General features: G+C 37.5%; 3 protein-coding genes and 1 long non-coding RNA gene across 5 annotated transcripts; all 4 read left to right on the forward strand.

The window, feature by feature from the left end:
- Window positions 1-19610: 19610 nt before the first annotated feature.
- On the forward strand, window positions 19611-20027 carry LOC138887186 (uncharacterized). The gene has a single exon (XM_070168906.1). It carries the CDS (start codon window positions 19611-19613, stop codon window positions 20025-20027), a length of 417 nt encoding a protein of 138 aa, XP_070025007.1.
- A 2707-nt stretch (window positions 20028-22734) lies between these two features.
- On the forward strand, window positions 22735-25945 carry LOC138887187 (uncharacterized). The gene is made up of 2 exons (XM_070168907.1): window positions 22735-23464; window positions 25860-25945. Exons 1-2 carry the CDS (start codon window positions 22735-22737, stop codon window positions 25943-25945), a joined length of 816 nt encoding a protein of 271 aa, XP_070025008.1.
- A 789-nt stretch (window positions 25946-26734) lies between these two features.
- Window positions 26735-31205, forward strand: LOC104220740 (uncharacterized). 2 transcript variants are annotated; one of them, XR_709576.2, is made up of 4 exons: window positions 26735-26900; window positions 28752-29313; window positions 29952-30041; window positions 30962-31205. It is a non-coding gene; the product is annotated as an uncharacterized lncRNA (long non-coding RNA). The 2 variants fall into 2 exon arrangements; XR_709577.2 differs by having other exon boundaries at window positions 28940-29313.
- Window positions 31206-34599: 3394 nt separating this feature from the next.
- On the forward strand, window positions 34600-35571 carry LOC138887188 (uncharacterized). The gene has a single exon (XM_070168908.1). It carries the CDS (start codon window positions 34600-34602, stop codon window positions 35569-35571), a length of 972 nt encoding a protein of 323 aa, XP_070025009.1.
- Window positions 35572-72089: the final 36518 nt, after the last annotated feature.

A 72089-nucleotide genomic window follows, 5' to 3' on the forward strand; every position in this document is an offset into this window, starting at 1 on the left:
CAGGAGCCCCGCCTGAAGAACGGAATGACGATTTATTTTTCGGAGTTGTTGTTGAGGTCAAGAGCCCCGCCTGAAGAACGGAATGACGATTTATTTTTCAAATTTATTGTCGAGGCCAGGAGCCCGCCCGAAGAGCGGAATGGCGCTTTATTTTTGAAGATGTTGTTGAGGTCAGGAGCTCCCCCTGAAGAACAGAATGACGATTTATTTTTCGAAGTTGTTGTTGAGGTCAGGAGCCCCCCCTGAAGAACGGAATGACACTTTATTTTTCGAAGATGTTGTTGAAGTCTCGCCCGCCTGAAGAAAGGAATGGCGATTTATTTTTCGAAATTGTTGTTGAGGTCAGGAGCCCCCCCTGAAGAACAGAATGGCGATTTATTTTTCGAAGGTGTTGATTGAGGTCAGGAGCCACCCCTGAAGAACGGAATGACGCTTTATTTTCGAAGTTGTTGTTGAGGTCAGGAGCCCCGCCTGAAGAACGGAATGACGCTTTATTTTTCGAAGATGTTATTGAAGTCTCGCCCGCCTGAAGAAAGGAATGGCGATTTATTTTTTGAAGTTGTTGTTGAGGTCAGGAGCCCCCCCTGAAGAACGGAATGACGATTTATTTTTCGAAGTTGTTGAGTCAGGAGCCCCCCTGAAGAACGGAATGGCGATTTATTTTTCGAAGTTGTTGTTGAAGTTAGGAGCCCCGCCTGAAGAACGGAATGTCGATTTATTTTTCAAAGTTGTTGTCGAGGTCAGGAGCCTCGCCTGAAGAACGGAATGGCGATTTATTTTTTGAAGTTGTTGAAGTCTCGCCCGCCTGAAGAAAGGAATGGCGATTTATTTTTCGAAGTTGTTGTTGAGGTCAGGAGCCCATCCTGAAGAACGGAATGACGCTTTATTTTCGAAGTTGTTGTTGAGGTCAGGAGCCCCGCCTGAAGAACGGAATGGCGATTTATGTTTCAAAGTTGTTGTCGAGGCCAGGAGCCCGCCCGAAGAGCGGAATGATGATTTATTTTTCGAAGTTGTTGATAAGGTCAGGAGCCCCCCCTGAAGAACGGAATGGCACTTTATTTTCGAAGTTGTTTTTGAGGTCAGGAGCCCCGCCTGAAGAACGGAATGACGATTTATTTTTCGAAGTTGTTGTTGAGGTCAGGAGCCCCGCCTGGTGAATGGAATGGCGATTTATTTTTCGAAGTAGTTGGTTGAGGTTGGGAGCCCGCCCATATAACAGAGGAATACATTTCAGTCTTTAAATTTCAAGTCCGGAAGTTGGGAGCCCGCCCATATAACATTTTAAGTTGAAGAAGTTGGGAGCCCGCCCATATAACAGAGGAATACATTTCAGTCTTTACATTTTAAGTTGAAGAAGTTGGGAGCCCGCCCATATAACAGAGGAATACATTTCAGTCTTTACATTTCCAATTTTGAAGTTGGGAGCCCGCCCTTATAACAGAGGAATACATTTCAGTCTTCAAATTTCAAGTCCTGAAGTTGGGAGCCCGCCCATATAGCAGAGAGGAATACAACCGAAATCCCCAGCGAGAAACAACAAAATCCCCAACAGAGGAAGGCTGTCAAAGATTCGATGGAAAAATAATGCGAAGCTCACGAGTAGGAAATAAGCAGTTCGAGATCGGCAGTCAAGGGAGAATACAAGACAAATCAGAAGTAAAGAAATACCAGAGGAGTCACCGAGACATCAAAGCAACAAGAGACACAAGAGCAGGACTGAAGATCTGTAAGCACGTGATTTTTGCCCCATGAGAGAATTTCTCCCAAAAAATCCAAAATAAAACAATTTTCCTTTATGTGCAATTTTAGAATTTTTGTGGCATTTTTGATAATTATTTGTATTTCTGTCTGTGCGTGTTTATTGGTTAAATTAATAAAAAAATTACAAAAATATGTCGCATTTGCATTTAGTATTTATTTAATCATAAAAATAATGTACGTTGCATTTTTAGCATTTAACGTCTAAATTGTGTGATTTTTATAGTTAATTGCTATTTAAATGTGCGATAATTGTTATTTGGACAGATTTTTGAAGTTATAACAGATTTTGAATCAGGACAGTAACAGTAGTTTTAGGGGTAATACGAGAATTAACCAATTGCAGATTATTTAATTATGGTGGGGGACAAGACGTAATGATAAAAGCAAAAAGGAAAAGGTGGATAATGATGTCTTCTTTTCAAAAAGAGGGAACAAGGGGACCCACTTTGACTACTTTTTAAAAAAAGGGAACATGGGGGCCCACTTTGACTACTTTTCAAAAAGAGGGAACACGGAGGGCCCACGTTGACTACTTTTACTAAAGTAAAAGTATGGGTAATAATAAAAGTTTAAGGGGAAAGAGGTAAAAGAGGGTCTTGCTTTGTATATAAGGGGGATAAGGGGATTGAATTTGGGGAGGAGATTTGGAAGAAAGAGGGGGAAAAGATTATTAGGAGGAGAATTATTTTCTAGAGAGATTTTTGGGGAGAATATTTTTGAGAGTAATACATTCTGAAAATCTGATGAAGTGTGGTAGAGTTTTGAAAAGAGAAAGACAATTTGAACTTTCACTTAAATAATTTCCGTTTGCCTTTCCTCGAGTGTTATTCAAAATAAGTAAACTACTGCATCTTGTATCCGTCTCTCTTCTGCTTTGACTGCGATTACACTTTGGTATTGCTGATTTTTCAATCCGTTACTGGGTTATTCTACTGGTCATTACTGGTTTTGCGGTGTTGCTGAATCTGTTGTTGCTGTGGTATTATTGCTGCTGACTCCTACTTCTTTTCTTCTTGTACTGCCATTTCTAGGTACATATTTGTACACTCTCGGCTTGAAGCGAAATGAAATATTAATCAGGCTTCGTTCCTGTTGAATCCCTCCTGTTTAGATTTGTGTTTGAATATAGTTTTCCTTTCTTGGTATAAAAATGTAGTCGATTTATTCATGAGTAATGGGGTTGCATATGTATAATTTCTTAATCTAATAATGTTAGTTTAAATTAATCAAATACTAGTTAATTTGTTTTGATATTATGTTGTGTCAATCTCATGTTCTAGTATTATTGAATAATAGAATATAGAATGAAAGCAATTTTTTTTTTCTTTTCCTTGTACAAACTCGATCGCAATTTTCCATTCGCATTAGCCGTAAACTAATAACTAATAAGTTACGTTTTTCAGCATGTAATTAATTGAGAAATTTTCTTTTATTTTTAGAGACAAACTTAATAGAAGAAATGTAGTCACTGTAGGTTTATCCTTAAAAATAAAAATGAGACGAGCCTCACCAAATAAATCACACATCGTTGGGCCCTCAATAAATACATAACCATTGACTAGACTTTGGATTTGGCCGTTTAATGAACCTTCACGGTCTCTTCCTAAAATAACAATACGTTAGTCTCTTTAGGACGCGCCTTGATAAATCTTACCTTCTTAAACTCGGGTGCACATTTATGTGACCCAAATCCAAATCTCAACGGAGTCGAAATGTGTTTCTAATCACGGGTACATTAATTGTGACGTGGTTCGAGATGCGTGTCCATGACGTTGCAAATTTCTTTTAAAAATAAGAATGAGATGAGCCTCGCCGGATAAAAATACAAAATTGCGGGGCCCTCAGTAAATATTTACTTTAAAATTGCTTAGACTTCGGGATGGACCGTTTAGCAAAATTCACGGCCCTACCCAAAGTAAATGATACGCTAGTCGCTTTAGGCGCGCCTTTAATAATTTAATTTTCTTAAACGCGGGTGCACATTTATGTGACCCAAATCCAAATCTCAACAGAGTGGAAATATGCCAACAACCACGGGTGCATTGATGTGACGTGGTTTGAGATGTCTTTCCACGATGTTGCAATTCTTGATACAAATAACAGTAAATGATAAAAGCGGTTAAAAGATAAAATTTGCACATAGGTTCATATTTGTATAAAATCAGATAATCAAGCCGAATATAACAGTTGAGCGACCGTGGTAGAACCACGGAACTCGGGAATGCCTAACACCTTCTCCCGGGTTAACAGAATTCCTTATCCGGATTTCTGGTGCGCAGACTGTAGTATGGAGTCATTCTTTTCCTCGATTCGGGATTAAACTGGTGACTTGGGACACCCTAAAATCTCCCAAGTGGCGACTCTGAAATAAACAAACAAATCCCGTTTCGATTGTCCTTTAATTGAAAAAACTCCTTGTACCCTCGCGGGGGTGGAAAAAGGAGGTGTGACAGCTCTGGCGACTCCGCTGGGGATAATGACCCAGAACAACTGGTTCAGGGTTAGAAAATTCGAGTTTTAGATGAATTGTTATATTTGGTTTTTATCTGATTTCGTTACATGATACATGCCTAATGTGCTAAATTATGCTTTTACCGCTTTGATATTATTTGAACTGTATATAAACTGTGCCGAAACCTTTCTCTTCTTACCTCCGGGGAGAAGCTCGCTGGTCGAGGCTCCCTATTCTGTTAGCGTCAATACCCGAAATAAGAAAGAGGACGGATAAGTTACGAAGTCGGACGACCTTTTAGTTCCCGGTAAGTTGCCCCCTCCTCGACTCGAGTTGTCCGCTCGAGTACACAGTCTAGAACAAATACCCAGGTTATGAACTTAGAATAACTTAGCTTCATGCCGGATCCCTAGTAGGAACGTTTGTTTGCATCACGTGCATTTGACTTTGGAGGCTCAACACAGGGGTTGGGTCTGTCTAGGACAGGTGTACCAAAAAATAAAAATGACCATCCTGATGCATCTTACTTGCTACTACTTGCGCATTTATTTGATTCGGACTTGTGTGTTGACTGACTTGTGAATATCAGGAATAATATTTTGAAATTGAAAAAAAGAAATAGCGGTTAGGGAATTGATTGTTTATTTTTGAAAAAAAAAACAATACCCAAATACTGTCAAAACTCTGCCGAAATTTTGAGAAAATGAGAAAAAGAATGTCTTATTAGTTTGTTTTATTAAAAGCAAAGGAAAATAGAAAAAAAAGAGTCGTTGTTCTGTCTTGTTTTTCAAAAAAAAATAGAAAAGGAAAATAGTTTGTCTTGCCATGAAAATGAAAATGAAAAAGAGTCTTTCATTATTTGTCGCAAATATATATATATATATATATATATATATATATATAAATTAAATCCGAAAAGTTTTTTTTATTTCCAAAAGATATATATATCTTTATTTGTTGCAAAGAGTATTTGTCTTGCCAAGAAAATTCAAAGTAAAATTCCAAAAAGATATGTCTTGCAAAAATAATATAAATATCTTTATTTTCCATTGTTGATAAAACAAAAATAATAAAAATGTTTTTTTAAAAAAAAATCCGAAAATATTTTGATTCTTCTTTCAAAATTCAAAATTCAAAAAATATTTTTTAGAAGCATTTCTTTTATTAAAAGCATATCTTCCTTTTACTTTTGAAATTCTCAAAGTGCAAATCAAAAGAAATCAATCAAAAAATATATATACTTCCTTTCTTCTTTTGAAGCAGTTCTTTCACAAATTCCAATTAAAAAAAATGTTAGTTCATTTACTTATTCATGAGGCCCGAACTACGCGGGTTTGATTCTCACCGGATATGAGATACGTAGGCAACCCTCATCGGGTCCAACCCCACATTTTGCTAAAATTGCCAAAAACAAATAAATAAATAAAAAATATGTCAAAATTTTAATTTTTGTCGTAAATAAATCGGGTGACGCTGTTTTGTTAAAAATAGCCGAACGTTCCCAAAAGGGACGCCGGAAGGCTGACCTTGCATAAACAGCCACTCTTTGGGTCACGTTTAAGATGTGGTCCAGTTGACCCCCACAGCCTAAAAAATCTTCGTCCCCGAGACGTTGAAAGGTCGTGTTTGCAATATTGAGTTTTCTAATTTGAAAAACGATAAAAAGAGTCATAAATAAGTCAGGTGATGCTGTTTTGTCATAAATAGCCAAATGTTCCCGAAAGGGACGCTGGAAGGCTGACTTTGCATAAACAACCACCTTTTGGGTCATGTTTAGGATTTTTGGTCTAGTTGACCCACACAGCCTTATAAATCTTCGTCCCCGAGGCGCTGAAGGGCCGTGTTTGCAACACCAGGTTTTTATTGTAATTTGAAAAGAAAAAAAAACAAAAAAAACACAAAGAGTCAGCGGTCAGGTGAATACCGTTTGAATTTTTTGTCATAATAAGCCGAGCCAGCTTCGGCCGCGTCTTAAACCGTTCTTGCCGAAATAGCCTTAGAGTATCTTTCAGTTGTCGAAAGGTTATTTTCGTAAAAGAACGAACAAGTTTGTAAAGTGTCATAAAATAATCCTCCTCGGCCTCAAAATTCATGTGAAAGTTGGAAGGGGTCACGTTTGCAAAAACAACCATTTGGTTAAAATTAGCAAACGGAGGAAGGAAGTTGGCCATTTGTTTTGGCGTTTGCAAATCTTTTGACTAAAATATGTGGGTTGTTTGATTTTTGAGTTTGTTGGTCATCTTTCAAACCCTTGAAACCCAATTTGTTTTATTATGAAAATTGATAAAGAAAGATGTTTCATTGCTTTTACCTTTCGTTTGGTCCGAACTACGCAAGGTCTGATTCATGTGGGGTCATGATACGTAGGCAATCTCCATAAGATTCGACCACGACAAAAAAAAAGGCAAAATGAAAAAAGCAAAAAAAAAGAGAATGAAAAAAAGAGAATGAAAAATGAAAAAAGAGAAAAAATGAAAAGAAAAAATGGAAAAAAGAAAAAAAAAAGAAAAACATCGAAAAAAAGAAAAAAAAGATGTTGTTAATAATGAGGACCGACTGAGTCCATTCTAACCTGTTTGTTTCGCAAATAAAGTTAAGGTGGTTGGTTTGTGGTAAGCCGGACAATGACACTCAGAATCCTTTACTTGCACCTCATGATACACACTCTGCGGGGATCAGGCCTGATAACAGAAGCACTTGAATCCTATTGGGAACTTGTTGACGGAGGTTGATGATATTGAAGCTGGTAATGAATGGTCTTGGCAGTATTGATGCGAAGCTCAGTGGCTAAGATGCCAGTTTTGATAAAGTGGGAGGACGCTCCGTTCCTTGGTTAGCAAGGGAGAAGCTTGTGGTGGCTTATTTTGTTGTCATTTCTTTTGTTCGGATTATTAGGATTGTAATTCGGATATTGTTTTGTGTCAATATCTTTCCGCTTATCTTTCCGTTTTGTCATAGTGGTTTGTTTAAGTTTTGTCCAGGTTGTTTAGGATTTGATTCCGGTTTGTTTTTGTTTTTTCAAACCATTTCACCGGTAATCTAATGCAAAATCCGGTCTTCTATTATTTCAAGTTTTCTTTTGTTTAGTCCTTTTATCATTTTTATTCAACGCCGATTCTAGTGACATGACATGCACATACTGTTTGGGCCTAATCTTAAAAGTTAATCATAAAACCCCGAAAAGGTGATCAGACCATTTAAAGGAAATAAGGACGGTTGAGATTATTCGGAGCTCGAGTCATTTGGAACTGGGGAAAGTAAAATATGAAGAAAACCGTTAAATGCAAGGTTTGCCAAATTGACATGAGGGTCGTTCATAATAATGCGAGTGAGAGTGTTGCCCAACGGTGCTTTAGAGATGACAAATGTTGAATATAATTGTCAAGTCCAGCACCATCGGAAGAGGCTACAAATCTTTGTTTAAAGGTGTTGTTTGCACGGGGTATGTTTTGAAGACAGGAATGACGAACGCATTTTGTTCTGCTACCTAAACATTTTATCCTTCGTTACCCCGTTTGAGATTTGTTTACTTTTCTTTCATACCCCTCGTTCGGAATCAGTAGCAACGACTAGAAAATACGAGCATGGAAGATAAAAAAAAAGAGAGAAAGAAAATAAAATAGCAAAACGACAAAAAAAAAAAAGAGAAAAGAAGAGAAAAATGATAACAAAAAAAAAGTCAGAAGAAAATAGAGGAATTGGGAACTACGTTCGACCTGATTCCTCAAAGAGGATACGTAGGCGCCTCACGGCTCGGTCATGGTGTAATAAAAATTGAAAAAAAAAAGTAAATAATCCCCAAGCAAGAAACTGGGGTAAGGGTTGCGCTTGTTGTAAACAAATATGGTTCGGAAGGTTGTAATTTTGAACCCCAAACTGATTTGTTTTTTGAGCCTTTAATACCCTTTCTTTCTAATCTATCCAAAAACCCACATTACGGTCCAAAGAAAGACCTTCTGATCAGTCTTCGAAAGATGCCAAGTTAGACAAATGAGAGTCTTACCGATGAACATAACACTCTAATCCACAGCAGAAAGGACTTTATTCCCCAGCAGAGAGAGTCATATCGGCAACACTCCAAATCCCCAGCTGGAAAGTGATACAAATGAGAGAGTCTTATCGGTGAAAACCTTCACAGTCACCATAAGGCGATGAAAGCTGAGAGAAAAACCAAAAATGAGAGAGACTTGATAGTGAAAACCTTCGGGCACTACAAGTCGAATAAGATTGAGAATCAGATGGGGAATTGCCAATTGAAGGTCTTGAAAGATGATTGATGGCGGAGGATATGCCACATATGCATGTCATAACCATTAGAGTCGGTATCTGCGTTTGATAGGTTTTTATTTATAGTTTCTTTTGTTAAAGAGTCATCTGTTTCCTTTGTCTTTTTATTTTGCTCCCTTTTATCTTTTTCCTTTCATAGAAAAATTCCCCAATAGAGTCTGTTTGGTCAGAACAAGTAAGAATTGACTTCAAAATACGCCATCAGCTTTCCAATTATGCAAGATCGGATCCGATTAGAACATCCAAATGGTCTAAGTCAGTAAGGAACAAGCGCGAGGCCAGTGTCAAAAGATATCCCCAGCAAAAGGAAATTGACCAAAGGATTGACGAGTATCAAGGGGGATATCCTTGCTAAAATCAAAGGTTATAAACCTCAAGGCCAAGGCCTGTGGACAAATCAAGGAGCAATGGGCATGATTTGGGAAATTCATACGAGACTAAAAGGTCGGGAAAATGACAGTTTCCGAACTATGCCACAAAAGAAGAGGGATATCCCCAGCAGAAAGGGATCATTCCCAGCAAATAATATCATCCCCAACAAGTTGTGGAACGCAGAACAAGGAAGGAGAAAGGGAAAACCATCCCAGTAGGAGTATCACAACCAACCACCGCGTTTTAAACTAACAAATTTTGTTTGATTTGAAACAGGTAAAGGAAATGGCATTGATAACGGAAATGCATGCCACAAGAAAGACTGTCAAACTGGGGCAGAAAATTTTCCTTTCATTTAGAAAATTTTCTGGAAGTCAGATACCCAGTTGGGGAAGAATAAAGATAGCACCAGTCTCAAAGGAAGTGGTCTTTGAACCAATTTTACCCCCAGCATAACAAGTTTTAATAAATGAAGTTGTTCCCCAGTGGACAGAACAAAAGGATGAAACTTGTGCTCGGAAAAAGCAAAAGGCCAGTATCATTCCCAGCAGCCTTCAGAAGAGTGAAGCACTAGTTTTGAAGGAATCAGAGTTATCCTCAGCAGTGTTATCCTCAACAACGTTATCCCCAGCTGATAACATTTTATCCCCCAATAGGTAAGTAAATAATTCCCCAACAGTATTATCCCCAGCAGTTTCGAGGAGTCCAACACAAGTTTGGTGAAAATCGGTATCCTCAGCGGTTCCTTTCGGGAAAAGGCAAAACGAGTCTTAAGGGAGGTAGTCTTTGAAGGAAGAAGCTAGAAAATAGAAAAAAAAAGAAAAAAAAAAGAAAAAAGGGGAAGTAGTTTGCAGAGGAATGAAACATCCTACTTAAAAGGAAGTAGTTTTGGAAGGAGTAAGATAACATATTTACTCAGCAGAGTTATCCTCAGCAGTGTTATACCCAGCAGGGTTACTCAGCAATTCGCAGTGTTATCCCCAGCGGATCATCGAGATGTAGAAGCATCCTCGACAGAGTTTCGACCAAGTTTCAAGAGGGTCGGACAACCCAGAGTGGGTAAGGAAGAAAAGGAAAATTCATCCCCAGCAAAATAATCCCCAGCAAGTTTTCGAGGTAAGACATTTTCAAGTTTTAAGGATATGTTGGGTTCATCTGCCCTCGAATAGGATATGATGGGTTCATCCGCCCTCGAATAGGATATGTCGGGTTCATCCGCCCTCGAATAGGATATGTCGGGTTCATCTGCCCTCGAATAGGATATGTCGGGTTCATCCGCCCTCGAATAGGATATGTCGGGTTCATCCGCCCTCGAATAGGATATGTCGGGTTCATCCGCCCTCGAATAGGATATGTCGGGTTCATCCGCCCTCGAATAGGATATGTCGGGTTCATCCGCCCTCGAATAGGATATGTCGGGTCCATCCGCCCTCGAATAGGATATGTCGGGTCCATCCGCCCTCGAATAGGATATGTCGGGTCCATCCGCCCTCGAATAGGATATGTCGGGTCCATCCGCCCTCGAATAGGATATGTCGGGTCCATCCGCCCTCGAATAGGATATGTCGGGTCCATCCGCCCTCGAATAGGATATGTCGGGTCCATCCGCCCTCGAATAGGATATGTCGGGTCCATCCGCCCTCGAATAGGATATGTCGGGTCCATCCGCCCTCGAATAGGATATGTCGGGTCCATCCGCCCTCGAATAGGATATGTCGGGTCCATCCGCCCTCGAATAGGATATGTCGGGTCCATCCGCCCTCGAATAGGATATGTCGGGTCCATCCGCCCTCGAATAGGATATGTCGGGTCCATCCGCCCTCGAATAGGATATGTCGGGTCCATCCGCCCTCGAATAGGATATGTCGGGTTCATCCGCCCTCGAATAGGATATGTTGAGTTCATCCGCCCTTAAATAGTATTTTATTTTCAAAGTTGTTGTTGAAGACAGGCACCCACCTGTATGATAAGAGGAATACTTTTCTGTTTTACATTTCATGTTCTAGGTCACCCACCAGTATAATGCGGGAATACATTTCTGTCTTTTTATTTCTGTTCTAGGTCGCCCACCAGTATAATGCGGGAATACATTTTTGTTCTAGGTCCCCCACCAGTATAATGCGGGAATACATTTCTGTTCTAGGTTGCCCACCAGTATAATGCGGGAATACATTTCTGTCTTTTCATTTCTGTTCTAGGTCGCCCACCAGTATAATGCGGGAATACATTTTTGTTCTAGGTCGCCCACCAGTATAATGCGGGAATACATTTCTGTTCTAGGTCGCCCACCAGTATAATGCGGGAATATATTTCTGTCTTTTCATTTCTGTTCTAGGTCGCCCACCAGTATAATGCGGGAATACATTTTTGTTCTAGGTCGCCCACCAGTATAATGCGGGAATACATTTCTGTTCTAGGTCGCCCACCAGTATAATGCGGGAATACATTTCTGTCTTTTCATTTCTATTCTAGGTCGCCCACCAGTATAATGCGGGAATACATTTTTGTTCTAGGTCGCCCACCAGTATAATGCGGGAATACATTTCATGTTCTAGGTCGCCCACCAGTATAATGCGGGAATACATTTCTGTCTTTTCATTTCTGTTCTAGGTCGCCCACCAGTATAATGCGGGAATACATTTCATGTTCTAGGTCGCCCACCAGTATAATGCGGGAATACATTTCGGTCTTTTCATTTCTGTTCTAGGTCGCCCACCAGTATAATGCGGGAATACATTTCTGTCTTTTCATTTCATGTTCTAGGTCGCCCACCAGTATAATGCGGGAATACATTTCTGTTTTTTCATTTCATGTTCTAGGTCTCCCACCAGTATAATGCGGGCATACATTTCATATTTTTGCATTCAGGCGCCCACCAGTATAACGAGAGGAATACTTTTCAGTCTTATATTGCAGATCTTGAAATCAGCAACCCACCCCAGGCAGAAGGTAACAACAGGAATCCCCAGCAGGAAACAATAAAAATCCCCAGCACCGGGAAGCAGAAGGTTGCAACAAGAGGTCCCAGCACAAACTCAAGTGCATGTGTCAAAAGGAAGAAAAGACGCATTTTGAAAGAAGTGGCATATGAACATTAAATCATGCCCAGCATAACAAATCTGATGAAGAGAGTTGTATCCCCAGGGGAACCGCCGAAAAGCTTAATGAAAAAAGCCATGTCCCCAGCGGACCGAACAAAATGATGAAAACTGGTATTCAGAAAAGCAAAAGGCCAGAAGTCTCGGAAGAAAAGCACCGGAAGAAACGCAAGCAGACAAGAAAGCAAGGCAACAAGAACAAGTTGCAGTCTAGCCTAGCTTCTTGTTTCCTTTTAAGCACGGTGTAACAAGGAGATCGGTAAGCAGTGGTAATAGCATGCAACAACAGTAACATTGCAGTCCCATGGTAGTCCCAGCTACCAAAACTTCCCGAACGACATTAACCTGATTCCCCTTTAGCCAGGGATATGTAGGAAACCTTTGAAGTAAAGGTTCGGTTAAATCTTTTTTCAAAAATGCTTCACACGGAGTACTCGGATGGGCAAAAATCGCTCACTTTATCTTTGCATGAAAACCCTTCGTGTCTTCGGGCAAAGAGGGGCAGCTGTAAGCACGTGATTTTTGCCCCATGAGAGAATTTCTCCCAAAAAATCCAAAATAAAACAATTTTCCTTTATGTGCAATTTTAGAATTTTTGTGGCATTTTTGATAATTATTTGTATTTCTGTCTGTGTGTGTTTATTGGTTAAATTAATAAAAAAATTACAAAAATATGTCGCATTTGCATTTAGTATTTATTTAATCATAAAAATAATGTACGTTGCATTTTTAGCATTTAACGTCTAAATTGTGTGATTTTTATAGTTAATTGCTATTTAAATGTGCGATAATTGTTATTTGGACAGATTTTTGAAGTTATAACAGATTTTGAATCAGGGCAGTAACAGTAGTTTTAGGGGTAATACGGGAATTAACCAATTGCAGATTATTTAATTATGGTGGGGGACAAGACGTAATGATAAAAGCAAAAAGGAAAAGGTGGATAATGATGTCTTCTTTTCAAAAAGAGGGAACAAGGGGACCCACTTTGACTACTTTTCAAAAAGAGGGAACATGGGGGCCCACTTTGACTACTTTTCAAAAAGAGGGAACACGGAGGGCCCACGTTGACTACTTTTACTAAAGTAAAAGTATGGGTAATAATAAAAGTTAAAGGGGAAAGAGGTAAAAGAGGGTCTTGCTTTGTATATAAGGGGGGATAAGGGGATTGAATTTGGGGAGGAGATTTGGAAGAAAGAGGGGGAAAAGATTATTAGGAGGAGGATTATTTTCTAGAGAGATTTTTGGGGAGAATATTTTTGAGAGTAATACATTCTGAAAATCTGAAGAAGTGTGGTAGAGTTTTGAAAAGAGAAAGACAATTTGAACTTTCACTTAAATAATTTCCGTTTGTCTTTCCTCGAGTGTTATTCAAAATAAGTAAACTACTGCATCTTGTATCCGTCTCTCTTCTGCTTTGACTGCGATTACACTTTGGTATTGCTGATTTTTCAATCCGTTACTGGGTTATTCTACTGGTCATTACTAGTTTTGCGGTGTTGCTGAATCTGCTATTGCTGTGGTATTATTGCTGCTGACTCCTACTTCTTTTCTTCTTGTACTGCTATTTTCAGGTACACATTTGTACACTCTCGGCTTGAAACGAAATGAAATATTAATCAGGCTTCGTTCCTGTTGAATCCCTCCTGTTTAGATTTGTGTTTGAATATAGTTTTCCTTTCTTGGTATAAAAATGTAGTCGATTTATTCATGAGTAATGGGGTTGCATATGTATAATTTCTTAATCTAATAATGTTAGTTTAAATTAATCAAATACTAGTTAATTTGTTTTGATATTATGATGTGTCAATCTCATGTTCTAGTATTATTGAATAATAGAATATAGAATGAAAGCAGTTTTTTTTTCTTTTCCTTGTACAAACTCGATCGCAATTTTCCATTCACATTAGCCGTAAACTAATAACTAATAAGTTACGTTTTTCAGCATGTAATTAATTGAGAAATTTTCTTTTATTTTTAGAGACAAACTTAATAGAAGAAATGTAGTCACTATAGGTTTATCCTTAAAAATAAAAATGAGACGAGCCTCGCCAAATAAATCACACATCGTTGGGCCCTCAATAAATACATAACCATTGACTAGACTTTGGATTTAGCCGTTTAATGAACCTTCACGGTCTCTTCCTAAAATAACAATACGTTAGTCTCTTTAGGACGCGCCTTGATAAATCTTACCTTCTTAAACTCGGGTGCACATTTATGTGACCCAAATCCAAATCTCAACGGAGTCGAAATGTGTTTCTAATCACGGGTACATTGATTGTGACGTGGTTCGAGATGCGTGTCCATGACGTTGCAAATTCCTTTTAAAAATAAGAATGAGATGAGCCTCGCCGAATAAAAATACAAAATTGCGGGGCCCTCAGTAAATATTTACTTTAAAATTGCTTAGACTTCGGGATGGACCGTTTAGCAAAATTCACGGCCCTACCAAAAGTAAATGATACGCTAGTCGCTTTAGACGCGCCTTTAATAATTTAATTTTCTTAAACGCGGGTGCACATTTATGTGACCCAAATCCAAATCTCAACAGAGTTGAAATATGCCAGCAACCACGGGTGCATTGATGTGATGTGGTTCGAGATGTGTTTCCATGATGTTGCAATTCTTGATACAAATAACAGTAAATGATAAAAGCGGTTAAAAGATAAAATTTGCACATAGGTTCATATTTGTATAAAATCAGATAATCAAGCCGAATATAACAGTTGAGCGACCGTGGTAGAACCACGGAACTCGGGAATGCCTAACACCTTCTCCCGGGTTAACAAAATTCCTTATCCGGATTTCTGGTGCGCAGACTGTAGTATGGAGTCATTCTTTTCCTCGATTCGGGATTAAACTGGTGACTTGGGACACCCTAAAATCTCCCAAGTGGCGACTCTGAAATAAACAAACAAATCCCGTTTCGATTGTCCTTTAATTGGAAAAACTCCTTGTACCCTCGCGGGGGGGGGGGGGAAAGGAGGTGTGACAAGATCTAGATAAGATTTTGTAATTCATAGACTATGGTTTAGTCTAGCTTTTGTTTTCTTTCAGCATGGTGTAATAAGGAGATCGACAAGCAGTAATAACAGCATGCAACAGCAGTAACATTGCAGTTCCATGGTAGGCCCAGCTAACAAAACTTCATGAACTACATTAACCTGATTCCCTTCTAGCCAGGGATATGTAGGAAACCTTTGAAGCAAAGGTTCAGTTAAATCTTTCAAAAAATTGCTTCACACGGAGTACTCGGATGGGTAAAAATCGCTCGTATCTGCTCACTTTATCTTTGCACGAAAACTCTTTGTGTTTTTGGACAAAGAGGGGCAGTTGTGAGCACGTGATTTTTTCCTTATGTGAGAATTACTCCCAAAAAAATCAAAATAAAACAATTTTCCTTTGTGTGCAATTTTTAGAATTTTCGTGCCATTTTTGGATAATTATTTGTATGTGTCCGTGCAAGTTTATTTGTTAAATTAATAAAAAATACAAAAATATGTCACATTTGCATTTAGGATTTGACTCTACAATTAGGAGCAATTAAGTTTGTTTTGCAAGAACAAAAAATCATAAAAATAATGTACGTTGTAGTTTTAGCATTTAATGTCAAAATTATGTGATTTTATCGTAATTGCTATTTAATTGTGTGTTAATTGTTATTGAGAGTTAATTAGCACTTTTATAAATTAATTTAGTTCTATATGACAATTTAGGATTTTTAGAATTTAGTTTCAGTTTAAGAAAAAATAAAAGAAGAAAAAAAAGCAATGAAAAGAAGAAGAAAATCGGATTGGGTCTTTTCTTCAAATTTAAACCACAAGCCCAAAGAACCTAACCCCCACCGGGTCGACCCGACCCGGTCCGCCCCATAACCCAAACAAACACCCCCCCCCTTTCTTCCATTTTTCCATTTCCATTTTTTACCCTAAAAACCCTAAAACCCCCGCCCCTCTCTTTCTCCAGCTCCAACGACCCCCTCTCATAGCTGTCCTTTCCCCCTTACCACCAGAAGCTCTCACAGTCCGTCGAGCTCCAACCAGTCGCCAGGGCTGCTGCTTCTTCTGCTTCGTCTTCAACTCCAGCCATGGACGAACCACCATGAACGACCACGTTGACCTCCAGTCCAAACGAGCTCCATCTCCAGCAACCATGGTTGTTGTTTCTTCTTCTTCGTCTTCAACATGGTCACGACAACCTGGAGCAGCCCCACGACCACCATTGCTGCTGCTTCGTCTTCAACTGCCTTCCCCCTCGCCACCAGCAGCTCGTCGTCGACCAGCAGCTCGTCCAAACAACCAACTTCATCTCCTTCGTCATTTCCTCCAGTCGCCGGAAAAACCAGCAACGACCACTCCACATGAGCGACCACCATCGCTTCTGCAACATCCAGCTTCATCCGCGAACGACCACAAACCAGTGAACTCGATCGTCGCTGCATCAAACACAAAAATGGGTTGAAAACAGTGATGTTTGTTCAGGCGTGTCGAGGTTTCCGTTCGAACCCGGACTTCAAACTAGTAGGTTTCCGTTCTCTTTTCTTTTAGTTTTCGTTCAGTGAATTCATCTTCCGCTCCTTTTCTTCTTTCTATGATTATGTTCGTGTTCCGATAGGTTGGTTTGAATTCGAACCCAGGTCTTTGTTTGTATTAGAGATAATTCGTGTTCATTTTTGTTTGAAGTTCGTTAGTTTTTCATCAAGTGATTTAATGTCGAGTGTTTATGTGCTGGTCTTTAGTTTTTGATTTAGTTTGAATCATTCATCTTTGTTATGATGTTGTTTGATTTAGTTTGAGTTCAACTGATGTTGAGTTTAGTGATTTAAATCTACTTGTTTGTCCTGTTAAGTTTGTTGATATGAATCTGACTCTGTTGTTAATTCATGAATGTTGTCGATTAGGAGTTTGTTTGGCGAGTTTGTTTATTCAGAGTTTGTTTGTTAATTGGATTTAGGTGAATTGGTTATAGTTGATATGGTTTTGGTACAAATTGAAAGGGATGGGGGTAGAATGGTAATTTCAGTAGTTTCAGAGGTATTTTGTTTAGTAATTGATTAATTTGAGTGCTCCGTCCACTAGGCACTAATAATATTAAAATAATACTTAGTGGGGACAAGACATGATGGTGGGAATTAATTAGTGCATAATGGGGGACAAGACATATGGTAGTGGGCAATAATGCATTGTTTAATATAGTGGGGGACAAGACATATGGTAGTGGGTAATAATGCATTATTTAATATAGTGGGGGACAAGACATGTGGTGGTGAGAACTAATATATTTGATTAATATAGTGGGGGACAAAACATTAAGTAGTGGGATTCAAAAGGGGGATGATGAGAAGATGGTGGGATTAATTTAATTGCTTCAAGTTTGGCTATAAAGAAGAAGAGTTGGAGATAAGTTAAAAAAAGGGATTTTTGGGAGAGAGTTTGGACGGATTTTTAGAGAGAGTCTAGGCCGGATTTTTAACATTTAAAAAATTCAGTAATCTGAGAGTAAAAGAGAGGCTGGTTATTTCTGAGATTTCACTGAGGATTTAAGTGGATTTTTTGAGTTTGTTATTCCTGGTCTGCATTGGTTTGTGTTGATATTGTTTCGTTGAGTGTGTTGGAATCGTGTTGGTTTTCAAATCTATCACTGGGTGTTCCTTTCGCTTTTTGTTGCTGGTTATTGTTGCTGTTGCTGTGTTACATACTACTTTGCTGACCTTCCTCTTCCTGTATTGGCAATACCAGGTACACAACTATAACTTTGGCATTTGTAAGCTGAAAACATGAAGTTTGAATATACGTGAAGAGTTGAAATTCTGCTTTGGTTTCAATATGACTTGTGTATTTAAATTCGTCAGTCGCTGATGACAGGTAGATCCCTGTTAGTATGTAGTAAGTGGACTGAAACGGAGTTGTATGAGAGATTTTTTTTTTATTAAAACATGTTAGCATCTGGTAACTGATTCCTGTAGTTAAAAATAAGCTTGTTGGACTGTTAAATTAATCTGGACCGGGACTGTTTGGATCTTGGAATATGATTATGTAATAGTCGTATTAGTTTAGTTTTGTTTCGTAGTATAATTTGTGAGATTAGAGGCCAGCTGCAAGCTGAAACAAGAAAGTATTCTGGAATTCATGAATTTCACTTGTATTAAATAAATTGAGCTGAAATTAGTAAGGTGGGTCTAAAATTGGTAAAGAGTAATTAGTTTCGTTTTTGATATTATTATTCGTCAATTCAGTATTTCTATTTATAAATTCAGAATTTTTTTATGGTAATATTCACTTAGAGAATAAGATACGAAATAATCTCCTTTTGTACAAGCTCGATTACAATTTCCCATTTGCATTTGTCTTAGACTAATAACTAATAAGTCACGTCCCTTTTTTAAGCATGTAATTAATTTGGAGATTTTCTTTTAGAGACAAACTTAATAAAAAATGTAGTCACTTTAAGATTGTCCTTTTAAAATAAATGAGATGAGATGAGCCTAGCAAAACGAACAGATAGCGGGACCCTCACAAATGTACGTATTAATTACTTAGAACTCGGGATCGGCTGCTTAGAGAACTTCGCGGCCTTTTCCCAAAACAACCGCGCGTTAGTCTCTTTAGGCGCGTACTTTAATAATTTACCTCCTTAAATTCGGTGCACATTTATGTGACCCAAATCCAAATCTCAACGGAGTCGAAATGTGTCGCTAATCACGGGTACATTGATTGTGACGTGGTTTGAGATGCATGTCCATGACGTTGAAAATTCCTTTTAAAAATAATGAATGAGACGAGCCTCGACAAACAAGAATACACAAATTGCGGGGCCCTCAACGGATAGTTATTTCGAATGCTTAGATTTCGAGACAGGCCGCATAGCGAACTTTATGGCTTTTTCTCAAAATAACAACGCGTTAGTCTTTAGGCGCGTATTTAATAATGTTATTTTTCTAAACTCGGGTGCACATTTATGTGACCAAAATCCAAATCTCAACGAAGTTGGAACGTATCAAAAATTGTGGGTACATTTATGTGGCGCAATTCGAGATGCATTCTCACGATGTTGCAATTCTTTGATTAAATAATAACAAAGCGGTAAACAGTTAAAATTTGCACGTAGGTTCATAATTGTATAAAATCAGATAATCAAGCCTAATATGACAGTTGAGCGACTGTGCTAGAACCACAGAACTCGGGAATGCCTAACACCTTCTCCCGGGTTAACAGAATTCCTTATCCGGATTTCTGGTGCGCAGACTGTTAAACAAAGTCATTCTTTTCCTCGATTCGAGATTCAACCGGTGACTTGGTACACCATAAATTTCCCAAGTGACGACTCTGAAATAAATAAATAAATCCCGTTTCGATTGTCCCTTAATTGGAAAAAAACTCCCTTCCGCGCCCCTTTGCGGCGGCGCGGGCGAAAAAGGAGGTGTGACAGAGTTTATTATACTTGGCTGAGATTAACCCTTTTTATCTTCTTTAATTGATTTAACCAAAAAGGATTCAACCGACAACGGATGAAGGAGCTGCTGAGTGATCGAGGACGGACTAACTTCGCCCGCGGATGCGAACAATCCCAAAGACCTCCAAAATTTCCCTCTCCCGCTCGCACCATACAGATGATCATCGGCGGGGGGCGACAACACAATGATCAATAATGTCAAGTTCACCACCACACATAAGCTCAAACGATCAATCACTCACGAATGGTATGATGTTCTCGAAGACAGTATCATTTTCGATAAGTCAGATGCTGATGGTTTGTCTTTCCCTCACTATGATGCTATTGTTATCACTTTACGTATTCCAGATACTGATGTAAAAAGAATAAATGTAGATGATGGTAGCGGCGCGTGTATTATCCATCCTCAAGTTCTCATACTGATGAGACTTGAAGATAAAATAATAATGCGTTGTATAACGCTTACAAGTTTTAATAATGCAGTTAACCGCACTTCGAGGGAAATAGTGCTACCCGTCCTAGCTAGAGGAGTCACCCTAGAAACAACATTTCACGTCATGAACCAGGAAACGACTTACAACACCATCATAGGGAACCAGTAGATACACGCCATGCGTGCGATCCCTTCTAGTCTCTATCAAGTGATCAAGTTTCCTACCCCATGGGGAATATTCAGCATTCGAGGGTTGCAACGCACCACACAAGAATTCTATCGCACTGCCCAAGAATGCGTACACACCCAACAACTCAAAGGAGCAAATGCGGAAGCATAACAATCAGTGATGTCGGGACCCAAACCTAACGTGTAGACAGACGTTATCAAGGACCCCGGCATCGTAGAGGCATCCTAATAAATGATAGAAAATATTGATCACGTCCTACTAGATGGCAACACAACATAAAAAGGCTTACATCGGGCACAACCTCTCAGAACCAGGGAAGTTTCATAAGTTCTTGACTGGCCATGCCGATCTGTTTTCCTTCTCCCATGCAGAGATGCCAGGCATTCCAAAAGATATCGCCACCCACAAGTTAAACATCGATCCCTTATATTCTCCAGTACGGCAAATGAGAAGGAAGTTCAATACTGCAATCAACGAAGCCGTCAACAAAGATGTCGATAAGCTACTCGCAAATGGCTCTGTCCGGGAATTGAAATATCCTTATTGGGTCGCCAATGTGGTCATGGAGAAAAAGAAAACAGAAAATGGTGAATGTTTGTACATTTCATGGGCATGAACAAGGCATGTCCGAAAGATTCTTTTCCATTGCCACATATCGACCAGCTCATCGATGCAACAACAAGACATGAGTTACTAAGCTTGTTGGATGCATATTCGGGTTATAACTAGATCCTCATGGAAGAAAAAGACCAGGAGAAAACCACTTTCATCACTCATCACCAGGGAACATATTGCTACAAAGTGATGCCGTTCGGACTAAAAATTGCGGGGGCGACATATCAGAGATTGGTCACCAAAATATTCAAAAACCAGCTTGGTAAAACAATGAAAGTATACATCGACGATATGCTGGTTAAGTCGAAGAGGAAAGTAGATCATATCAGACATCTGAAGGAAGCCTTCGACATATTGAGACGGTACGACATGAAACTAAATCTCGAAAAATGTGCTTTTGGCGTAAGCTCGAGAAAGTTCCTTGGTTTCCTAGTGTCACAAAAAGGCATCGAGGTCAACTCAGAGTAGATTAAGGCCATCGAAGGAATACCCGAAACACTGACCAGCAAAAAGCAGGTACAAAAATTGACGGGACGAATAGCAGCCATGTCGAAGTTCATCTCACGGTCATCAGATAGGTGCCATAAATTCTTTAATGTATTAAGGAAATACAATGGGCTCCAGTGGAATGCAGAGTGCATCGATGCCCTGAGAAAACTAAAAACGTACTTGTCTTCGCCACCCTTACTCGCCAAAGCAGACCCAGGCGAGTGCCTCCTAGTCTACCTAGTCGTATCTGAGGTCGCGGTAAGTGCGGTTCTAGTCTGAGAAAGCTAAGGTATGCAATCTCCAATTTACTATATCAGCAAAACCTTAATTGACAGTGAAACAAGGTACCCCTACCTTGAAAAACTGGCTCTGGCACTAGTAGTAGCTTCACGAAAACTTAGACCATTTTTTTAGTACCACCTCATAAAGGTGGTGACAACCTTTCCTTCAACTACCCATTCTCCTCTTTTAATGAGGCAATCTCATCTTTTAGCCTCTCTTTCTCTTTATTGGCAATTTTCAGTTCATCGATCGAGCAATTGAGTTATCAGTCGATTTTCTTGAACTTACTCCTTAGGGAGACAATCACACTCCTTCAGCATTTGTTTCTCAAATATATCCTTCTTTGTTTCTATCTTCCCTTCTCCCTAAGGGACCTTTAAGTGAGTGAACACCTGGGTAAGTAAAACCTGTAAGATAATGCATGCTTTTTTTAGCTGAGTCGGCTTCCCTTGCCATATGATTGATCATCAGAAAGGGTAAATTCAGCAACCTATTTTGATCCAGCACCTCCATTGCTGCCAGATCCAAATATGCACCTTGTGTCTTTGCTCAGACCTAGGTAAAATGCACTTGTTCATAAACTCAAATAATAACTTGTCGACCGAGTTTATTTCCCTTTGCACACTTTATTGGGCTTCTGAGTTTCTCTTCCCTGAGTGTACTTGGTGTATTGGGAAAAATTAAGTTTATATATGGAATTCATTATAAGATGACACGTCATGACACGTAGACCAATTAAAGAAGAACAAGTGATGAAGAGTAATCAAAGAGATACGAGCTTCAACAGGCATGGGCAGTCACTCAAATAAAAGGCAAGGAAGGGAGGTGCTCGAACTTCTTTATGACGGAAGAGAATGAATCTGATAGAAAATAAGGAATAGATACGAACTATTGGGCATTAAATACAGAAACTTTAAGGAATCTGTATTGAATCAAATATGATTGCTGATTGTAACGTTACATTAAATATCATTAAATGACATTAATTGTCAATAATGACTCAATTATGGAATAAACGAAACGTACCACTTAGAATAGCTATAAAAGGAGAAGATAGATCATTTGTAAGGACACGAAATATCACCGAAATATACTGATTTACTTTGTTTTCTTCTGTTCATCTGATTATTATCAAAGCCAATTTCTTTTATTCATTTTATATATTGATTATCAGTAACCCGAGTTCTTCTAAAATAAAGCTTTGACCGAAATTACTATTTTTGGTTAAACAAATTGGTTCCGTTACCGGGAATCTGATAATCGTTTACCTTCTTAATCAATTCTTTCATCAAAACTTACCATGTCGAATAACAACGACAACAACAAATATACTCAACATCAGGAGAATGATGCAGGTGATAGGACACCACTTCCCTCACCGCGTGATTCTCTCAGGAGTATCCTACATAAACCCGAATTATCGGGTTGGCTAGCCAAATGGGCCGTAGAACTGAGAGAGCACGATATAACATACCAACCGCGAACCGCAATAAAGTCGCAAGTGCTCGCTGACTTCATCGCCGATTTCAGCGCAAAAATACTGCCTGAATTCGAGAAAGAAGCGCTTCGCACTTCACCTGAGCAATCCGACCTATGGACCCTCTACAGTGACGGTGTATCCAACGCGACAGGATCGAGACTGGGACTTGTGCTCGAGGTCCCAATGGGAGAAGCGATTCGTCAATCTGTACGATATTCTGAAATGACTAACAATGAGGCCGAGTATGAGGCCGTAATTGCAGGATTAAAATTGGCCCTCAAGTATGGTGTTCGACGGGTCATCCTTTGCTGCGACTCTCAACTCGTTGTGAACCAGGTTACTGGGACTTTCCAAATTAAGGAACACAAGTTGCAGAAGTACCAAACCGAAATCCACAAACTGCTGCCAGAATTTGACGAATGTCGATTCGACCAAATACCCCGAGCACTGAACATCAAAGCAGATGGTCTCGCCAAGCTGGTAGCGGCAACCAGAAACATCACCAAGGAGAATGTGGTCACCCTTCCACTCGTCAATAGACCAAGTCGAGGTACATTCTATAAATTTAACTTGGGACTGGCATAATCGTATCATATCATATCTACAGGAAGGAACACTCCCACAAGATAAAAAAAAAGAAGCCAAAAAGCTCCGAATACAGGCGGCCAGATACAGTCTCATAAGCCACGACCTTTATAAAAGGACATCCGGCGGCCCGTTGGCCAAATGCCTTGGACCCAATCAGACAAGGCGAGTGCTCGAAGAGGTACATGAAGGCCACTGCGGCGCCCATACTAGTAACTGAGCCCTCATCAGGTGTCTTATTAGTGCAGGATACTACTGGCCCACTATGAAAAAAGAGGCCGCAGAGTACGTCGAGAAGTGTGAGCAATGCCAAAAATATGCCCCCATGATACACCAGGTAGGGGAACTCTTGCACTCCGTCACCTGCCCATGGCCATTCATAAAATGGGGGATGGATAACGTAGGGCCCCTCCCAACAAAGCGAGGTGAGGTACGCTTCCTTTTGGTTTTAACTGACTATTTTTCCAAATAGGTGGAAGCAGGCGCATTCGCTCAAATAAGCGAACAAGAAGTCATCACGTTCATCTGGAAAAACATCATATGCTTCTTCGGCATCCCCAAAGGAATCAGCTGCATCAACGGACCCCAGTTTGTCGGAAAAAAGATGACTGAGTTCTTCGAAAAATGGCACATCAAGTGGATACTCTCCACGCCATATTATCCTGCCGGCAACGGTCAAGTGGAATCCTCCAATAAAACAATATTGAACATATTAAAAAAAAGCTTGAAGACGCCAAAGGGCTATGGTCAAAACTACTACCGAAGGTGCTATGGGCCTACCGCACAACGCCAAAGACCATCACAGGAGAGACGTCGTATTCATTGGTCTACGACACCGATGCAGTCATACCCGTTGAGGTCGGGGAGCCTAGCCTGAGGTACTCCAATAATAGTGGATCAAGCAACGACGAAAGCAGGTTACAAGACCTGGATGAGGTCGAAGAGCAAAGAGATATGGCACACATAAAAATGGTGGCCCAAAAACAACAAGCAAAAAGGTAGTATAACAAGAAGACCAAAGTACGACCACTCAGAGTCGGGGACTACGTGCTAAAGGCCAAAACTCAAGCAGCAAGGGTGGTATAACAAGTGTCCACGCATATGATTGTTTCTAGGCATGCGTCCTTTCCCGGACCTTGAGAGTTACCTTGTGTACCGGTTATTTTTTTTTTTTACAGAAAAAAATTACTCTATTCTTTTAGGAGCAGACTATCACATAAATTAAGACGAAGGAAATAACAAGTAAATGATGCTAGGTTTAATCAAAGAAGAAGCAGGAAATGTAAAAGCTACCAAGGCCAACAAAAAAAAAACCCTAATCAAGCACATAAAAATTAGAAATTAGTGCGTTCTGCACTGGTTCACATGAAATAGTTGTCTCTCTTTTCCATCAATTTGTTTAAAAGAAAGTGTCATCCTACTGTTAGTACCAAAGAGCAAGAGCATTATCATGAAACGAAGCTTAATCTTCATACATATATAATCTTGGAAGATTTTACTACCAGTTGATTCCAGCATAAGCATCAGTAAGAGACCTAAAAATAAAGTACACGAGGAAAAGTAGAAAGCAATGTAATCACAGAGGATGTCGTCACATCCATCTGCTCCTGACTGTGGAAGAACTTTTTTTTATGCAAGAACACTGTACACTACATATTTTCTTGAAATATCCGACAATTGCTTAAAGATGTTTTTTGTACATTCACTATTTATTTTGGGGCCAAATTGGGAGAATACTGTTTATAGTATTTACTAACAACTAACCAAAATCGACACCAAGCATACAAAAAGAATATAATAAGGAACAAGATTTAGCTATTATACACTCACATAATAAATAGTTTCTACAGTGTTAGCGTATGTTAACTGGTTATAGCAACTTATTTAGCCGATTAACTTACTAAATTGAGATCACTACTGACAGTTAACTATAATTATAAGTCACTTTAATCAGATGGTACCGCAAATCTACAGCAGTTAAACCTTAAGAAAAATACTAACGTGGAAGTTACTTTGATGGACTAAGAGTCAATGGAGCAAAAAATTCTTTGGCTAAAGTCAACTAATTCAACACGGTTAATTTTAATCCAATTAACGAAATAAATCCTTCAAGAAATTTGACTTGCATTGGGAATCGATGTTTGGCTTTTGATCAACGTTTTCGAGTAATCTGGTTTTTTCAATATCTAACACAATTCTTTTGATATTTGCATGACACATCTGCAACCCTATATATCGGCATAATAAATATCTTCAAGAGACTTGGTTTTTGACAACTGTTTGTCAATCATCAAAATCAATTTAAGCTCAGTTAAACAAATTTCCTCTTTTTGATGATGACAATCACATGTCCAATTCAGCTCAAACTTCAAACCCACCGATGTGTAGTCTTCAGCTTAAGAACCAGATTGATCAGTATAAGAACCAGCTTGATCAGCAGCATTGACTTTTGAAAGATGTTTATTCTCGCATAAGTCTAGTAAAAGGACTCACCTTCCATTTATTGCAAGCTTATAAATGACTAGGAATAAGAACCAGATTGATTTAATAATTTTCCTACAACCACACAGCGTGTGATCACTATTTATAACATTCCACTACGTTGAGACCTAGTTCATTTAGCAATATACGTGCACCTTCTTAACTTTCCTCTTTTGGCATTGATAATAGGGGAAATCTAGGTGATTTAGCTATTGTTTATGCTTCCGCTTGATTATATTTCAATGACATATTATGGTTACACTACAAGAAAGTATAGAATTAGCAACAATTTTTTTGCAACAACAATAATATTGTTGCAAAATACAATAAATGACAACAACTTTATTTAGTTGTTGCTATATCATAGAATTTTTACCCATCAAAATTTTTTTGTTAGCAAAAGCTTTAATATCGTTGCCATATTTAACAAACAATATAATAAATTTTAAATATATATAAGTTAGCAACGACTTTTTAACAACAATAATATGGTTGTTGGCTAAGTTTAATAAATGGCAACACCATAATTAGATTGTTGTTGTATCACAAAAATTTTAACCACAAGGTTTTTCTTGTTACCAAATATTTTAGATTCTCGTTACTTTGTTTTAGGAGTAATATAATAAATATAAAATATAAAAATAATTGGCAATAACAAATATTAGTTGTTGCTATTACACAAAATTTTCTCAACAACTCCATTGAGTTGTGGCCAAAAATTTAGTGAACCACTTTTAGTTTTCCGCCAAAACAAACGCGCCAAAACAGATTTCCCTATTTTATTACTTTTCCCCAAATTTTTAGCGCTCAATTTTAGTTTCCCCTGCATCTAGGTTTTCTCTTTTCATTATCTAAACTAAGTTCTTGCATCTGTGTGTTCGATTTTTTGATCTCTTCCGCTTTGTTCAACCCAAAATCTGGTGAGTTCTCACTTTTGATTTCGTTTCTTCTCAATATCTATTACTTTCTGCTTTTGATTTAGTTTAATCGTATCATTCTTCTTAATTTGTGATACCTTAATCACTAGTCAATGATTATTTACTGGGATTTCCTTGAATTGTTTTGTAATATGAGATGTAGTTGATCTTTTCTTGGTTGTTATAGTGAGTGTTTTCTATATAATTTTCTTAATTTTTTTCATGGTCATGCTATTTGACGTTCTTTTTTGGGGAATTAATTGTGTGAGAGTGAGAATATTTGGGATTGATGATTTACAATATGGGCTATTGTCTACTTTTTTCTGAATCTGATAAAGATTGGTGCCTTTATCTGTTCTTTGTTTCATCCGGAAAAATGGGAGTCCCCAGTTTATTGTGAAACCAAGTGCAGCCATTAATACCACAAAAAGAGTCAAACATCCAAAAGCTTCAGAGGCGCACCAAAGTGAATGCAAAAATTGGCCATAGAACAGTGTAATTGGTTTGCCAAGGATATAAAACAATACACATTTTTACAAAAAACGTATGTCTACGCTTGAAAAATAACAAGTGAATAAGAATTTGATATGGTTGTCCTGTTCAAAGAAAGAATTGTATATGTTTGTGATGTAGACAAGAGTTACAAACGCTTGTCATGGAGGCTGGAGAGTTTCAAAGAAAAAGTTTGCACTAGATATGGAAAACTCACAGCTGATATGTCTCTTCAACTTTTAACTTTGGGGAAATATCAGCTTTTTCCCATAATCTTGAACTAAAATGTCTTTGTAAGGATGCAGAAAAACAAAGAGATATCAAGTCTGTTTAAGAAGTCCCACATAAACATGTCATCAAATAGCTCAACTTACCATGCCTAATGGAATTAATTTAAATTTTTAGTTAATCAAACATGCTTTGCTTAAAATAGAAACTATTTATTCTCCTTAGTTTTAGTTATCAAAGCTAAAATCTAGAGTTTCTTTTCTTTTAGTAGTAGCAGATCTATTGTTTAATTTTTAGTAACTTCAGATTCTCTTTTTTTCACTTGCCATCTTTTTTTTGTTATTACTTTTTCAAGATGCTACTCATCTTCCTTTGCTTCAGTGGCTATTAGTTCAAATTATATGCTTTTATTTTAACTATTTTCTAATATAGAGACTTTCTCTAACTTCTATTTTAGATAATAAGTCAAAACTTGTAATACTAGAGCTTATGGAAGTGTGACTATGTGATACTTGGACTTCACATGTTTTCTATTAGTTTTGGAGTTAACAGAATGAACCTACTTATTGGTTCTTAAAACTAATTAGTACTGGCAACTCTATGTTGCATATCACATATTTAAATTCTTGGTATTATCTGTCTATCACCATTCTTCTTCACTCCTTTTAAGTTCCAATTATCTTGAATATTTAACTACATCCAAAGTAAATCATTAGGCTGTGAACTTCCTGCTTTATGTAGTAGTGAACTTACGAAAGAAAGTTAATTATATAGTTTTACAATTTTAATTATATAGTTTTACATTTTTTATTTTATATTTCATTATAGGTAAGTATATGATGGATAAGAATTGACTACTTATTAAGAATAGGACATTACCAGAATATTTGAATGGTGTGGAATGTTTTTTAAACTTTGCATTTTCTAATCCTGAGGTTGGTGTAAAAATCTAGTGTCCATGCATTAAATGTAATAATATGCTTAGAAAATCACGCGATGAGGTTAAGACAGATTTACTTAGGTGGGGAATAGATCCGACCTATGATAGGTGGATTTATCATTCGGTAAGATGTCTTTATTTTGAGCAATTTTGATCATTTTTCTGTAATAACATAATTTAATTTGTTTTGCTAGAGAGATTCAAGCACTGGCAAAGAGCCAAATCTTCAAAAACTTTGGAAAATGACTCACATGAAGTTAGGACATTGGGTTAATGATGCCTCTGCTGAATTTAATATATATACGAAACTCTTATCTTTATCCTAGAATATGTGCCGATTGAAATAAATATCGCAAGTTTAAGCTCGTATAATTGTTTGTAGGATAAGCTAACAGAAATTGTGGCCAAACAAACTCAAGAAGTGGAAGAGGATACTGATGTGGACCCAATTATTAATGCTACTTTTGTGAAACTTGTTGGAGAAAGTCAGGATATTGCCGCAGTCAAGGATCGGGAGTCAAGCCAGCTAGTAGGAGATCTATGCATGTAACTCAAGAGCAACTGCAAGCACAACAGAAAGAGGTGGAAGAAGAACGCCATAAATGAGAGAATGTAGAGTGTAAACTAATAGAAGTGGAAAATCAACTTGCGGAGGAGCGGAAAAAACGAGAAATCATGGAAGCTCGTCTAGTGGGTGATCAAAAAATATTAAAACAGGGCATGATGGCACTAGTATCCCATATACAAAGTTCCGAGGTATTTAATTTGTTTAAGGCGTTAAAGTTTCAATTACTTGCTTTTGATCCTAAAAATAATTTTATTAAACTACTTAAGAATAAAAAAGGAACCAGGTAGCAGTTGAATTCAATAGCTATGGCAGGGCTTTGCTATTCTAAATGTCTACTGGTGCTTGTTGGTAAGATGGTACACAGATACAATGAATGTAGGAAAGAGACATTTTACCCATAGCTTTTTTAAATGATTGAGAAACTATCTTAGCTTATCAGTATACGAAGCAAATTGCTGCCGATTTACTTTAGCTCTGCAGCTGAATATCAGCTATAGTATGTGAACTTTCACAAACTTCAGACTTACTTTAAATACTATGATAAAGATATTTCTAAGTCCAACACATTATGTTTTGTTTTATATCCTATGGTAATAGCTTAGAAGAATGGACGTTCTCATATACTAATCTGTTTGTCATTTCTACATGAGATATTAGATATTCAAGGTATAAAATGCTTTATGTACATGTTGTCTGTTTATTTGGATCTATAGAAACTATATTTTGTGTTCTACTGAAAGGAAACATGTTCTAATATTTTTGATGTTATAAATTTGCATCTTCGAAGTTTTATCATATTTAAGTTTAGTTGTACAATGTTTAACAGACTGGACTTCCTACTGCAATTTTTGACATGATTGCTAATTTAAATGATTCGGATGAGACAAGTCCTACAAGTCTTATGGATGATAGCATGGTAAGTAAACTTATTCTAGTTCTTGTGAAAGGAAGTTTCTTGGCTGTATATGCAAATGAATCTATTTGAATAAATCAATCATTATCTAAATTTTTTTCAGACTATAGTATTGTATCTTTGGGAGTCATTAGCATGTTCTGATGCAATTTTATTTTGGGGAGTATTTTAATCAATCTTACACTGCTTACATGCCTATTTTTCTTAAGTTGTTGCAGTCATTTCTCATTAAAATATATTATTGATTTTTCTTAAGTATTTGGTTTCAAGAAGACTTTTGGTCTTAATACCTATGGGAGGATGACTTGAAATATACAAAAGTTGTTTGTGAACAGGATTATATAACTTCCTGCCTAGCTGTGGAAAATAAAAAAAAAGGAAAAAAGATAACCATACCAAATACCAAATAGTTTGAAATAAGCATTAAATCAAGAGTGCTTTCAGTCATGATGCACTTTACCTTTGCACATAATCCAGATTGTGGGTGATTGTTTCTTTCTCTTGGTCGTGCATTATTAATCTAATATTCCCAACCATGTTTCTGAGAGTGCTTTTTAAGTTAATGTTGTGTTTCCACTAAGCTCTTTTCAGGTTGATGGTTCCTGTTACGGAGTCATTTTGGTCATCTTAGTATCTTGATATTTTTTGTGTTGCTTTTACATGGCTTCCCGGTGTTGTCTTTTCTTGTCTTTTTTTCCATTGATGTGGTACTTATGTTGTACTTAGCCGAGAGTCTATTGAAAACAACCTCTTTATCTTCACAAGATAGGGGTAAGATCTGCGTAAATTGGGATTATACTGGGTATATTGTTATTGTTGTTGTAAGTTGTTGCAGTAAAATAAGCTTCCACTATTTCGTTTTGCATGTTTGTACTTTATTGCTTCTTTTTATCAAAATCTAATTATATGTATTATCTTTTTAGGATGAGTAGCATTCCTGACATCCGGTTCATGTAGTGCACAAGCTGGTGGAAAAAGATTTATTTTTTGGGTTAATATTAGAATAGAACTTAAGGACCTTGGATATATGATACTTTTGTTTGTTTTGTAAGTAAAGATATACTTTTTAGGATTATTTAGCTTTTCAAAGTTAGTATATCCACTGCATCAATTTTATGTATAGACGCTTTATTTATAAATATATATAAATTAAACTACAATTTATTATCTCTACATGTATTTGTAAGAATTTAAAGAATATATGAATTGTGTATTTAGTAACACCACATAAATTGTTGCCAAAGTAGTACTAGAGAATATGTTGAAAAAAAAAAGTAATTATTACCACAATAATAGTTGTTGCTAAAAGTCTTGATAACAAATTATTAACTTTACCGCCAGTTTCTTTAGCAACAACGGATATTATTGGCAAAAAACTAATTTTGTCGCAACAATAATTTTTGTTGGTACATGTCTTTATAATCCACGACTTCATTGACCTTTTACCAACGACAAATAACTTATGATAACGATATATACTGTTGCGCTAAGTTACCTTTTGGCAACAATATTTTTTGTTGTTGCATATACTTTTCCCATCGGTGTTTACTGCAACAGAGTGCAACGACTTCTTTGTTGTTGCCAAAGATATTTTTGGTAACAACATTGAATATATGGCAACAAAATTTGTTGTAGCGATATGCCTTCTTTCTTGTAGTGTTAATTGATGAAAAATAGGCTTTAATTGTGATATGTATACATTGCAGGACGAGGAGCATGTATGATGCTTTCAAGAGGATATTGGAATGATTTATGAGCAAGAACAACCCGTCGGAGTTGAGTGCGAGCAAAGAAGAGATGAAAAAATGAAAGAAATCAAGCTCCAGGTGCGCGAAGAAACGCGCAAAGGCGCGCAGGAGTCACGCGTAAGAAAGGCCGAGGCAGAATCATGCACGAAGAAACGCGCGAGCTCGCGCGTGTCCGGTCCGGAAAAACGTTATTTAGGGGCAAAATTGAAAATCTGGAGAGAAACCCACTTAACCTATATAAAGTCAAGCTCGCCCAAGGTTAAATCATCAAGAGTTTTCATAGTTTAGTGCAAGAAATAGAGAGGCAAGAAGCAAGGAGGAGTTTTGACCATCAAGTTCTTCTTTTCTTCTCTGGTTTTTGCTATTTTGTGATAAAATTGAACTTATTTGGGATGAACACTAGTATGAGTGGCTAAGACCCATTGTTCTGGGGTCATGAGTAAAACATGAATGTTGTTGTTTGGAGTTTAATTTAACAAAGAAGATTTATCATATTGGGTTGTTTATTTAATTCTGCGTTTAATTATTTTGCAGAGTAGCTAAAAGTGAAATACTATCTACGAATCTTTGGTTGAACTCGAAAGTGGGAACTTTAGATTGCATATAGAATTAAATAGAGCAAGTTCTTGAACCCGGGTCTCGGGGAATGAATTAGCAATTGGGATAGACATATACCCAATTGCGTTGCTTGGTTGAAATATAGGAATTGTAAATGCATTCTTGTTAATCTTAATTCCATAGACATATAGGCATTGAGTTGACTTGAATAGGCGAGTAAGAACTCGACAGATTCTTATGAGTAATATCAACCCTGTCAATCAATAACCCAGATAAATTGATTAGTCATTCTAAGCCAAGAACACAACATGATTGTTAACTATGCCCGTGACCCTGGAATATCCTCTCCTACTGTTTGTTACTCGAAATTGCTATTCGTTTGGTTATTTGCTTTAGTTAGATTAATTCTTTATAGTTTAAGTAGTAAAATAATTACATCTCTCTTTTGTGAACAATCTCTTGGGTAGATACAGAAATTGGGTTTGAATTAGTCAACAGTTAATCATAAGTCTTCGTGGTAACGATGCTCTACTCACTACTCTATTACTTGACGATCACGTGCACTTGCGTGAGTGTTTTTGGTTGCAACAAGTTTTTGGCGCCGTTGCCGGGGACTTAGAAATTAGCTACTTGACTGAATTGAGCTTTTATTATTTATTTATTCGAGTTTTAACTCTCAGTTCACTTTTTTTGTGCTAATACAGGAGTTTCTATTGAATGCGAAGAAGTAGAAGCGCAAACAATCTCCTTCCTCTCGATCCCAAAATTGAACGAATACTTCACAGATTGAGGATGGAGATGGACGCAAGAACCAGAATTGAAAGAGAGTTGGAAATCATAGTTCAACCACAACCAATTGAGATGGCAGGTAATAAGGAACGCACGGTGATTGAAGCCGCAAGGCCTAGTCTGGCTAACATGACTCAGGCTATTGTGAAGCCTGACATCACTGGGCACTTTGAGCTGAAACAATACATGGTGCAACTGATCCAATCCACAGGGCTGTTTGTGGGTTTACCTCATGAAGACCCGCAGAGGCACATTCAGAATTTCTTGGAAATTACGGATACCTACAACTATCCCAACGTTTCCAAGGACTCTATCAGGCTGACACTTTTCACCTTTTCACTGATTGGGGAAGCTAAGGAGTGGTTGAATAAAGAGCCAGCAAATTCAATCCGCACTTGGGATGATCTGGCGAGGAAATTCTTAATCAAGTTTTTCCCCACTAAGAAAACAAAGGTATTGAGGAGTCAAATTCTTGGGTTTGAACAACGAGCTGGCGAGACACTGCGTCAAGCATGGGAAAGGTACAAGAAGATGCTCAGAGACTGTCCTCATCATTGCCAGACGAACGAGGTATTGGGTCACACTTTTGTAGACGGGTTAGATGATGCTTCAAAGATGAATCTTGATTCAGCTTGTGGGGGTAGTTGCATGGCCATATCGTACAGTGAAATCCAAATCTTGCTGAATAACTTCACTGCTAATGATAATAACTAGCAAGGTGAGGGTGATTCACGAAAGACAGTTAAGCAAAAATTAGTTAGGTTACTTGAGTTAGACGAAGTGTCAGCCATGAGAGCCGATATTGCAAAGCTGGCAAATCAGATGACTAGGATGACAATGCAGCAACCACAGACAATGCAACACGTACAACAAATGACTATTTGCTGCGAACTCTGTGGCGACAGTTATATGAGTGATATATGCCCCGTGAATCCAGAATCCATTTATTATGTGGGGCAACAGAACAGAGGTCCACCGAATCAGCATGCACAATACAGGAATTCTTACAATCCAAATTGGAGGAATCATCCCAAATTCTCATGGGGTGGAAATCAGCAGAATCAGAATCAGCATAGACCCCAAGGGAATTTCAATCAGCCTTAGAGACCACCCCAACAAATGGAAGAAAGTACCAATGATCTGCTAAAGAAGTTATTGATTGACAATCAACAACTCAGGACCGACTTCAGAAATCTTGAAAGGCAAATGGGGCAGTTAGCAACAAATCAAAACACTAGACCTGCAGGCGCCCTCCCCAGTGATACAAAAAATAACCCTCAAGTGAATGTAGTTACACTTAGAAACGGGAGGGAGCTAGAGGAAGTGCCAAAGCAAAATAAAGACAAGCACATACCTGAGGGAGAGTTGATCCTAAAGTGACTCAAGAGCCAAAGAATGCTGCTGAAATTTCAGAGCCAGTGGAGGCCCCAAGACCACCACCACCTTTTCCCCAGAGATTGCAGAAAATGAATGATGATCGCATGTTCACAAAATTCCTCTCTATGTTGATCCAGGTTCAATTGAATATCCCACTTGTTGATGTGCTTCGTGAAATTCCAAAGTATGCTAAATACATAAAAGATATAATGGCTCACAAGAGAAGATTAACTGAATTTGAGATAGTGGCACTTACTGAGGAGTACACTTCAAGGGTCCAAAATGAGCTCCCTCAAAAGCTTAAGGATCCTGGTAGCTTCACGATTCCTGTGCGCATTGGCAATATTGATGTGGGTCGTGCTCTTTGCGATTTGGGGGCAAGCATAAATCTAATGCCCTTGTCCTTGTTCAAGCAACTGGACCTAGGAGCTCCAAGTCCCACTACTGTGATGTTACAGCTGGCTGACAGATCGATAGCACACCCTGAAGGGGTGATTGAAGATGTGTTGCTGCAGATTGGGAAATTCATCTTCCCTGTTGATTTCATTATCCTCGATTATGAGGCTGACGAACTGGTTCCAATCATATTGGGGCGACCTCTCTTAGCTACTGGTGATGCAATTATCAAAGTGAGAGAGGGAAAGATGATTTTGAGGGTAGATGACAAGGAAGCAGTTTTTAATGTCTACAGAGCAATCCAACTTCCCCGCCACTATGAGGAGCTCTCAATGATATCTGTTGTTGAGGCCAATGAGCAGATTCATTATCCGAGTGTATATCTAGACGATTCTCTAGAGAAAGCACTTATGTTGCTTGATAGCTTGGGGGTTGATGAGGAGGTTGAGGAGATGATGCACATCCCTGATACAGCTTGTGCGTACCTGCAAGGGACGCACCCCTTCGAGCCTTTGAATAGACCAGAGGAGCCTCCTCCAAAGTCGTCAATTGAGGAAGCCCCAAAATTTGAACTTAAACCCCTTCCACCTCACCTGCAATATGCTTATTTGGGTGACTCTGACACTTTACCTATTATTATCTCGTTTGACTTGTCTAAATTGTAGGAAGAAAAGCTGTTGAGAGTGCTACGTGAGCACAAGCGATCACTTGGGTAGACTATGTCTGACATTAAGGGCATTAGACCAGCCTTCTGCATGCACAAAATCCTTATGGAGGACAGACACAAGCCCAGTGTAGAGCAACAACGCCGACTCAATCCAATCATGAAAGAGGTGGTAAGAAAAGAAGTGATTAAGTTGCTCGATGCAGGTATTGTATTTTCTATCTCAGACAGCAAATGGGTAAGCCCCGTCTATTGTGTACCCAAGAAAGGGGGGATGACTGTAGTAGTTAATGAGAATAATGATTTAATACCTACATGAGCTGTCACCGGGTGGAGAATTTGCATTGATTATAGAAAATTGAACAATGCCACCTAAAAGGACCACTTTCCCCTCCCCTTTATTGACCAAATGCTTGATAGATTAGCTCGCCAGAAGTACTACTGCTTCTTAGATGGTTACTTGGGGTATAATCAGATTGCTATAGCCCAGAGGACCAAGAAAAGACCACTTTTACGTGTCTTTATGGCATGTATGCGTTCAAGCGAATGCCCTTTGGTATTTGTAATGCACCTGCGACTTTTCAAAGGTGTATGATGGCCATTTTTACTGACATGGTTGTGAGATTTGTGGAAGTGTTCATCGACGATTTTTCTGTGTTTGGATGTTCTTTTGATAACTGCTTGATAAAGTAGTTGCTAGGTGTGAAGAAACTAACTTGGTGCTAAACTGGGAAAAGTGCCATTTCATGGTACGTGAAGGTATAGTCTTGGGGCACAAGGTGTCCAAAGATGGTTTGCAGGTGGACAAGGCAAAGGTGAAAGTGATTGAAAAATTGCCTCCACCGATATCCGTCAAAGGCATTCGCAGTTTCTTGGGCCATGCAAGTTTTTATCGTCGTTTCATTAAAGATTTCTTAAAAATTTCCTCTCCCTTGTGCAGGTTGCTTGAGAAAGATGTCTCCTTCAAATTTGATGATGCCTGTCTGAAGGCATTTGAGGAGCTGAAAGGAAGGTTGGTTACTGCACCAATCATAATTTCTCCGAATTGGGAGCAGCCATTTGAGTTGATGTGCGATGCGAGCGACTTGGCTATTGGTGCTGTCTTGGGGCTGTATGTGATTAACAGTCGCCTTATTCCCTCCAAAAATACTACGGAGGTGAATGGACCCCGGGCTGCATTGATTTGGTGTTTCATCAAGGGTCTTCCCTTCGACATGGCCAAAGTGATCCACGACGAGATGTTTATCCGATTCCTCCAACGCATGTGTGGGTTCTTTTTCCCATCCTTGGTGACTAAGATTTGCAAGAAAGTGTAGGTACCTGAAAATACTCGTGTGGACGGGCTGGTAAGAAAAAGCCACAAGATCCGACCTGGCAAGAACACCTCGTGGGGCAGCCCCAGCAGCAGCGGCAGGTGGAGAGGATGAGAGTGGTTCTGATGCATCGGAGGATGAAGAGGAAGAGAAAATGGATGTGGAGGCCGAAGCGCAGGCCCATGCGCCCAGCGCAACAGCTGCAGCACTGTCACGAGCAGTGTCCTCTTCAGGAACTGCCAGAGTGTCCTGGAACATCACATTGGAGCAGGAGGTGGCTGGTCTACGCACCTCCATGAATGATTTGGGCACTCGTGTGGACGCGATAGCTGACCGACAAGTCAAGTCGGAAAAGAAATTCATGGGTTGGCTGTGAGCTTTGGGGCGTGCGTGCAACGTGAACCCCAAAACCGTTTCCGATCAAGAGTAAAGCATCAAGGAAGTCTCTTTACCTCACTGCTCTTTTAAATTTTAAGCCATGGGGACATGTCTTCTTTTTTAAGTGTGGGGTGGGGGATTCCTTCATTGTATGTTGTATGTAGTTGTACAAATTGCCGGGTTGTTTTGTTTGTTTCATGTTGACTTGATAGTTTTTGTTAAGCAGGAGTAGTTTTTTTTGTTAATTTAGATAAATGGCTCGGCCCGACGACAGATCCCTTTTGACGGGGTTCTTGAGGGACTGAGTCGAGAAAAAAAAAACTGAAAAAATTGTAGGCTCTTCCTGATGACAGATCTTTTAGACGATTTTATTGAGGGAAGTGAGTCTAGAGAAAACAACAAAAAGATTTTTTTTATTTTTTTTCTTAGGTAGTGTAGCAATTCCCCCTTGGTTTTTCTTTAAACCGCGGTTCTTTTCCAAGGGTTTAGCTTGAACCGGGCATAGGTAGTTTTTATTTTTGTTTTCTTTTTGATTTGTAGATTAGGGTAATGAGCAACGAGCTATAAAATTGAAAGAGAACCCATAGCATTGACACACCTGAACACAATAGACCCTAGAGTGTAACACTTAGTCCTAATTGTTGAATCTCACTAAAAGTGCCTTAATTTTATGTTTGTTACTGAATTGAATGCTCGTAATGGAGTGTCTTGATAAGCTGAACTGGAATGAGTCTTATGCCATGTGTTGTGAGTTTTGTGTAGTCCATGTATTGTACTTGTGTCTAGAACTTGCCCGGTATGTGAGTTGAAGTGAAATTTTAGGTGATGCTGGGTTTGAAAAATGATGTTAGGCTTTCTTTGACCTTTTTGAGCTTAATTGCTTATCACAAATAAAATTTGTCCCTAGTTAACCCTTTTGAGCCTTTAGACTTTTGTTTGGCACCCGCATTACAAGCCTATACCCTTTTGTTCTTAATTGACATTGTTTTGATCCTTTTACCTCTTAAAGCACTTCAATTGTGAGAGGAGCGCTAAAAGAAGTAAGAAGGAAATAAGTGTGGGGTGACTTTTGAGTTGAACCAATAAAAGGATGAAAGATGCACTTATGTTGTAAACGAATACACCACTAGCAAAAATTGAGTGACAAGAAGAATAAACTGGAAAAAAAGAAGAAGAGTTGATTACATTGTGTCTTGTTCCAGCTAGTGGGAATGAATCAATAGAGTGCTTAAAGAAGAAGGGAATATTTGTGGGATGATATTGTGTGTGAATGAGAAGTGGGTTGAAGAATTTGCGCTAAAGATTGCTCATGTGATGTGTTAAAGTGCTTAGGGGTTGAGTCACTATTCCTAAATACATCCTACCCATCCCTTAGCCCACATTACAACCATGAAAAAGTCCTAATCAATTTTGGATCGAGCTAGCCTACATTAGTAGAGATTTACATTAAGGGCAAGCTTATGGTACCAATTGCATGCATGCGACCTCTTTTGTGAGAGTGAGTGATTTCCTTGATATATGTGAGTATATGAATTGAATGTGGTGGATTGAACTCAATTTTTGTTGATGTAATTGTGAGGGCATATGATTCGTGACGGAAAACCAAGTCTTGACTTCTGTGTAGAGTACTTTGAGGAAGTGTGAATCTTGCATGGCACTTGAGAGTTGACTTTGAGGCTAGGATTATTCACTGCTAGGCGTAATACATGTACATTGTTCTAGGTGTAATACGTTAAGGGAAATGGTTGAGTGAAGGATTCTCTAGAGATTATAGTTGATTGCTCGAGGACTGGCAATAGCTAAATCTAGGTGATTTAGCTATTGTTTATGCTTCCGCTTGATTATATTCCAATGACATATTATGGTTAATTGATGAAAAATAGGCTTTAATTGTGATATGTATACATTTCAGGACGGGGAGCCTGTATGATGCTTTCAAGAGGATATTAGAATGATTTATGAGCAAGAACAACCCCTCGAAGTTGAGTGCGAGCAAGGACGAGATGAAAAAATGGACGAAATCAAGCTCCAGGTGCGTAAAGAACGCGCGAAGGCGCGCATAAGAAAGGCCGAGGCAGAATCATGCGCGAATTTATGCGCGAGCTCGCGCGTGTTTGGTCCGGAAAAACATTATTTAGGGGTAAAATTGGAAATCTAGAGAGAAACCCACTTAACCTATATAAAGTCAAGCTAACCCAAGGTTAAATCATCAAGGGTTTTCATAGTTTAGTGCAAGAAATAGAGAGGCAAGAGGCAAGGAGGAGTTTTGACTATCAAGTTCTTCTTTTCTTCTCTTGTTTTTGCTATTTTGTGATGAAATTGAACTTATTTGGGATGAACACTAGTATGAGTGGCTAAGACCCATTGTTCTAGGGTCATGGGTAAAACATGAATGTTGTTGTTTGGAGTTTAATTTGACAAAGAGGGTTTATCATATTGGGTTGTTTATTTAATTCTGCGTTCAATTATTTTGCTGAGTAGCGAACAGTGAAATACTATCTACGAATCTTTAGTTGAACTCGAAAGTGGGAACTTTAGATTGCATATAGAATTAAATAGAGCAAGTTCTTGAACCCGGGTCTCAGGGAACAGATTCGCAATTGGGATAGACATATACCCAATTGCCTTACTTGGTTGAAATACAGGAATTGTAAATGCGTTCTTGTTAATCTTAATTCCATAGACATATAGGCATTGAGTTGACTTGAATAGGCAAGTAAGAACTCGACAAATTCTTATGAGTAATATCAACCCTGTCAATCAATAACCCAGATAAATTGATTAGTCATTCTAAGCCAAGAACACAACATGATTGTTAACTATGCCCGTGACCCTGGAATATCCTCTCCTACTGTTTGTTACTCGAAATTGCTATTCGTTTGGTTACTTGCTTTAGTTAGATTAATTCTTTATAGTTTAAGTAGTAAAACAATTACATCTCTCTTTTGTGAACAATCTCTTGGGTAGATACAGAAATTGGGCTTGAATCAGTCAACAGTTAATCATAAGTCTTCGTGGGAACGATACTCTACTCACTACTCTATTACTTGACGATCATATGCACTTGCGTGAGTATTTTTGGTCGCAACAAGCATTATGGAAAATAAAATGTTAGTATAATTAAAAGTAAAAAATTAAGTAATATCAAACTTATGGCCACTTGAGCTGCACTAACATACGCATAAATCAAGAGTTCAAAAATTTATCTAAGAATATTATCCTTCTTCACGAGACTCATCAAACTAATAATAGATTATTTTACATATATGCACCAATTAAGCCATAAGTCCTAATCCAATATAGAGTTGCAAGAACCAGGCTAAAATTGTCATACAAAAAAATAAAACAAACAGAGCACAAAAGGTAGCAAAAATATATGACTTGTCTTAGAAGGGACTGAGTTTGGACTTGGTATAGGCTAAGGGAAGACTAAGGACTAAGTTCACTTGTTGTGAGAGGGTTGACTCTTGATTAGCACTAACAGTTTGTCAAGGCGTGCAGTAGCGTAAGCTTGCTCTTTCTTCATCTCCTCCTTCAACTTCCCATTCTCCTCTTTTAATGAGGCAATCTCATCTTTTAGCCTCTCTTTCTCTTTATTGGCAATTTTCAGTTCATCGATCGAGCAATTGAGTTATCAGTCGATTTTCTTGAACTTACTCCTTAGGGACAATCACACTCCTTCAGCATTTGTTTGTCAAATATATCCTTCTTTGTTTCTTTCTTCCCTTCTCCCAAAGGGACCTTGAAGTGAGTGAACACCTGGGTAAGTAAAACCTGTAAGATAATGCATGCTTTTTTAGCTGATTCGGCTTCCCTTGCCATATGCTTGATCATCAGCAAGGGTAAATTCAACAACCTATTTTGATCCAGCACCTCCATTACTGCCAGATCCAAATATGTACCTTGTGTCTTTGCTCAGACCTAGGTAAAATGCACTTGTTCATAAACTCAAATAACAACTTGTCGACCAGGTTTATTTCCCCTTGCACACTTTATTGGGCTTCTGAGTTTTTCTTCCCTGAATGTACTTGGTGTATTGGGAAAAATTAAGTTTATATATGGAATTCATTAAAAGATGACACATCATGACATATGGACCAGTTAAAGAAGAACAAATGATGAAGAGTAATCAAAGAGGCACGAGCTTCAACAGGAACGGGCAGTCACTCAGATAAAAGGCAAGGAAGACAGGTGCTCGAACCTCTTTATGACGGAAGAGAATGAATCTGATAGAAAATAAGGAATAGATACAAACTATTGGGCATTAAATACAGAAATGTTAAGGAATCTATATTGAATCAAATATGATTGCTGATTGTAGCGTTACATTAAATATCATTAAATGCCATTAATTGACAATAATGGCTCAATTATGGAAGAAACGAAACGTACCACTTAGAAATAGCTATAAAAGGAGAAGATTGATCATTTGTAAGGACACGAAATATCACCGAAATATACTGATTTACTTTGTTTTCTTCTGTTCATCTGATTATTATCAAAGACAATTTCTTTTATTCATTTTATATATTGATTATCAGTAACCCGAGTTCTTCTAAAATAAAGCTTTGACTGAAATTACTATTTTTGGTTAAACAAATTGGTTCCGTTATCGGGAATCTGATAATCGTTTACTTTCTTAATCAATTCTTTCATCAAAACTTACCATGTCGAATAACAACGACAACAACCAAGATACTCAACATCAGGAGAATGATGCGGGTGATAGGACACCACTTCCCTCACCGCGTGATTCACAACATCAGTCACGAGAAGGAACTCCAGATGGCTCTGAAACAAATAATGAGGTTGCAAACGTACAAGCACTTGATGATGCCTTAAAAAATCTCATTGCTCAACAAGTTAGCAATGCCCTCCGAGCTTTTACCATCCAATTGCCAATTGCACCACCAACACCAACTCCGAATCAGAATACTTTGGAAAACCCACGTTCTGGGCTTTTTAACTCAGGCACTGGTGGAACTCCAAGCGAGTCTCGCGATGGCGAGCCAGGTAACATAGTTAATTCTGATTTACAAAATTTGGTTCTAACCTTGCAGAAGCAGCTCAAAGAGTAAATCGACCATATAGAGAAAATACCTGGAGTACCACCTGTAATCAAAGGAATAGACATGGATATGTACTCACAATAACCATGGAAGCCTAGTGCAACTCCGGTGCCAATCCCGAAGAAGTTCAAAATGCCTGATATTCCAAAGTACGATGGCACAACTGATCCACGAGACCACATGACTGCATTCACAACTGGTGTGAAGGGCAACGATTTAACCAAACAAGAAATTGAAACAGTGTTGGTCAAAAAATTTGGTGAAACACTCACCAAGGGTACATTAACATGGTATTCCCTTTTATCCGAAAATTCTATAAATTCTTTTACTGAGCTTGCAGATTGTTTTATCAAAGCACATTCGGAAGCTCAAAAGGTTTAAAAAAGAATGGAGGATATTTTCAAAATCAAACAAGGAGATTCAGAATTGCGTAGGGAGTTCGTGGATAGGTTCCAGCGTGAAAGAATGATGTTACCACGCATACCAGATAATTGGGCAGCTATGGCTTTTGCCAGTAACTTAAATGAGAAAAGTTCAGAAGCCATGAGATGACTCAAGGAAAGTCTGCGTGAATTTCCAGCAACAACCTGGAATGACGTTTACAATAGATACAGCACGAAGCTGAGGATAGAAGAAAACACTATCTCTCTATCTCAGAAAGAGGAGAAGGTGAGTTCGAGACGTTTAGAAAATGAAAAAAGGTCCAATAAAAATAGGTATGAACCATATATGGGCCCAGCAGGAAAAGATTCACGATCAAAATAGGATAATTCAAGGTACGATCGTAGATCGAGAAATATAGAGTCGGGTTCATCATCGAGATCTGGGAACGATCGAAACTCACGGGAAATTCGAGATGATGATAGGAACTTGAAGGAAATATTTGGCGGTTACAATTTTAATGTCAGCACTTCAGAATTGGTAGTGGTGTTAAGATGCATGGACGATAAGGTGCGTTGGCCAAAAGAAATGAGATCAAATCCAAACAGGCGCAATCCTGACCACTGGTGCGAATTTCACAATGATCATGGTTATAAAACATCAGATTCCAGATTGCTACAAGGCGAAGTTGATCATCTATTAAAGCAAGGGTATCTCACTGAATTATTCAGTAAGAAAGGTAAGCAAGCATACATGAAGAACAGGTAGGAGCCCCTTAAACCTCCTTCTCCCAAAAAGACCGTTAATGTTATAAGTGAGGGAAACGAAATCAATGGTGTAACGTACACAACAACCAATAAAGTTTCCAAAGTCACAATTACCCATGGGAAGCGGGTGCGATATGTCTTAGAGGAAGAAAGCATTACGTTTGATGATGCAAATGCAGATGGCGTGTTAAATCCACATAACGATGCACTGGTATATCTCTACTTGTACATGATACTAATGTGAAACGAGTTTTGATTGATCCAAGTAGTTCCGTGAACATTATTCTGCTGAGAGTACTGCACGAGATGCAAGCTGAAGATAAACTAGTACCAAAGGCGCATACTTTGTCTGGATTCGACAATTCCAGCATTGTGACGAAAGGGGATATAACACTTACTATATTAGCAGAAGGGGTTGTCAAAGATACAAAGTTTCAAGTGGTAGAGATGGAGATGACTTACAATATGATTCTCGGGAGACCATAGATACACTAGATGGATGTCGTTCCATCTACCTTACATCAAGTTATCAAATTTCCATCACCATGGGGGATATGTCAAATCCGTGGGGATCAACAAACATCTAGAAACATCAACTCTATAGCAAATTCAAATAAATACGAGAAACGAAGAAATATAGCAGTTACAGAATCCAGTTGAGGATACCACAACACAAGCCTCAACTGAACAAGGGCGAACAGATGTGGACTCAAGGCCTGATTCCATTCAAGAACCAGAGGAAAATGAAATATCAAAACAATGATTGAAGAATTGGAGGCTGTAGAGTTATTTACACAATGGCCTGGAAGGAAAGTCTACATTGGGGCTAACCTAAGCCACGACATGAAAGGTAAGTTGATTAAGTTTTTGAAAACTAATGTGGATTGTTTTGCTTGGTCCCATTGTGATATGACAGGAATACCATCGGAAGTAATGACTCACAAGTTAAATGAAGACCCATCATATCCACTTATCAAACAAAAGAAGAGAAAGCAAGGGACTTTCAAAAATCAGGTGATTCAAGATGAGGTCCAAAAATTACTAAAAATTGGGTCTATCCGCGAGGTAAAGTATCCTAATTTGTTAGCTAATACTGTTGTAGTACCGAAAAAGAATGGTAAATGGCGAGTTTGTGTAGATTACATAGACCATAACAAAGCTTGTCCTAAAGATTCTTTTTTATTACCACATATTGATCAACTAATTGATGCTAATGTAGAACATGAGTTGTTAAACTTTTTAGATGCGTATTCAGGATACAACCAGATCAAAATGGATTCCCTAGATGAAGAAAAAACTTCATTTATAACAGACAGGGGGACTTACTGTTATAAAGTAATGCATTTTGGTCTCAAAAGTGCTGGTGCAACGTATCCAAGATTGGTAACCAAAATGTTCCAAGAACATTTAGGAAAGACAATGGAGGTCTACATAGATGATATGCTCGTCAAAACTCAACATTCGGGGGACCATATATCGCACTTGTCTGGCACATTTCAGATCTTGCGAAAATTTAATATGAAACTAAATCCTGAGAAATGTGCATTCGGCGTTTCATCAGGTATGTTTTTGGGTTTTCTTGTTTCTAACCGTGGTATTGAAATAAATCCCTCGCAGATTAAAGCCATTGAAAAAATTCCTGACATGCAAGTAAAAAAAAAGAAGTAAAAAAAGAAGTGCAAAGGTTGATAGGAAGAATTGCAGCCTTAGGGAGATTTATTTCCAAATCATCAGAAAAGTGTTTTAAATTGTTTTCAGCTCTTAAAAATCGAGATCAGTTTGAATGGACTGAGGAGTGTCAATAAGCACTCAAAAACTTGAAGACATACCTGTCAAATCCATCGTTGCTCGCAAAATCAAAGGTTGGGGAAAAATTGATCGTTTACTTGCTGTCTCCGAAGTAGCAGTAAGTGCTGTTTTAGTTCGTGAAGACCAAAGTAAACAATCTCTAATTTATTATGTCAGCAAATCATTATTAGATGCGGAGATGCGATATCCTTAATTAGAAAAGCTTGCAGTTGCACTAATCATGGCATTTAGAAAACTAAGGCCTTATTTTCAATGTTATCCTATTGCCATAGTAACTGCTTATCCATTACACAATATATTACACAAGCATGAGTTATCAGGTAGGTTAACCACATGGGCTATAGAATTAAGCGAATATGACATCACATACCAGCCTAGAACCGCGATAAAATCTCAAGTGTTAGCAGAATTTGTGGCTGATTTAAGCCAAGGAATGCAATTAGAAGCAGAAAAAGAATTACAGGTGTTCAACGGATCTAATCCAGGAATTTGGACCTTATTTACTGATGGCTCATCTAATGTAAAGGGGGCAGGATTAGGAATTGTTTTGGTACCACCTACGGGTGAAACCATTTGACAAGCCATTAAATGTCATTCTATAACTAACAATGAGGCAGAGTATGAAGCTGTGATTACAAGTTTAGAACTGGCACTGGAACTCGGCATTTATCAGATTGTAATCAAAAGGGATTCGTAGCTTGTAGTTAACCAAATGCTTGGGACTTATACAGCCAGCGAAGCACGAATTCAACAGTATTTAGAGAAGTTACGGGATTTGATTAGGCAATTTCAAACCTGGAAGGTCACGCAGATACCAAGAGATGAAAATGTCGAGGCAGATGCCCTAGCCAATCTCGCATCTACGGTAGACGTGGCAAGCAATGAAAATGCTTCTGTAATTCATTTGTTTCATTCAGTACTCGATCCAGACAAAAATGAGGTAAACTTTAATAACTTAACCTGGGAATGGAGGAACAAGATTGTTGCTTTTTTGCAGTATGGTACCGTCCCTGAAGACAAGAAAAAAACTAACGCGCTTCGAAAAAAGGCTGCTCGATATTGTTTAAAGCAAGACAATCTTTATCGAAAAATGATCGGTGGTCCCTTAGCAAGATGCCTCGAGCCTTCTCAAACGGAATATGTAATGAGAGAAATATGATAAATACCAAAGATATTGTAATAATATGCATAGACCAGCAAAGTTGTTACATCTGTTCATTGCACCGTGGCCTTTTATGAAATGAGGGAGGGATATCGTGGGTCCACTACCACAAGCAAAAGGACAGGTAAAATTATTGCTTGTACTCACTGATTATTTCACTAAATGGGTGGAAGCAGGAGCATTCAAACAGGTGTGAGAAAAAGAGGTCAGAGATTTCATTTGGAGAAATATCATATGTCGATTCAGTGTACCAAAGGAAATCGTGTGTGATAATGACCCGCAATTTATAGGCGCACAAATCACAAATTTTTTTCAAAGATGGCAAATCAAAAGGATTACAACTACGCCTTATCATCCGGTGGGTAACAGACAAGCTGAATCAACAAATAAAGTTATTATTAACAATTTAAAGAAGCTATTAGAAGAAGCTAAAGGCAATTGGCCAGAATTGTTACCTGGTGTTTATGGGCATACCGCACGACAACGAAAACAAGCATGGGAGAAACACCATTCTCATTAGTATATGGAGCTGACACTTTAATTCCAGTTGAAATAGGGGAGCCAAGCGTGAGGTATACGCAAACGTCAGAAGAATCCAATGAAGAAGAAATGCACATAAACCTTGATTTACTTGAAGGAAAAAGGGAAGATGCACTAATAAGAATGGCAACACAGAAGCAAGTCATGGAACGATACTACAATCGAAGAGCACGATTAAGATACTTCAAGATTGGGGACTTCGTACTCAAGAAAGGTTTTCAATCCACGAAGGCGGCCAATGCAGGTAAATTAAGTCTAACATGGGAAGGACCCTACAAGATTCATTGTATTGCAGGGAAAGGAGCATACGAGCTGGAAACAATGGAAAGCAAGATATTACCTTCACATTGGAATGTCGTTCACCTGAAGAGATACTATTTCTAAGGAGTACCCACGGTCAGGTATCCTCAATTTAAAAATTTATTTTTGAATTGTTAAAATTTTACTAATGATTTTAGATGATAGGCAAAAAGCTAGCCCATACTAAATGATGAATCACGACCTGCAAGGCACGTGGAATAAATTAAAATTCCCGGTCTAGGGTTACACCTATTCTGGTAGAAATTGATACGGGTTAAGCAGTCTTGATCTGTTATCATACCTCCAAGTCCCATATGTTTTATTCCTTTACAGGAAAAGGACCGAGTAGGAGGAGTAATCAAGTGCTCGAGACTTCATACTTCAAAGCTCAAACACTTGGGGGACTAGATAATATACATGGACATATGTATAAAGAAGGCAAAGAAGATACGGAGATAATCAAAGTTCAAGCCTGAAAAGTTTACTCATTGAATGAGTCAAGTGCAGAGCAAAGTTACGAGCTAAGAGCAAAGTTATAAGCTAAGGCCAAAAAACCTTATCGTAGTTAGGTTAAAGGCAATATACTAAAACAGGGTTATAAATAAAAACTTGTGTATTATAATGGGTTATAAATAAAAACATGTGTGTTATTTTCTTTTTTGAAATCTGTTGTAAGGAAAACAATTACGAAAAAGTTATAGAAGTTACTTAAATACATGTAAGGTCGAAATTGACAAAGTTCAAATAAAAACTTATCGAGGTTATTCCAAAAAACATGTGTATTCCTATTTCTTTTATCGTACATTAACACCATTATGAAGCTGAGAAGTCTTCTTCATTAAGTGTCAAATATAAAAGGGCCCTCTTTTATAGAATTCATGATTGATTTAAAACATTCATCAAATTAAGAAAGCATTTTACAAAATAAAAGTGCAAATTAGCGAATAAGTCTTTAAATATAAAGGCAAGACAGAAGTTCAAAAATAGCTACGAAAACTTCTTAATATTAAAAAGTTTAGACCAAGTATGAACTTAGTCATAAACTAAGAGTTACTTATACAAAATACCCCGAAAAAGATCTGGGGACTTAATGTTTTCAAAACCTCAAAAAAGACCAAGGGTTGCAACCACATTCCACCAAAGAAAACGAAAAAAAAGTCACACATCATTGACTTGTCACTGAGGAGTTGAAGAAGGAACCAAATCAAGGTCTTCAGCAGCAGCAGGCTCAATTTGACTTGAAGGAATTGGGGTACCCATATCCTCTTCAACATCGCCAGAAACTTCAGCCACAGGAGAAGGAAAGTCTTGGCTCTGCTGAGTTTTTTCAATAGTCTCTTTGATTTTGGCTAACTCAGATTCCAAGTTAAAATTCTCATGGCTAACTTCAACAAGGGTATCATGGCGAGAATTTAAAAACGCTCAACTCACTTCAATTGCGGTTTTATCTTCAAGAATCTCGTAATCTCTTTCCAAGTCAGTAATTTCATTTTTAGCTTCTCATTCTCAGCCAAGGCAGAATCATATAAAGTTTGAAGAGAAGCATGTGAACTTTCTAAGGAACGAACTTTATCAGAAGATACCCGGAGGTCTTCTTGAGTTTGAGTCAGAGTCTGCATGAGTTCACCAGCATATGGTTCTTTCTTACCTAATAGAGCCTTCAACTCTCTGATCTCTTCACTTGCCTTGGAAAGTTTCTCGGAAAAAGAGGTTTCAGAAAGATTCTTCTCTTTACCTACTTGATTAGATGAAACCTTTTCAACCGCCAACTCTGAAGTTAAAACCCTTACCTGCTGCTCTAAGGTACATTTACTCTCTTCTAATATTTCTATGTTGATTTGAAGACTTTCAAACTATTCCTTCCAATTATCCACCTCCAATTGGTAGTCATGTGCTAATTGCTCTTAGAGGGAAACCCTCTTCATCATCTCCCTACTAATTAGATTGACCTAATAAAAGGGGAAAGATGAGAACCCTGAAAATATAAAAAAGATAACGTAAAGTTTGAAAAAGGGATACCTTTAAATAAGCATGCACTATACCGGTCATCAAAGTCAAGGAACTGTGGTCATCAAGTTTAGCTCTTTCAACTAGAATAATCAAAGGTTTCAACCACACGTCAACTCGACCTAATTTCCTCAAAAGGTTACCCTCAGCAGGAACTTCAATGGTAACTTGCCACATAGCTTCACCTCTGCTTGAGGAACCAACCTCGGTATGATGGATAGTTGAAGTAGGAACTGAAGAAAGAGGAACTGTAGAAGGAGTAGAAATAACCTGGGGAGGAGCAGCAACGGTAATAGTCACGACTAGCAAAGATGGTATCAAAGGAACAGGTGTAGAAAAAGAAGCAAGGGGTGCTAATCAGAAATTGGCCCAAAACTTTCACTACCAAACCAGTGGGCAAAAAGCTGTTCAACAGAAACATGAGCAGCAGCGGGGGTATCATAATCAAAAATCACCAACGAGGCATCAACAGGTTCAGTGGAAGGAATAAAATGAGGGGGAGATGCTTCATCATCTGAAATAATTCTTCTTCTAGCCCTTGGCCTTTTTATTAAAGAGCCCTCATCTTGTTCTTCTTCCTCCCTAGAGTCTTGATCAACAGAAGCTTTCCTTTTGATGAAGAACCCAAAATTATCTCTTGGACCCTTTCCATAGATATTCTGGAAGCTACGACGACCTCAGCACTTACGTCTCGAATGGGAAATCCTGACAAAAAGAAGGATCAAAATAATTTCTGAAGAAAACAATGAGTAAAATAAGAAAAACTCTTACCGTGAGTTTTTACTTTCTAGCTAAAACGATAAGAGAAATTTTTCCAAGATCTACCGTCCATCGGAGCGGTACGTAACAATTTTCCTACCTAACCACGAAAAATGAGAATTTCATCAACAACTCCCATGGTTGCTGGAAAAGAGAAGGAAAATTAAAATAATGATCATCAAAATTGAGGAAAAAAGGTACGAGAAAGTTAATAAAAAGAAAACTCATGTGCAAAATTCCACTACTCAGGGAAGGGGACATTTTCATCACCCACTAAACCAATAGTGGTGGTAGCCACAAACCGGGCATAACAGCCACGGTCTTTGTCATCTTCTGGACTGACCTGAACTCTTTTTCTTCTTGCCACTAGAGTAAAGACTCCTTGGTGAAAGAGTTTAGGAGAATAAAGGTGGATTAGATGAGAGAAAGTAAAAGTCACGCCAGCCATGTTGGTCAAATGCCTCAAACAGGCAACATCTCTCCATACAATAGGGCCAATTTGACCTAAGCAAACGTCGAAAAAATGACAGAATTCAAGTATAACAGGGTTAATAGCAGGCTTAAAACCCAATGTGAAAGGGTAAGTGTAAATAAAAGAAAACCCAGTTAAGTAGGAGGTGATTCTTTGGTTCGCATTAGGGATTATAATGGGAAAGTCGTTGTCCCAATGGCAATCTTTACGAACTATTGAAATCAGACCTTCAGTGATTTGAGTCGGATAAGTATCAGCACGATCTAAAGAGGACAATTGGTTTCTGAGGGATTCTCTATCATTGTAGAAAGATAGTTCCACAGGGACTATTTCTTCTACTAAAGGTTCACGAAGAGGTTCAGAGGGTTCTTTTCCTCTAGAAGAAGACCTTTGAGAAAGGGAACCTCTAGTTCTAGACGGAGAAGTAGAACTCGATAAAGGACGAGAGGGTATTCGTGACAAAGAAGATCCTAAACTACGAAGCCTTCCTCCTCTCCTACTTCTAATAGGAGCAAGAGAATGGTTGTCAACAATGGGAACTCTCCGAGGGTTAGGGTTTGAAGAAGACATAGTAGTACGAGGAAGAAGAAGATTAGAATTGAATATTCTGAACTTTTGTGAAAAGGACAAGGGTAAAAAGTTATATTTATAGTCAGAAGCAACCGTCAAAGGAAAAGGTGCAATGATGGAAACGTCATAATGAAAATTGACGCTTCGTAATTGGTGAAGCTGTAAAAAAGCCTTAGAAGGCGCTGAAAGGTTGGAGAGCCAACCATGAGATGCCACGTGTCATGGACATTAAATGGAAGAGATAGTTGAAGCATCAGTTCCACGAAAAAATTAAATGGAGGCAAATATTCCCGCTTTAATAAGGTCCACTTCCCAAATATTCTATTGATGAATAAATGGCAAGTGAGAGGACTATCTGTATTGGGAAAAATAAGTTTATATATGGAATTCATTATAAGATGACACATCATGACACAGACCAGTTAAAGAAGAACAAGTGATGAAGAATAATCAAAGAGGCACGAGCTTCAACGGGCACAGACAGTCATTCAGATAAAAGGCAAGGAAGGCAGGTGCACGAACCTCTTTATGATGGAAGAGAATGAATCTGATAGAAAATAAGGAATAGATACGAACTATTGGGCATTAAATACAGAAACGTTAAGGAATCTGTATTGAATCAAATATGATTGCTGATTGTAACGTTACATTAAATATCATTAAATGCCATTAGTTGACAATAATGGCTCAACTATGGAAGAAAAGAAACGTACCACTTAGAAATAACTATAAAAGGAGAAAATTGATCATTTGTAAGGACACGAAATATCACCGAAATATACTGATTTACTTTGTTTTATTCTGTTCATCTGATTATTATCAAAGCCAATTTCTTTTATTCATTTTATATATTGATTATCAGTAACCCATGTTCTTCTGAAATAAAGTTTTGACCGAAATTACTATTTTTGGTTAAACACTTGGAAGTCAAATACTTATCATCTTCTTTCTATCTCAAGTTGGGCTACTCACGTCTAACATATATATGTATCAAACCCATTCACTAGTATCCTCAAATCTGACGTAAGGTCTCAACATTGAAGACCAGGTCAATTCCCTTCCCCATAGTGCTCAATATGTTGTCTTCTAGTAACTGAATTTTGTGTAAAATTCCAGCATCTCTTCCACATGAATTTCTAGGAGTGGATACAAGAACAAATGTGTCAACTTCTCTAAAAGCTCTTTCATCCCATAGTGATCAGCAAATGCAGGGTCTATCACTCTACCCTTCAACAACAGTGTCCCACTAAACTACATATCACTGCCAACAATAGACACTTTCTCCACAGTTTTCTTCCATAGTCTAGAATTGGTTCCTGACTCTTCAAGGTCAACTTCCTTTCTTTTTATGGGGGTTATCTTCTTCTTTTTTCCCACCAGTTTCGGATGAACATGCTTTTCCTTTTCGCTTCAAGGGAACCTCATCTTCTTCATCCTTATCACCATCAACTTTGATGGCCTCCACATCAAATAGCTCATCTCTCAAGCCAAACTCTTTTTCCTATTTCTTCTAATGTCTTCTTTTCTTGTTTTTCTTAGCAACTTTTTCCTATACAACCTTCCCTCTGATCTTAGTGGTAGGGGTTCCTTTCTTAGGTTTTGGCTCCTTTTTGGCAAACTGCTTAACATGCATACCTGACATAGTACACCCACAACTTTCCACCTCTCCCTTTCGATTTTTATCCTCTCTACCAAAGCCAAGTTGTCATCCTCTTTGTTTACTTTGTTTTCGCCCTCAGTATTATCCTTCTTAATGTTAGATAATTGTATTTCCAGAGAGCTTGGCTCTACCTTAGTAGCGTCAAAGAATAAGGTTCTTTGTCCTAAACTTCTCTTCAAAAATACCCTCATCACCTTTTGTTCATAAATTTCTAATCCTTATTCTCCTCCTCCAGTTTCTTGAAACATCATCAATGTCTACTACCTGACTTTTAACCTTTTCTCTTTCACTAGCAGCAGAAATGCTTGGTTCTTGTCCAAGATATTCTAGGGCCTCTTCCCTCTGACTACCAACTGCTACTTATGGTTCTTTTTCTATTTCCCCTTCTTCAACTCCATCTCCCTGAAACTCAACCTCCTCAACTATTGGAGTTTTAGGTGCATAGTTTACACTCACTTCTTTATCAGAAGAGTCAACAAGTCCCAAAATATGTTTTTCAGATACGTATTTAGGGGTTTCTTGTTACTGAGTTGAGTTGGCATTTTGGAAGATTTTGCTTTGGGTATTAGATGGAGAAGAAACAGCAACAATTTTGGTAATCGGTTTCAGAAGAAACAAGTGTTGAGAGATTTTATGAGCTCGGTATTATAGAGAGGAGTAATGATTTTGAGAGAATTTGATCTTAGGATTTTTTGCTTTGGTGTTCTGTGAGAAGCAAGAAGTCAGAGAGATATTTCTGAGGGATCAAAACGCTAGGTTGACGATTAAATAGGAGACACAATTTAACAGTTTAAGTACTAATCAATCAAGAGTTTTATTTTCTCATAAAGTTCGAAAGGGAAATGGAGGCACCCAGTGTTTAAAATTTAAAAAGATGCAGTTGATTGGGTGTAGCTTGGGCGGCAAAGGCGTGCAGACTTTATTTTAGGAACTAATTTTCCTACTCATGCAAACTAATGCATGTTATGATTACAGTTTTAATTACCTAGATAGGATCAATATTTGATCCAAAAATATAGTTTTCATGACGTGGCAATTTAACAAGCTAATGTAACTAGGTATCAGAGAGGAGGTATATACCTGATTGTCAGAAGAATTAGGTTCTTTAGCTGATTTCCTCAATGCAGCCGAGTGTTCTTTACAGAATAGGGATAATATCATCAGACTTTGTCTAAACTACTTGTCCATGCCATGCTTGTATACTTGTAATAGTATAAGATTAATATCATCAGACTTTGTCTAAGCTACTTGTCCATGCCATGCTTGTATACTTGTAATAGTATACGATTGAGTTAGACATTTTTAACACTTAGACATACTAAGTATTTTAATTTACCATAGATAATTATTAATGAGAGAATCAAGAAGGTTCTTAGTTTAATTTAATCAAATCGAGCTCCAAGCGGTTCCTCTCATAGTGATCCTTACTTAAATTTTGGTGAATATATCCACAATCTATTTCTTGGTCTTGTAAAATTCCATAGATATATGGCCTTTCTCCATATTGTCTCTCAAAAGTGGTGTCTAACAATAATATATTTTGTCATCTTGTGATGAATCGGGTTCTTTTCCATGTTCACAACACTTGTATTATTATAGAATATTAGAACCCATTCAATCATCACACCATAATCTTATAATTATTGTACAATCCACAGTAATTGAGCACAACACGATGATGCAATAACATACTCAACTTATGCAGTTGACAAATCCACAGAATTTTGGTTTTCCAATGCCTAAGAGATCAAACAAGAAATTAAGAAGTGAGTCATCCCGGATGTGATCTTCCTGTCTATCAGATAGTCTGCATAATCAGCATAGCATCCGCATATCTCAATAAGTGACACATTCTACCAATAAGATATTCTCAAGCACTATATCTGATTGCAAATAGAGCACGTATCATATTTAGTATGAGACTTTGTGCTAGATTGAAATCAAATCCCAAAGAGTCACATTTGAAAGTTGTAAAGAGGATCTTGAGGTATTTGAAAGATACTCAAGACCTAGTTCTTTGGTAGATCTTAAGGCCATTGGTGCACATAGAGAAGATATGCACAAGTATAATACCAGTTAACAGCTCAATATATAGAGAAGATAATTCATGAATATCATGTATCCATCAACAACTGCGTAAAGAGGGGATATGGATGAATAATTAAGCCAGGTTACACAGACTAACATATAAAGAAGATATATACTGTGAATTATTTTATCAAGCAAGCAAACATATAAAGAAGATATGTGTGAAATTTTAAATAATCCATCAACCATTACATATATAGAAGATATGCATGAAATATCAAATCGAGTTACATGCGTTAACATATAGAGAAGATATGTACCGTGAATCATTCCATCAAGTAAAGCAACATATAGAGAAGATATACATAAAAGGCATGTAAACATTCCAAAGCTAGCATATAGAGAAGTTTAACAGTAAAAAAGCATGTATACATCCAAAGAGTTTTCAAATAGAAAAGAGATGCAAAGTCCAGCCACTGATCAGTTTTCCATAATCCACGTCAACAAAAAACCCGTCGGTTTCTCGCAGCCTGCGTGTACACCATCAAGAGATAAATATAATATGATGACTCTAAAGGGATGAATTCTTATCCACATACTACGTAGACAACTCATGTGCCATAACCACATGGATAATTCACTTGCCATAGTCATAATAATTGCACGGGCAACTCACGTGACATAATAACTCAACACGCGCGAACCACTCAGGTGATGTCAATCCAACTACCATATAGAAGAAATATATAAGAACACATGTATATGAATAATGAATATCAAATCACATACTCATGGATTGAGATAAATAACACGCTAAGGTGTATGCATGTACGAAGTATACGACTACAACTCAGATTAGGCGATTACGGCATACATAATGAGTATCGTGTTTGAACAGGGAAATCAAACCTAGTCATGATATCTAGTATGATTTACGGAGTTCACGTATCCATACAAACATATAAAGAATGATAGCAAGAAGCACGATATCCAAATCAAGGCATAGTACACCCCAAAGGCTACTCCGATCATGAATCATATTTAACACCCATTTATATGCTTGCCACCTCACATACATCACTTCTAACACATTTCAATTAGATAATGTGAGCACCTAATTATTTACTGTATTTGAGTTTTTCATCAATTTTAGTAGGTACATATATTTTAAGTTTAATCTATATATTTTAGCTCTTATTTATCCTTTTATTTATATTTTACTTAAGAAAATTGAAAAGAATAAAAAGAAAAAAAAAGAGTCACATTTTTAATATAAGCTTTATCTTCGTTTACAAAGAAAGAAAATATTTTCCAAAAAATATATTAGTTTGATAAATAAATTTTGAGTGATTAGTATTTTATCTTGTTATTCAAGTTTAGGAGTAGTATTTTTTTTGTTCATCTATTAATCAACAAAAGAAAATTAAAATCACAAAAAAGGAAAGAAATTTTAATTTGGACTAGTTATCCTAAAGTTTTGTTTTGTTTAAATGTCCAAATCATGGCCCAAAGTGGGCCAAACCTGAGTCCAATTAACAATAACCCATCAGATTTCTTCCTCCCAAAACCCTACATCTTTTTTATATCTCATTTCTCTCATTCAAGAGAGACAAGCCGTTCCTACACTGAAAACACCCCAAGAAGAACCTAATTTCTAATTCCTAAAAGCTAAGAACAACAACCGTTACCAGGACCTGACAACCTAATTCCAAAAAGCTTCAGCAGCACTACAAAATTGGAGACTCTCGTCTCTCTGTTATACATGCCGGCGGATTCCCCTCCCCACCTTCTAACTTTTTTTTTTTTTTTTGTGTTTTCAATTGGAAAAGAAATACATGCACAATAACATACACAAAAGAGAAAGAGAACCATCCATCCCTCTTCGCCTCTCTCTCTTCTTTCTTTCCCTGCTATTACATCGCCGGAAACGGCCCAAATCCGGCAGCCTCCATGGAAAACGATTATGGCTAGCCGTAGAGAAATCAAATTCGGCTGGTTTTTTAATTTTCCGACGAGTTTGTTCGTCCGAGGCCTTGTTCGTGGTTCCGGTTCCGGGTCCGGTGCTTTTGTTGTGTTGAGAGTTTCCCCTTCATTTTGTACATTCTCGAGCTTGTTGAATTAGTTTTGGAAAGAAAATTCTCAAAGAAATTGAATATGTATTAGTCGATCGAGAGGGTTCTATTTTTCAGAATTATAGCTTCAGTTGAGGTAAGTTAATAGATTCTTTTCTGTTTTAGAAATGGTTTTCACATCCAGTAGAAAGATATTTTGATTTTCCTTTTCTTTTCTCTTGCCCTTTTGTTATCTACTTAGAAAAGAGAGGAATCAAGTTTGAATCCTATGACCTATACTTGTATAGATAGGGTTTTTCACGAGAAAAATGGTTTAAATAATAAGTCTTAAAGAAAAGTTATGGTTAATTCAGTATAGTTGTAAATCTCCAGTTTTGGTTGAGGTTTTTAGTACAAATGTTGTAGTGATTTCTCCTTTAGCATTGGGAAAATTGGGAGTGGCTTCCATTTCTGTTTCTAAAACTACAAACTATTTAGACGTGTCTGTGGTGGGGGAGAGGGGGGCAGCAAGAATAAAAATCAAATCTATCGTTAATTGTTCGAAATAGTTAGTTGCTTTAGGGGTGTAATAAATTATCGTGACTATGGATACGGTTTTAGTGGCATCGTCACGATACGTAATCCCCAATTCGAGTGTGCGTTTCACGTGACTCGACCACAATTTCGAATAATAATAAAAATAAACATGTCGTAAATCGCGGGTGCATTTCATGTGACGTGGTTTGCAACGTGTACCAAAACAATGAGTGCGCGACATCGCAACTTGTTCAAAAATTCCATAAATACTAAAAGCGGCCAAATCATTAAAAATGGTTAGAAAGTTAAAAATGCACAATAGGTTTTGAACATGTAATAAATCATATAATTAGGCCAATTATGAATAGCTGAGCGACCGTGCTAAATCCACGGAACTCAGGAGTGCCTCACACCTTCTCCCTGGTTAACAGAATTGCTTACCCGATTTTCTGTGTTCGCGGACCAAAAATAGCGTCAATTTCCTCGATTTGGGATTTTAAAATAAATCAGTGACTTGTGACACCATAAATTATTCCAAGTGGTGACTTTGAATAAAATAAATAATCTCATTTCAATTATTGTCACTTTAATTTGAAAAATTCCATATCCCCCTCGGGAAAATGGAGGTGTGATAGCTTTGGCGACTTTGCTAGGGAAGAGAACCCAGAACTTTTGGTTCAGGGTTCAGAATTCGAGCATAGAATAACTGTTATAGTTGGCTTTTATTTATTATCTGATTTTTACGTGTTTGGACCTAATGTGCTAAATGCCGCTTTTTACCGCCTTGATATTGCTTGAACTGTATATAAACTGTTACGAAACCCTTTTCTCTCTGAGTCTTCTAAATCATCTGGGAAGAGTGCGCTTCATGCGGATTCCTTTCTGTTAGAGTCATATCCCAATTTTAGAACGAGGTTCAGACAAGTTGCAAAGTCGGTGAAGCTTCTGTTTTCCCGGTATGCTTCCTCCTTTCCTTCCTCCCCCCCCCCCCCCCGGCTCGAGTTGTCCGCTCGGGTAAGTCAGGTCTAGAATAATACACCCCAGGGTTCAAACCTAGAATAACATAGCCTCATACCGGATCCCTAGTATGAATATTTTTTTTGCATCACGTGCATTTGACTTTGGGGGCTCAACACAGGAGTTGAGTCCGTCTAGGACAGGTGTACCAAAATTAAAAGACCATCTTGATGCATCTTACGTGCTACTTGCGTATGTATTTGTTTCAGCTTGCATGTTGATTGGCTGCTAGAATAGGGAAAGAAAACCATAAAAAAGAAAAAAGAAAGAAAAAACATAGGAAAAAAAGAAGAAAAGGGTGAGAGATAGGTATTTGGAAAACTCCGAAACTCTGCTGAAATAAGCCAATGTTTTCAAAAGTCATGCTTCCCCGGTTCCATCAAAACTGCCGAACTACGCGGGTCTGATTCTTACCGGATGTGAGATACGTAGGCAAACCTCATCGGTTTCGACCCACAATATTTTAAAAAAAATCCAAAAATATTTCCCTTTGATTCCTCCTTTAGTAAAGTCTTTCTTTGAGACCCCAATTTTCAAATTTAAAAATATTTTCTTTTACTTACTTCTTTAGAAAAGTTTTTCTTTGAGACCCCAAATTCTTTTAAAAATAAAATCCAAAAATATTTTCTTTTCATTTTTTCTAAAGATCCAAAAATATTTTCATTCTTTTTTAAAAGTTTTTCTTTCGAAAATTGAAAAGAAAATTGAAAATTTAAATTTTTTTTAGAAGTCTCTCTTTTACAATTTTAACATAAAAGTCCAAAAATTCAAAGATATTTTCTTTCTTCTTTAGAAGTTTTTCTTTCAAAATTTCAAAAAAAAAAAAATTGAAATCAAAAAAATATTTTCTTTCTTCTTTATTCAAAATCCAAAAATTAAATAGATTTAGTTTATTTCCTTTATTCCTAATCTTTCCGAACTACGCAAGATCTGATTCATTTTCCCGCATGATAGGTAGGCAACCCACATCAAGTTCGATCAAATAATTTTTTTAAAAAAAGAAACAAGTTGAAAAAGGCATAATAGCCTAAATGACACTTATACTTGTGTCACTTTGTCATTCCGGCCCCCAAACTTAATGAAGTTTCATCTAGACACCTCTACTCGTTCAAAAGTAATATTTTAAACCCTTCCGACCATTGACCAAGCATATGTGGCATTTGCTTTGCTGAGTTGGATAAAATGCGTGACTACACGCTTTAAGAAGCGAGTAAAAGTTTATGATTCTAATTAAAAATACCAAAAAAGAAAAAAAGAAAAAAGACAAAAATAAATATTCTTACACAAAATAACTCACCCCCGCCGAGGTCCTTTCCCCCCTTTCAATTTTTACTCTTTTTCACAACCCCCTCCCCCCAGGCACACACAACAATCTTCTTTTGCCTCTCTGATTTTGTTTTCCTTCTACCTTTTTCTCCTATTTATTTTTTCCTTTTTTTTGAAACCCTCGACTCTCGCCGTGCTCAAAGGTGGTATGAGGATTGTATCTTTTTCTTTTTTTGCTTGCTATTATGGCTTTGGTAGCGGTTTTGCTTGAGATTTTAGAAAGATTTAGTTTTGGGGAGGTATTGTTAGAGCTAGTGATGTTTGTGGGATTCATATGGATTGTTGTTCTTGTTGGAGTGTTGGTGGGATGGGCATGAAAGCTCAAGTGGGCTAATCTTGGCCCTAATTCTTTTGATTCAACATATGTTTTTGCCTCTTCTTTTTCTTGTTTGCTCCTCCAGAACTTGTCATCTAGGTTTGATTCTCTCAATCCTCGCAAATTGCAACTTCCCACCTGCATTTCTTTAATCAAGGAAACTCAGTCCCTGCTAATGGGTGATTTTCAGAGAGATAAAGGCATGAAGGTGTTTGTGAGAGAAAACTTTAGGATTCAACTTTTTCTTTTCCAAAAATAGTTTTTGTGAATAAAATAAATACGTGGAATGTTTTTATCTGATGTGTATAATACAGTGAGACGATTGAGGAACACACACGATCATAAGGGTTTAAAATATTACTTTTGAACGAGTAGAGGTGTCTAGATGAAACTTCATTAAGTTTGGGGACTGGAATGACAAAGTGACACAAGTATAAGTGTCATTTAGGTTATTCAAGAAGAGGAAGAATGTTAATAATAAGGACAAATTGAGTCCATTCTAACATGTTGTTTATTTTGAATTGTGAAGAAAGTTTGAGGTAGTCGGTTTGTGGTAAGCTGGCAATACATCCATAATTCACAAGATACAAAAGGAAAATGTCAATGACAACTGACATCGAAACTGTTATGAGTGGTTAAGTGACTCGAGGTCAGAGGGCTCAACAAGAATCTACTGTGGTTGAGGAAAATAGAGTACTAAAATAGAAAATGACTGAAATATGTCAAGCATAGGCCAATGGCCAAGGACCGCCCTTTTCTTCTCATGGTTCCCCAAAATTCACATCCATCTCGACTACTACCATTCCAGTCTCATTGTCTGATCAATCCTGTCTACCTGGGTTCAGTCTTTATCCCAACTGTACGACTAGAGCTGGAAAGTCTATTGCATGCTCTTAAAGTTTGCCATTGACAACCAATCAGACAATCAATACTATTATTCTCGTCGTTACCATCCTACAACCGACGGTGGTGCAGAAGAAAACTCATGAGTCACAATTTGCTACCCAGCAAGAGCAATACCACTCTCCTGAGTACTCGTACATATTTGATCTTCCTGCAAAGAATAGGAAGCCTGCCCAAAAGATGGCGTAGGAAGAAATGACCCAAAGAGTGAAAAGCTTAGAACAACAGTTGAAAAACATGCAAGGGTTGGCAGGTCAGAAGAGTATTGCCTTCAAGGATCTATCTATATTCCCCGATATTCGTTTTCCACTTGGTTTCAGGACTCCCAAATTTGAAAAGTATGATGGTCATGGAGACTCCATAGCCCACCTGTAAAGGGATTGCAATCTACTAAAAGGTGCGGGAGGAAATGAACAATTACTGATGGATTATTTTGGGGAAAGCCTTACGGGTGTAGCCACCGAATGGTTTATGGATCAAGACATATCTCACTAGTATGTCTAGGATGACATGGCCCATGCCTTTATCAAACAGTTCTAATATAATATCGACATCACCCTGAACCGTAATTCCCTTTCAAGTCTGAAGAAGAAACCAACTGAAAGATTGAGGAAATATGCCATTGAATGAAAAGAACAAGCAGCTAGAGTTAAGCCACCCATGGATGACCACTAGATAATCATTGTCTTCCTCCAAGCTCAAGAGCCAGATTACTTTCAAAACATGATGTCCGCAGTTGAAAAATCCTTCTCGGAATCAATCAAAATGGGAGAAATGGTAGAGAATGGCCTTAGGACAGGCAGAATTATAAGTCAATTAGCTCTCAAAGCTGCAACTCAGGCTGTCCAAATTGAATCTTGTAATTTTAGTGGCACGAATGAGAATATTGAAGAAATCATGATGACATCAAGATCGATAAGAGTCCTAGGAGAACATCTAGAAGGTATTACCAGCCTCATCTATTTTTTGATGGTTCCCCTGAGCATTACTATCCACCTCAGAACCCACAAGACTCTGATGCTCCACTCCAATATGTTGTCCAGCCACCAAGACACCCCAGAAGGCGAGCACCAGCACCACAAAATCTCCACCAGCCTCCATAAAATTTTCAAGTGCCCTATGACCCACATCCAAGCCAGGGGTATAGAGGTGAACAGAGGTTGAAAGATAATTTTACACCGATAGGAGAGTCTTATGCAAGCTTGTTTGAGAAATTAAAGCATTATGACATGATTACACCGATTCTTCCAAATCATGTGGACCCGTGTGCAAGAAGCTTTGACCATTCTAAAAGGTGTGAATACTATTCCAATGCCCATGGACATAATGTCAAAAGTTGTCGGGATTTAAAAAGAGAAATAGAAAGGATGATCCATGACAAACTGATTGTGATCCAAGACAGTGACATCCAGAATATCACGCAGAATCCTTTACCTGCACACTTTGTTGGGATAATGCGTGGTGACATGGAGTATGAGAATCCTCTCGGGAACTTGGCGACTGAAATTGAAGAAGGCCGTAGTGATTCTGATGAGCAAATTTGTGGCTAAATGTCAAGCTTGGCAATTGAAAGGTCATTTCTTCCTCACTAAGACGGAATCTTGGTAGCTTGTTTTATTATTTTTTCTATTATATGGGTTATTGCAGGGTTGTGACCCAGATTTTATTTGTTTTGTTGAGTCAAACCCTTCTATCCCTGTATTCTGTTTGTGTGAGTCTAGTCTGTCTGTTTTGTTGCTGTTTTACTTATTCGGGTTATTTTAGGGCTGTAATTCAGATTTTAGGTTGTTTTCTTGTTATTAAACCTTCCATCCTTTACTCAATAAAATACAGTTTGTCATGTAGTGTCATTATATGCCTAGTTCTTTCGCCGGTAGCTCTAGTGATATGACATGCATGAAGAATTTTTGGCCAGATCTTAGAAAATTAATTTAGTCTTGAATTGGATAACTGAGAACAAGATACTTTTGAGGATGAAATAGATTTGTAATAGTTTGGAATTAAGCTCGAGTAAAATTCATGTGGAACTAGAATAGTCATACTCGTGGAGATTAATGATCTTTACCTTCAAATCATTGTGAAGGTCGGGTTTGAGGAAATCCATTGAAGTTTATTGAAAAGTTTGACATTTAATGGATGGAAAGTGTCTTTCGACCACGACACACCACAAAGGCAGACATGTTCATTAATGCTGTGGTTGTGAGGAGATACTATGTTTGGCGTTCTCAAGGATGGGAGACCCTTTTTATACTATCTAAATACTTTATATCCTTTATTACCCCTTTTGAGATTGTATTATTTTCTTTGACCACCCTCTTTTGGATTCAAGTTTCGAGTTAAAAGTCAAAAAAATGAAAAAATAAATGTAAAAGAAAAGTCCATGCCCCAAGAGTACAAACTGTGGTAGCTCTTAGGAAGTTCAAGTGAAAAAGAAGAAGAAGAAGAAGAAAAAAAGAATAGTCAAAGGTCCATGCCTCTAGAAAATAAAAGCTAAGGCAACTAGTTTTGAAAAAAAAGAAGAAAATAGACAAAAAAAAAAGAAAAAAAAAGACAAAGGCAAAGAAAGAAAGATGAGAAATTGTTAGATTAGATATTTGAACTACGTTTGACCTGATTCTTTACAAAAAGGATACGTAGGCAAGCCTTACACGATTCAGTCCAGCCAAATAAAAGTTCAAAAAATATCCAAAAATCCCCAATATCTGAAACTGGGGCAAAAATTTTATTTCACTTTTGAAAGAGTCGATTCCAAGAGTTGTAAGTCTACAACCCCTTAGTTTGAGTATACTTTGAGCTTTCATGCTGACCCTTCTTTCCAATCCTATCCCAAAATCTTCCAAATAAAGACCTCTTGATATGCCTTCAAGAATGTCAAGAGAAGCATGCAGATGAGCAGCGGTTGTCACGCGACATAGAACACTGTCAAGTTGCTCACACAAGAAAGCAAAAGAAAAAGAAAAATTAAAAAAATGAGAGAGTCTTACTGGTGAAAACCCTCATGGGCACTGTAAGACGATGTTAAGTAGAGATGAATAAATGAGAGAGACTTGTTGGTGAAAACCCCTCAGGGTAACACAAGTCGATATTGAGTCGTGAAGCTGATACAAATGATTAGAACGAACATGCCCGACTTCAAAGGTCATAAGAATGGTAAAAGGAAAGATTGGATTAGTTTGATAGATTAGGCTGCTGAGTCCAAAATGCATGTTATGATCATTAAAGCTAGTTATTGAAAAAAAAGAAAAAAAAATCTTTCTTCTGTCCTTCCGACATGAGCATTTCTTGTTAATACTTGTTTCTTTGCACCATTGTGTCCTTCACTCTGAGTCAGTCCTTGTCAAAATAAGCAAGAAAAGATTTTAAAATCCGCTACCACCTTTTCAGTTGCATAAAGTAAATTTGGCCATCACGCTCAGTTGTTACTGTCAACATGCCTTGAGGATTCATGCAAAGGCTCCCCTAAAAGACTCTTGTCTGCCTGTTTGGCGCAAGCAAAGATAACTTGTGGTTCTCTCTAACAAACAAATTGCTCAAAAAGCAGGAAGTTATTCAAGATATTAGAAAAGGTCACCTAAGCAAAGATCTCCAGTTGGGATAAGTCTGATTGAGCCACAAATATAAATGGTATTGGGTGTGAAACAATTAAGGTTAATGCAGAGCAAAAGTCTCTTAAGACCGACTCAAACTGATTGAGCAAAAGCCAAGTTGCCCAAGACTCAAGGCCACAAACCGACCACCACTTTCAAAACTGACAAAATTTTCTTTGTTTAAACAGGAACTAAGCTGTGCAAGGAAAGTGGTTTCAAAAAAAAAAAAAAAAAAGGAAGAAGAAGAGAAGATCCGACAAAAGGGAAGTTTCTCAACTCTTTGCCTTTATCTTCTTGCTAGTGTGCATAAAATGTTGTCATTGCTCTTCACATTTTTCCTCCTAGGATAAAAAGTCCTAGTCTGATGGATTTTCTCCTAATAAAAATCTTAGCCTGATGAATTTTTCTCCTAAGATAAGAAAACCAAGTCTGATGAATCTTTCTCCTATGATAAACGTCGTAGTCTGATGAATCTTTCTCCTAAGATAACAAAAAAATACCTAGTCTGATGAACTTTCTCCTAGGATAGAAATCTTAGTCTTATGAATCTTTCTCCTAAGATAAGAAAACCTAGTCTGATGAATCTTTCTCCTAGCATAAACATCTTAGTCTGATGAATAATTATCCTAAGATAACCATTAAAAAAAACCTAGTCTGATGAACTTTCTCCTATGATCGACGTCTTAGTCAGATGATTTTTTTTCCTAAGATAAGAAAACCTAGTCTGATGAATTTTCTCCTAAGATAGAAATCTTAGTATGATGAATCTTTCTCCTAAGATAAAAGACCTAGTCTGATGAACTTCTCCTCGGATAGAAATCTTAGCCTGATGAATCTTTCTTCTAAGATACAAAAAAAAAAGAAAAAAAAAACTAGTCTGATGAACTTTCTCCTATGATAAACGTCTTAGTCTGATGAACTTTTCTCCTAAGATAAAAAACCTAGTTTGATGAATTTTCTCCTAGAATAATAATTCAAAAAAAAAAGAGGAAGACTGGATTTTTTTTTGAAAAAGGGTCAATTTTTAGCTTTCTTAAGTTATCAATTTGTAGTTTTCTTGAAATCATGGGTTTCACCTGGTAAATAGGGTCAGTTTTTACTTTAGTCAAACTTATTTTATAGTTTTTCGCAAGCTCAATCTCTAATTTAGGAGACGCACTTCCTAGTTTGGTTCATTCCAATCTCACCCCTAGGAGGCACACTTCCTAGTCTGGGTCATTCAGGGTTTTTTTAGCATACGCATTTTTTAGTTGAAGTTTTCTTGGTTTTACTCACAGGAGACGCACATCCTAGTCGAGTCTTCAATTTTACTTTCATCATTGCATCATTCATTAATAGCATAGGTGATTTATAGTTCTGCTAATAACCCACAAATCTTTCTAGTGCAAACTGGGGCAAAAAGTTTCTTTTGTTTTGTCTGTTTTGCTGTAGTATCAGGCACCAACCTGGAGAACAAGGGTATTTATGCCAAGCGTTTTAAGTTTCAAGTCGGTAGCAGGCACCCACCTGAAGAATGAGGGAAGTCATTTCAGAATTCAATTCAAGTTAGAAGTAGCAGAAGCTTGCCTCAAAAATGCGAGTTGACAGTCCGAGATGCCCAAAAGAAGAATTCTCAATCCAAAAAGAGAGAGAAAAAGAAGAAGAAGTGAATCCAAAATGCATAAGTAGATGAAAGATGTGAATTGCTCAAGACATGATTGAAATCACGAGCTTTGAATGTCCCGTCGTGATCAGAAGAAGCCATAGAAGAATGAACTAACACCTGCAGCTAGCAAGCATCAAGGTTCAGATCAGAGTCGGCATGAAGAACCTGTACACGACTAAAATCAGAGAGTCCGATTTTGTGATCATTATGATATTTCGTAGCACAGAAGGCTCGAGGAACAACTCGAGGTTCGACCCCGAGGGTTCCCTATGCTCGATCTCGGGGCAGCACAAATCGATGGCTATCACGGACAAGCCAAAAATTACCAAGGCACGTGATCAAAGTTGATAACGCCTGCAAGAATAGTATAAGTTCGTACCGAACCATTAAGTAGTTGTACCAGCTACGTTTCTTTGTAATAACTATACATGTACCATGTTGGGATATTCCCTCTTATATAAAGGGGTCCCTTGTTATTTCTTGCACACATGATATTCAATACAAGAACAAGAACATTCTCTACTCTCTAATTCAAACATTCTCCATTGTCTTTCCCTTGATTCATTGCTTACATTTATTGTGTTTCTTTGATTGTTTTTCATTTATTACTCATCATTGATCATAAAGAGACATTATTGAGGCCCTTAGAACTGTTGGTTCTTTATCGTTCATTCCCAGTCAAGCTGATTAGCTCAACCTCGAGGCCCAGCTTAGGCCAGTCGGAGACCCCGATTCGTGGCCGATTCGGTTTGAATTACAACATTGCCTCTTACCCTTGCTTTACTTTAATAGATCGCACTTAGCATCTATTGCCTAACAACTAGCATGAAAATAAATCACATATTTTTAGAACCACAAAATCAAATCTAATTGTAATTACCATTTTCAAGGTAAACAGTTTGGCGCCCACCGTGGGGCTAAAAATAATAGTGATTGTTTTGGTGTTGGTTTACTGAAAACACAAGCTATTCTTCATACTTTTTCTTGTCCAAGAATCTTTGATTTCAGGTCAAAATGTCTAACTCAGTGAATGCATCTGAAAACAACAGTCCTGAGGACCATGGAGAGAATGGTGTAGCTGTTTCAGGCGCCAGTGCACCAGTGCAAAACCCTGAGGATGCACCAGAGCCAATCCCCGTGGGTGTGGGCTCACGCAACGCCCAACACGTCGGTATAATCTCCCACACTAATAGGAGTATACGCCAAAAAAAAACAACAGGAAGCTCGGAAAACTTTAGCCCGGGAGGAAAGAGAGGCAGAAGGGAGGAACGGAACAGAAAAACCTCAGCACATTGTTCATATGATCATTGGGGGGACCAACGTACCTCAAGGACTCATGATCAAGTGGGCAAAATTTTCCGCTGCAACAGAAGGACAAATTCGGGGTTGCATGCTCGAGGACATCCTTGCATTCAATGAAGAGGACTTTGAGACCTTGTTTCATCCACATAATGATGCGCTGGTAATTTCATTTCTCTTGAATAACATTCAAATTAAACGTGTACTCGTTGTAAGCACGTGATTTTTGCCCTATATGAGAATTACTCCCAAAAAATTCAAAAATAAAATGATTTTTCTTTGGTGTGCAATTTTGTGATATTTTGTGATATTTTGAATAATTATTTGTATTTGTCTGTGCGTGTTTATTTGCTAAATTAATAAAAAATACAAAAAATATGTCGCATTTGCATGTAGGATTTAATTCTACAATTGATAGTAATTAAATTTGTTTTACAAAAATTAAAAATTACAAAAATAGGCATCGTTTGCATTTTTAGCATTTAATGTCCAAATATACAATTTTATGCTTAATTAATACTTAATTGTGCGTTAATTGTTATTGGGAGTTAATTTGCGCTTTTATAACTTAATTTAGTTCTTAATAATAGTTTAAGTATTTTTATAATTTAGTTTTAGAAAAATAAAAGAAGAAAAGAGAGCGAAAATATAAAGAAAGTTGGAATTGGGCCTCTTCTTCAATTTCAAGCCACAGGCCCAAAAAATGGCCCAATCTTCCCTATGACCCAGTCCATTTCAAACTGGGTCAACCCGGTCCATAACCCAACACCTTATTATCTTGCATTTCAAAAAATAAAACAAAAGAAAACAAAACAAAATGAAAGAAAAACCCTAAAAAACTATACTAACTACCCGCCCCCCCTCTCTATCTCTCTTCTTCTTCTTCCTCAAGCAAAACACCAAGACCCCAACCATGGCATCCCCTCAATCCTCACCTCCAAACAGACCCCTCCAGCCCTTCCCCTCACCCCGTCACTCTCACGACACACACACACACATTGTTGCGTCGCCTTCCTCCTTCAACCAAGCAACCTTCGACGAATTGCTTCACTGTTGCGTCGTCTTCTTCTCCATGTCGCTGCTGCTTCACTTCCAGTTCCAGCTTCTTCGCCGCTGCTACAGTAGTGTTGCTGCTACAGTTGAGCAGCGTGGTCAGCTCCTCCGTCGCTGCTGCTCTCCTTCCAGTTTCTTCGCCGCTGCTACAGGGTCTTCTTGCTACAGTGAGCAGTGTGGTTACCATGGTTTTTTGTTGCTGCTTTGCCCTTCGTTGTCGCCATTGATTATAGCTCAAGCTCGAGCTATGATGGCTGCTGTTCGTCGTTCCTCAGTTTCAATCCGTCGAGGTCGTTGTTTGTCGTTGTGAGTTCGTCGAGTTTAAAGGAAGTTGGGTTTTCGTTGAAGACTAAGTTCGAGTTCGTCGTTGGTTAGTCTTTCGTCGTTTCAATCCGGTTAGTAGTTTTGAATTTTATTTTGTCCATTTTCGTTTTTATATTTCTCAAAGTTAAAATCGTTAAATATTTGATTCTTGTTTTGTTCGTTGTTCATGGTTGAAATCATTTTTCTAGTTTGTTCATGTTCATGTGCTTTGTTAAAATTAATTTTCAGATTTCAAAATAGAAGTTTAATTAGTTGTTTTCATGTTTATTTCATGTTTGTATTATTGTTTAAGTGAATATTTGTTAGTTTAATATTTGTTAGATTCAAATTGAAATTTAATTAATTGTTTCTTCAATTTGTTTCATGTATTTGATGTATTTTCCGGAAATTGTTAATATTGTTAAGTTCAAGTTTAAATTCATAATTGTTTCTTCTTAGTTTTTGTTTTGTCATTTGCCTAAAAGAATTTAGTTGTAATAAGGGAAGTATGTTGGTTTTAGTCATTTGAATCCGTCGTTTTTATTTTTAGATTTAATTCATGTTCATATTATGTTTGTTTGATTTTGAATCCGAAATGTGTATAGTTTGATTTCTTGTTTACCATTTGTGATTATTTCTTGAATTGGTCTCATAATCTTGTTTAAAGTTTAATATAAGAATTGTTTGTTGTAATGTTGTTAGAGTTGATTTTAAGTTCAATATTATTGAATTTAAGAATCTAAATATACTTGTTTGATTGTTGTTGTTGTTTAAATCCGAAAAATAGGTTTGTTGTTGCTAAAAATATTGTTCAATCAAATTTTAGTTGTTCTTGGTTGTTCAATTTGTGTTCATGTGATTTGTTGTTGAAATGTTGTTAAAATCATGTTCATGTGATATTGTTGTTATGATGTTCATCCGTGTTCATATTGTTGTTTGAACATTGTTAGAAATTGATCATATTGTCTATATTTTGGTTAAGTTTGATTAATTGATGTGTTATAGCTGATGGGTAGTTTGGTAAATTTGTAATACGTTCAGGGGTAGTTTGGTAATTTCAGTAAGGTCGGAAGGGGTAGTTTAGGAATTGTACATTTTGTAATTGTTTATTTGAAGCATGGGGGACAAAATGAAATGGGGTGGGTTGTGATATGATTATTTAATATAAAGGGGGGACAAGATTTAATTTAAAGGGGAATCTTGCATTATTTTAAATGAAGCATGGGGGACAAAATGAAATGGGGTGGTGTGATATGTTTATTTAATGTAATGGGGATGAGTGGAAAGATAATGGGTTGGGTAGAGAAAAAGTATGGATTTTAATTAATTGAAAGGTTTATGGGATGGGTTATAAGAAGAAGTCTTGAACACAAGACATGGGACACAGACAGAGAAAAAAGAGAGATTTGAAAAAGAAAAGAGCTGAACATTTATTCCGAAAAAACATTGAAACTCTCAAGAAAAGAAAAACATACAAAGAAAAATAAAAAAAAAAGTTTAAAATTAGAAGAGAAAGTAGTACACACCTGATAAATATTCTGGTATACAGGTGTAGAAATTAAGGGTTGAAGATTAACTAGCCTTTCAAAAATCTGGAAATTTCCCTTGGTTTCTGTCCGTTATTTTCGGCATTCCTGGATTTTATTTTGAATTTTTCAAATCTGTCATTGGGATTTTCGTTGACTGGTTATTGCTGGTTATTGTTGCTGTTGCTGTGTTACGTATTACGTTGCTGACTTTCTTCCTCTTATATTGACAATATCAGGTACACAACTGTAATTTTGGCATTTTGTAAGCTGAAATGAAGAATGGAGTGTTAAATTTTTAATTTTGTTTAATTTTTTTTTGTATTGTATTTAGGTTATTCATGTATTATTATTCTGTAAATCACTGTCATTTGGCATAACTAGGCATATTATAGCGACATTAAAAAACGCCTTAACTAGATTATTAGGAAATATATTTAAGCCTGATTATTAATTAAAACTGTTTAATAATAAAAATAGAAGAAATAACGTAAAATGGCGTTATTGAATCAGTTTGGCAAAAATTGACTAAGTTCCTTATTCATAAGGTTTTTCGTCAATGGTAAGTTAATCAGAATCATGTAGTTAATTTCAGTTAAAACATGAATTAGTTTGCGAATCAAGTATTAGGACATGATGTGAATTAAAACAAAGTTAGTTAAGGTTAAATTGTTTAAATTTTTTAGAAATATGGTTTAGTAATCAAGTTTATTTTTTCTTTCAATTTTCAGTATTTGTAAATAATTAGTTTCAATAAGCTTAAGTCTTACTAACAATTTGAATTTTAATCCAACTATGGGATAATTAGTTTTTTTTATTTTTTTATTTTATTTTATTCCATGTTGTACTTATGATTATAATTTTTATTACTTTCTGTTAATATTTGTTTTTCTCTTCTATTTAATATGTTATTTTCAAGAATGTAGATATTGATTTTATATTTGTAGACAAACTTAGTAATAATAAAAAGGTAGTCATTAAAGGATATTCTTAAAATAAGGAAGGATTTCGCTAAAAATAAATAGATGTAAATAATACAAAAATTTACAGGATTCTCCAATCTCATTTATTTATTTAATTATTTTAAAAAAAAATTACTTAGAATTTGGGATGGATTGTTTAGTGAATTTCACTTCCTTCCCCAAAGATAATGACGCGCTAGACTCTTTAGGCGCGATTTGATTAATTTTACCTTCTTAAACTCGGATGCGCATTTCATGCGACCCAAATCTAAATCCTAAAACATTGAATAAAAATGTGTTCCGGATTGCGGGTGCATTTCATGTGACGTAATCCAAAGACATGTTTTAAACGATGTTCACAATTTTATTTTTTATTATTTTTTTTTAAAAAAATAATATTAATAATAAAGTGGTAAAAAGTTAATATTGGCACATCGGTTCATAATTGTATTAAAATCAGATAAATAAGCCGAATATGACAGTTGAGCGACCGTGCTAGAACCACGGAACTCGGGAATGCCTAACACCTTCTCCCGGGTTAACAGAATTCCTTATCCGGATTTCTGGTACGCAGACTGTAATATGGAGTCATTCTTTTCCTCGATTCGGGATTAAAATTGGTGACTTGGGACACCCTAAATCTCCCAAGTGGCGACTCTGAAATAAATAAACCAATCCCGTTTCGATTGTCCTTTAATTGGAAAAACTCCCTTGCACCCTCGCGGGTGCGGAAAAAGGAGGTGTGACAGCTCTGGCGATTCCGCTGGGGATCGAACCCA

This window comes from Nicotiana sylvestris, chromosome 3 (genome assembly GCF_000393655.2).
Source record: "Nicotiana sylvestris chromosome 3, ASM39365v2, whole genome shotgun sequence".
NCBI lineage: Eukaryota > Viridiplantae > Streptophyta > Magnoliopsida > Solanales > Solanaceae > Nicotiana > Nicotiana sylvestris.

What these genes read in the sequence shown, in the direction of transcription:
- LOC138887188 (XM_070168908.1), top strand. Translation starts at nt 34,600, where the DNA reads ATGAATGATGATCGCATGTTCACAAAATTCCTCTCTATGTTGATCCAG.
- LOC138887186 (XM_070168906.1), top strand. Translation starts at nt 19,611, where the DNA reads ATGATCAATAATGTCAAGTTCACCACCACACATAAGCTCAAACGATCA.
- LOC138887187 (XM_070168907.1), top strand. Translation starts at nt 22,735, where the DNA reads ATGTCGAATAACAACGACAACAACAAATATACTCAACATCAGGAGAAT. An exon ending in CGTCAATAGACCAAGTCGAG is followed by an intron (nt 23,465 to 25,859) that starts GTACATTCTATA and finishes TGTCCAATTCAG; the next exon opens with CTCAAACTTCAAACCCACCG.